The 70070-nt window shown below is 50.4% G+C and overlaps 5 protein-coding genes and 1 pseudogene across 5 annotated transcripts; 5 read left to right on the forward strand and 1 right to left on the reverse strand.

Moving 5' to 3' along the window:
• Nucleotides 1-2778: 2778 nt before the first annotated feature.
• On the forward strand, nucleotides 2779-3699 carry LOC147599855 (olfactory receptor 14A16-like). The gene has a single exon (XM_086753690.1). The coding sequence runs from the start codon at nucleotides 2779-2781 to the stop codon at nucleotides 3697-3699; it is 921 nt and encodes a 306-aa protein (XP_086609816.1).
• A 9645-nt stretch (nucleotides 3700-13344) lies between these two features.
• Nucleotides 13345-14566, forward strand: LOC147599856 (olfactory receptor 14J1-like; annotated as a pseudogene).
• A 12928-nt stretch (nucleotides 14567-27494) lies between these two features.
• LOC147599857 (olfactory receptor 14C36-like) lies at nucleotides 27495-28454 on the forward strand. The gene has a single exon (XM_086753930.1). It carries the CDS (start codon nucleotides 27495-27497, stop codon nucleotides 28452-28454), a length of 960 nt encoding a protein of 319 aa, XP_086610056.1.
• A 20873-nt stretch (nucleotides 28455-49327) lies between these two features.
• On the forward strand, nucleotides 49328-50275 carry LOC147599858 (olfactory receptor 14A16-like). The gene has a single exon (XM_086753691.1). It carries the CDS (start codon nucleotides 49328-49330, stop codon nucleotides 50273-50275), a length of 948 nt encoding a protein of 315 aa, XP_086609817.1.
• Nucleotides 50276-53006: 2731 nt separating this feature from the next.
• Nucleotides 53007-54038, forward strand: LOC147599859 (uncharacterized). Its single transcript, XM_086753692.1, is given in 3 exon segments — nucleotides 53007-53283; nucleotides 53286-53869; nucleotides 53970-54038. Coding segments are annotated over 3 exon segments (930 nt in total).
• A 12458-nt stretch (nucleotides 54039-66496) lies between these two features.
• On the reverse strand, nucleotides 66497-67480 carry LOC147599860 (olfactory receptor 6E1-like). The gene has a single exon (XM_086753911.1). It carries the CDS (start codon nucleotides 67478-67480, stop codon nucleotides 66497-66499), a length of 984 nt encoding a protein of 327 aa, XP_086610037.1.
• Nucleotides 67481-70070: the final 2590 nt, after the last annotated feature.

The raw sequence follows: 70070 nt of genomic DNA on the forward strand, positions 1-70070 counted from the left end.
GACTTGGGAGTGCTGGTGGACGAGAAGCTCAACATGAGCTGGCAGTGTGCTCTTGTGGCCCAGAAGGCCAACTGCATCCTGGGCTGCATCAAGAGGAGCGTGGCCAGCAGGTTGAGGGAGGTGATTCTTCCCCTCTACTCTGCCCTGGTGAGACCCCACCTGGAGTACTGTGTCCAGCTCTGGAGCCCCCAACACAAGAAGGACATGGACCAGTTGGAGAAGGTCCAGAGGAGGGCCACAAAGATGATAAAAGGGCTGGAGCACCTCTCTTATGAGGACAGGCTGAGAGAGTTGGGGCTGTTCAGCCTGGAGAAGAGGAGGCTCCAGAGAGATCTTATAGCGGTCTTCCAGTACCTCAAGGGGGCCTACAGGAAAGATGGGGAGAGGCTGTTCAGTAGGGCCTGTTTTGATTGGATGAGAGGAAATGGTTTTAAAATAGAGGGAGTTAGATTTAGACTGGATATTAGGAAAAAAATTTTTACACTGAGGGTTATAGAATACTGGAACAGGTTGCCCAGAAAGGTGGTGGATGCCCCATCCCTGGAAATGTTCAAGGCCAGGTTGGATGAGGCTCTGAGCAACCTGATCTGGTCAGGGATGTCCCTGCTCCTTGCAGGGGGGTTGGACTAGATGACCTTTGAAGGTCCCTTCCAACTCTGTTGTATGATTCTATAATTCCCCACCGTGTCCAAGGTTAATGAACTTGGCCCCAAACCCACCAGAGAGGTCATTTAAATGCCTTGGGCTGATCCTCTGCTGCTGCGCTGCTCCAGGCCCCTGGGACACAGGTTGCTCACGGCAAGGAGGCAGAACGGCAGAGAGACAGCTCTGCCCAGGAGCAGCTGCTCTGCAAAGCGCAGCAGGGCTGAGGGCACTGCTGCAGGCACTGAGTGGGGACAGGCAGGGCGGAGAGAGGTTGAAGGTGGCCTGGGCTGAGAGCTCACTGGAGGAGAAACCTTCACAGCCCCCTGCACGGTAAGTCTCTGGCTGCAGGGCAACGAACAGGAGGTTCCTGGAGGGGTCTCATCCAGCTACCATGGCCTACAGAGATCTCTCTCCAGTGTAGAGGAGGAGGAGGAGATGCTCCAGAGCAGGGATACCCTGCTGCACTGCCAGAGGGACAGGGCACAACGGCTGCCTTCTCCCAGGGACGGCTGCAGGGTGTGAATGTGTGTGTGCAGCCAGGGGTGCCCAGGGCTGTCCTTCAGAGCAGGGTCCCTGCGCCCCAGGGGCTGTGTGCTGGGGCAGGGACTCTGCCTCTGCCGGGCTCAGCACTCAGCCTCCCTTTGTGAGCTCCCCATGGTGTTTGGGGAGAAGCTGTGGGTGGGAGGTAAGACCCCCATCAGGGTAGGGCCCTTCTGCTGTTGAGAGTGTGCTGCATGGCTCAGATCTTCTCACAGCTCCAGGTCACTCCCAGGACATGGGCAGAGGCAGCTTTTCAAGAAGCACAAGCAGGCAGGGGCTACCTGGAAGGAAAGGTGCTTTCCAGGGTCTGTGCTCTCGGTTTCCTGCTGTGACTGTGAGGGAACAGCAATGCAGCTCTAGGGTTTGGACAAGAGAAGGAGGCTCCTATAGCGTTACACTGACACAGCTGCAGGTCTGCGAGGAACTTGATAAAGCTCCTTCATCCATTCCTTTGCCTACAGAAAGCTCAGTTATCTCTTCAGTGTTTTTCTGACCCGCTCCTTAGGGCTGGCCAACAGAAAGATGGGCCTGGGCAGGGTCCTGCTGCCAGGAGCTGTCCTGATGGCAGGGGTGAGCACACAGTGGGTGTGATGGGCTCTGTGAGTTGTAGCCTCTGCAGCCAGAGCTCCAGCACAGGAGACTCTCCCCAGTGCCCCTCTGTCCCTCCATGGCCTTGCCACCCTGGGCAGAAGCACTGGGGCATTTCTCCTTCTTTCTCCACCTGCCCCTGCTGCTGCTGCTCTTGGTTTTGGGCTCTCTGGGGATGGGAGTTCAGCAGCAGCTCAGCCACTGACCCTGCAGGTCTCGCCGTGCAGATGTGTCCATGGGAGCAAGGTGCCCAAGCCTTCTTCTGGCCTGTGGGTCTCTGGGCAATGCAGTCCAGAGGGTGGGGATGAAGCTGGCTCTTTTTGCCAGACACCCCATCTTCAAGGGATCAGAAAGCTCACAGATCTTTACTGAGAGGAGTTTTACTGGGGAGGGGAGTTTTAAACTGGATTCCTCTGCTCTCAGCAGTGTCCAATTTTCTTTTCAAGGGAACAGCTGGGTGTGATCATCCTCCAGATTAAAGAGGTGCAGGCCCAGGGCAGCTAGGAGAAAGTCTGATGGATTGACTGGCTCTCATCCCTCTCCACTAAGGGTCTGTCTGTTTGCAGCCCAGGTCTCTCAAAGAAGCACTTGTAGTGTGCCAGAAATTTCAAGGTTGTCTGCTTCAAAAAGTAAAAGAAACATAACCAACCCCCACAGCTCTGCTCTGCAGTCGGTTGAGTTGGGAGGGATAGTGCTGAAATGTCACTGATTTCATGAGGGGATTTAAACAGAGATCACTCCTGGTTCCTACCTGCCTGTTGGTGCACAGCAGCACTGACTCCTCAGGAGCCCACAGCAGAGTCCTCTGCTCCCCATTTGACCCTCAGCCAGCAGAACCCAGGGCTCAGCCAGGGAGCTGCATGACGGTCTTTCTGGAAGAACAGAGTTTTTGGGAGGGGGGTGATGGTTCTACAAGAAATTGAATAAGGTTTTCTCAGATAAGTCAGTCTTAACCCTTTACTGTTTTGTCTTCCTTCAACAGGCCCCGATGTTCAGAGAAAGGAAATGTTCAACAGCAGCTCCATCACGGAGTTCCTCCTCCTGGCATTCACAGACACACGGGAGCTGCAGCTCTTGCACTTCTGGCTCTTCCTGGGCATCTACCTGGCTGCCCTCCTGGCCAACGGCCTCATCATCACTGCCATAGCCTGCGACCACCACCCCCATACCCCCATGTACTTCTTCCTCCTCAACCTCTCCCTCCTTGACCTGGGCTGCATCTCCACCACTGTTCCCAAAGCTATGGCCAATTCCCTCTGGGACACCAGGGCCATCCCGTATGCAGGATGTGCTGCACAGGTCTTTTTTTTTCTCTTTTTTATAGCTGCTGAGTTTTATCTTCTCACTGTCATGGCCTATGACCGCTACGTTGCCATCTGCAGACCCCTGCACTACAGGACCCTCCTGGGCAGCAGAGCTTGTGTCCACATGGCAGCAGCTGCCTGGGGCAGTGGGTTTCTCTGTGCTGTGCTGCACACTGCCAATACATTTTCACTGCCACTCTGCCACGGCAATGCTGTGGACCAGTTCTTCTGTGAAATCCCCCAGATCCTCAAGCTCTCCTGCTCAGACTCCTACCTCAGGGAAGATGGGCTTATTGTAGTTAGTCTTTGTTTTTCATTTGTCTGTTTTGTGTTCATTGTTGTGTCCTATGTGCAGATCTTCAGGGCTGTGCTGAGGATCCCCTCTGAGCAGGGACGGCACAAAGCCTTTTCCACGTGCCTCCCTCACCTGGCTGTGGTCTCCCTGTTTCTCAACACTGGCATGGTTGCCTACCTGAAGCCCCCCTCAATGTCTTCCCCATCTCTAGACCTGACAGTGACTGTTCTGTACTCACTGGTGCCTCCAGCAGGGAATCCCCTCATCTATAGCATGAGGAACCAGGAGCTCAAGGATGCCCTATGGAAACTCATGCAATTGACGTAGTTTCACTAACAGCAACCTACCTCCCCTTCTCTGCATGTTTCTTAGAGGTTATCTTATCTTTTTCCTCTGTGATAATTCTACTTCTGTGTGATTTTCTATGTTCTTTTACTTCTTTTAAGGCTTGATCCTCTTGCGTCTGAGTCTTGTACCAAAGTGTGTCAGATGTGACCTGTCCAATAGCAGCTCCTCAATAAATTATATGTACCGTCTGCAGTGACTGAAGGCTGGGTACTTCTGCCAAAGTTGCTGCCAAAAAAAATTTCCAAGGAATTGATCTTTTAAAGAACCTTTGGGCTTTGTGTTCTCCTGGTGTTTTGAGTTATGCTCACAGTAAATTGGGTTCAACTGGACCAAAAATTGTGGTTTTAAAAGCTCTTTTCTTGGAGTCCAATGACAGTGGAGATGGTGTATGGGCTCCCTATTATCTCCTCAGGCTGCATCATGTATGACTGCACTGTTGGCATGTTCAGTCTCTCTGCAAATTAGTTTAGAGAGGTCAGGACAGGATGGGGACTCTCCATGTGCCTTGGGCTGGGAGTGAATGGAGACTCAGAAGGCGAAACAACCTCAAAGGTGAAATTTCTCACAAGTGAAGCAGTGAATCAAGGTTCCCACAAACAAGACTCTCCAGTGACATCGGGTCAGTGCCAAACAGGCACAGGGAGGTGAGACTGGAGAGATGTGGGAGCTGCCTAAGGAGCCCCAGGGCCAGGACAGCTCATCAGCAGAGGACCAGCCCAAGGCATTGTAATGACCTCTCTGCTGGGTTTCGGGAGGAGTCCATGAACCTCAGACATGGTGAGGAAGTTGATGAAACCTCTCCAGAAGTCAAAGTCAGATGCAAAGTCCAAAGTTTCTTGGAGCCTTAATGGGCCCCACTGAGGGACATTACTGACAAAGCCTCCCTGGGGCTGGTGTGAGCAGAAACCTGGAGGCAGAGGTGACAGGCAAAGGCAATGTCGAGGTGGCTCTGATGCTGAGTGAACCTGGGTGTGTCACATTAAGCCAAAGTGTCCAGCCCTAAATCCCAGCCCCTAGGAAGGGAGATGCTGTCCCTCACAAGTGGCTCAGGGCTCTTCCTGGGGCACTGTGATCTGGGAAGGTGTGGTGCCAAGGGCAGGACTATGGTACGACATCTCCCAGGCTGCTGGATATGGACAAGGAGGCAAGGACGCCCTAATGCTCTAAGGATAGGGTGTCTCATAGCCATCAGTGGCAGACACAACAGCTATTGACAACGGGAAAAAAGACCTCATCATTTCGGGGGACTTTAAGCCTTTCCACGTCCCCCTGCCATCTCCACCACGGGCTGCCCTACAGCATTGCCTCACCTCTGCCTCCTTCCCCACAGGCTGTGCACATCCACCCTGCTACTGCACCTCGCTCTCACCTGAGCATCTTCCTTCCTTTACTGATATCTCTCTGTCCTCCCTGGCCCTCCCGTGAAACACAGAGCCTTGGGCTGATCCAGGGTGACCTGCCGCACAACAACACTGCTCTTGAGTGACATTTCTTTCTCCTTACGACCACTCTGGACCTTCCAAGATGAACATTAGGGCATTATTTCTTTCTTATACTGTATTGCACTACAAAGAACAGCACCACCATCTCTGAAACCACCCTTCAAGAACTCTCAGGCTACTCCTGTATTCTCTGGAGCATCCAGAACTTTGGGCCAAAGAAGACCTTGTCTTTCAGCTGTCTCACAAAGGTCACATGCACCAGGTCCCAAACACCTTGGCAGCAGACCTTCTCTGGACACTCTCCAATTCCTTCCCACTTTAAAATGGAGATCCCCACACTGGGACACACCTGTGTGTGTGGGGCTACACAACTTCTGAGAAGAGAAGGATGTTAACTCAGGTTGTCTGGGTAGCCCATGCTCCTCCTTAATACAGCGTCATATGCAGCTGGCCTTGTTCATGGTGAGCGTGCACCACTGGCTCCTGTGGTGTCCCTCATAGTGCCCAGACCCTTCTCCTCAGGGTCCGTGCTCAGCCAGTCAGGTCTCAGCGTGCCCTTATGAATTTGATTAATCTCTCCCCTTTGCAGAACTGGACACTACTCCTTGTAAAACTTCCAGAGGTTTCTGTTGGCCCAATCCCAGGTTTTCTCAAGGTTCCTCTGCACTGAGCCAGCTGTTCATGTTTGTGTGCAGATGGCTCACCATGATAGTGGTGTCTCTCACAAGGTAACAGCAGCAGGAGTTGCAGGGCACTACAAATAACACCTCCGGGAGAAACTGGGGGGCCGGGGGGATCTACAAGTCACAAGGCCACAGATGTGTGCTCGGAGGGGAAGTTGCCCTTTATGGGAGAGAGCAGCAGGAGGGCCTGGAGTTCTGCCTGGGGACAATGAGTCAGCTGAGAGCTGAGTGGTCAACATGAGAGGGCAGAACAACATGGGCAACACTGTGGTTGGTGGATGTCTGGTGTGACACCGTGATCAGGAAGAGGAAGTAGATGAGGCCTTCTGCAGAAAACTACAAGTATCATAGAATCATAAAATCATAGCCTATTTTGGGTTGTAAGGGACCTTTAAGGGTCATGTAGTTCATCCGTCCTGTAAGGAACGGGGACATCTTCAACCAGATCAGGTTGCTCAGTGCCCTGTCCAAGTTGGTCTTGAATGTTTCCACAGATGAGGCATCTGCCACCTCTCTGGGCAACCTGGTCCAGTGTTTCACCACTCTCATTGTAAAAAGAAGCCTCATGTTTGCAGGCCCTGGTCCTCATGGCAGACCTGAACTATCCCAGTATTTGCTGAAGGGGCAACATAGCAAGGAGGTTTTTGGAGCACATTGACAGCGTCTTCCTGACAAAGGTGACAGAGCAGCCAGTGAGGTGAGTTGCCCTGTGGGACGTCATACTTACAAACAAGGACGAGATGGTCAGAAACGTAGAAGCCAGGGGTAAGAAGGTAGAGTTGAGGTTCCTGAAAGAAAGGGACAAGGCCAAGAGCAGGGCTTCAGGTCAGCAGGCTCTGGCCTACTGAGGGACCTGCCTTGATGAATCCCATGGGATATGGCACTGCAGAGAAAAAGGGTGCAGAGAGCTGTTGGATGGTCAAGGGTCTCTCCCAGCTGCAGAACAGCCCACCCCAAGAGACAGGAAGTCATGCATAGTTGTCAGGGGGCTAGCATGGATGAGAAAGGACCTCCTGATTAAAACAAAGCATGAAGAGGCAGCACAGAGAGGGTGGAAGCTGATTGCCTTCCAGCCTCAATGGTTCTGAAATTCTGGGCTGGAGAGAGCCATTTGTGTGTGTGTGTGTGTGTGTGTGTGTGTGCTTGTGTGGGCATGGGGGAACAGGGGGGATGAGGGGATCCCAGGGCTAGCTGCTGGATAGACAGAGGGTCTAAAACCAGCTCCTGGAGGGAACCATACTGTGTGTGCTTCTGCAGAGTGCTATGAACATTTGCCTCCTTTTCATGTCATTGAGTCTTCATAGCATGAAGCTGTATTGATGTTCTTAAGAGAGAGATATTTCATGTTGTGTACTGGTCAGTGTGCAATGTATACTAAACAAAAGACAAAACCACAAAATGAAAAATACACCTCCCAAAAGGAGCTCTCACTCCTGTGGTGTGAGGAGGATGGAGGGCTTTGAGGGGAGGATGTCACAGACTTGTACTACCTACTGTGAGGGTTATCAGAAGACACTTTGGTGAAAGGCAGGAGCACAGGAGGCAAGGAGTGAAAAGAAGAGATGGTCAGGCTCAATATAGGGAGACACTGTTGCAACACGTGGACAGTGAGACATGGGAAGCCATTTCCCAGAGAGTGTGCGCTTCATCCATCCCTGGAAGTTTCTCATACCCGTCTGGATAAAGCCAAGAGCAACCTGGTGTGATCCTGCTTTGAGGAAGCTGTTACTCCACAGATATCTTGACATCCTTGGCCTCACCTTTAATTTACTGGCTCATTTTCCCCCTCACAAGTTCTTCACTGTTACCATCCTCACGGCTTCCAAGACCTCCAGCCTACCCTGCCTGGCTGAGATGGAGTTAATTGTCTTCATAGCAGTCCGCGTAGTTACAATTTGGGGATCTGTGACCGAAACAGTGTTGGTAATGCATCATTGATTTAGCTGTTGCTGAGCAGTGCTTGCACAGTGCCAAGAATTTTTCTGTTCCTCACACTTCCCTACCTGGAGGTGGGCAAGTAGTTGAGAGGGGACACAGCCAGCACAGCTGACCCCAACTGATCACGGGGATATTCTGTACCACATGATGTCATGCTCAGCAATACAAGCTGGAGGAAGAAGGAAGAGGCGGATATTTAGAGTTTTGTGATAGAATCCTGCTTTCCTGAGCACCTGTCTGCCAATGGGAAGTCATGAATGAATCCCTCGGTTTATTTTGTTTCTGGGCACAGCTTTTACTTTACTTGTTCAACTTTCATCATCTTGACCCAGGAGTTTCTCTCACTTTGCCCTTTCTGATTCTCTCCTCATCCCTCAGGAGAGACGAGTGAGCGAGCAGCTGGATGGGGGCTTAACAGCCACGTTATGGACGTATTTCTGTTTTCACTTCAAAGAGTAACAGTACCATGCTCTACAATTTCTTCCCCTTCTTGATGATGATAAATGTAATTTCTTTACTTTTATTCCTGTCATGCCTTCTTACTTGACTGGGCAGCTGTAACATAACAGAGTTTACTCTGGTATGGAGTTTTTAGAACAATGCTTTCCCTCTCACTGCACACTCTGTGTTATCATTTCATGGTAACACCTCTCAGACAATATTGCCCCTCATTCCTTTCTGCTCTCTTTCATCCTTATTTCAACTGTGTGTGAGAGGAGTTTATTTTGCTGCCCAAAAATGTCAAGGACAGATCCCAAACTGGTGAAAAGCACAAAGAAGGGCAAATATTCATGGGATGGACACTGGTACACCACCATTAGCTTTGGAGCTCTGAAGACCTAACTTTTCAGCAGAGTGTCTGGAAGGTCTGAGACCCCTCTGTCTGCTCTGTATATCAGTACTGAAGAAGATATTACTGCAGTCAGAGGCGTTGTTTTGATTCTCTTCACAGACTAAAGCACCACATGGGTCAGGAGATATTTCAGGACACCTCAAGAGGCATCATAGTCCTCTGGACTGAAAAATGGAGTCTCAAATGTAATGGCATCCCAACACTTGTGTTCAGGGATCTGATCAGAACACACATCTCCATTTCTGTCATGGTGCTTGAGTTTGCTCAACTAGCCCTTGAGTTGATCCTCATCCACAACTGGTTGTTCACCTCCATAGCAAGAGAACCAACAAACCATAGCCTTCAACACAAAGGGCATCCTCCATGCTCATCCTCCCTGACAGTCTCTCCAGCAGAGCCTCTATTCCTGCATTGCAAAACCCCATGTGAGGAAGCTGTCCCACCACATCTCATTTAATCCTAAACCACCACAGTTGTGTGACAAGCCCTGGGGCTCCAGCTCCTCCTGCCTGTGACCCATCTCCTCCTGGCTGTGCACATTTGGGCCGTAGCGGCTCAGCCGTGGCACCAGGGTGGAGTGCAGACTTCTCAGAGGGAAACCTGAGCAGTGACCCTGACCAGCAGACCGTTGTACATGGAGCTGTGCTGCGCTGCACGTGCAGCCTGGCCTTCACGCCTGTGCTGTGCAGAGCAGAGCATTTGGCTGCAGGACAACTTCAGCAGCTCATTGTCACAGCGGAGCCTGCGGGCAGCACCCACCCAGCACTGGCCCTTACGCCTGCTGCGTGGCCTTGCCTGTATCCAACAATGCGGGAAGGTGTTCTCATGAGAACATCATTTCTGTCTGACTGTAGAGATGGTGAAAAGAGTTTGGCTTTTGAGAGACGTTCCTGCAGTAGCTTGATCAGAACAGAGGAATGTCGTCTATGGGTGAGGTCTGCATTGCGTGCTGTGTGTGGGTCAGAGGCCTCTTCAGTGCCTCATCCCCTGCGGTTCCCACCATCTGGAAGGGACCTAAGGAGGTGACATGCAGGCGCCTATTTAATGACCACTTGAAGAGAGGCAAGAGGAATCCCACTTCCTGGGCATTTGTTGCGGGCATGGGAGGGAGCTGAGTCTCCTTCCAGCCCCAGGAACACAAACTGAGGAGAAGATGCATTCACAAACTCAGTTGAATCCCTTCCCTCAGCAAAGGTAAAGGTGATCCCTGCCCATCTCTATCTGGGTGTCCTGTCTAACAATGTGCCAAGAAAAGTTTATATTTACAGAGACTCTGTCAGTAAAAAAGGAATTACTCTGCTGAAAAACAGTCTCTTTCCGCAGCTGAGAATGGAACCATCAGTGATGGCTTCAGGCTGTTTCCCAGCAGGCTCCCCTGCAGCCCCAGGGACAGCTGGAGGGAGCCCAGAGGGGACAGAGAAAGTGCTGCCTTGGGCTGGGCCTCTGCTGCTGAGCAGGGCCGGGCTCCTGGGATGCAGGGAGCTGCTGGTAACAGGGCAGCGCTGCAGAGAGACAGCTCTGCCCAGGAGCAGCTCCTCTGCCAAGCGCAGCAGGGCTGAGGGCTCTGCCTGCAGGAGCTGAGGGGAGAGGAGCGAGGCAGAGAGAGGTGAAAGGCAGCCTGGGGTGGGAGGAGAGTTGAGAGCTCAGTGATTGAGAAATCTTCACAGCCCTGGATATGGTAAGTATTTGGATGCAGGGCAATGCAGCTGGAGGGACACCCAAAAGCTATCCCAAAGCATATATGATCTTCAAGGAGGAGTCTCTCATTTTCTCCAGAGCAGAGAGGAGGAGATGCTCCAGAGTAGGAATTCCCTGCCGCTCTGTCAGAGGGACAGAGCATGATGGCTGCCTTCTCCCAGGGACGGCTGCAGGGGTGTTAACATGTGTGTGCAGCCAGGGGTGCCCAGGGCTGTCCTTCAGAGCAGGGTCCCTGCACCCCAGGGGCTGTGTGCTGGGGCAGGGACTCTGCCTCTGCCAGGCTCAGCACTCAGCCTCCCTTTGTGAGCTCCCCAAGGCGCTGGGAAAAGAAGCTGTGGGTGGGAGGAACAACTTCTGGCCGATCAGGGTCCTTCTGCTGTTGAGAGGGTGCTGTGCGGGTCAGGGCTGCTCACAGCTCCACATCACCACTGGGAAACTTCCAAGGGGATGTTTCAAGAGGACGGTCAAGGCAGGGTTTGCTATAGAGATAAAGAGATTTCCTGAGTGTGATTTTTTTTTTCCTGCTCTGAGGGTAGGGGACAGATAGCAGGTGAGGAGAAGGGAGGGAAAGAAATAGAAAAGGAGCTGTCAAGCTTGGACAAGTCCTTGAGACTCCTGAGCTGTAACTGTGAGTGCTCAGCTGGTCTGCTAAGAGCCTCCTCAAGTGCCTTCAGCCACTCCTCTGCCCAGGACAGCACCAGCATCACCCTTGCTGCACCCAGCAGGGTTGTCCTGCCCTGGCCTTTGGAACCTCCAAACAGGAACAGGCACCCAGCCAGTGCCCTGCAAACAGGCAGGTGTGTGTAGGGCCAGCGTGAGTGCACAGAGGCTGGGATGGGGTCTGTGAGTGCTGACAGGGAAATGAGATCAGACAGGAAAACAGCTGCCAGGAGGAAAATCTCCAGGCATCACAGTTACGATCAAGGACTGAGGGGAAACTAAAAGCAGAAACGTTATGGGAGGGAGAATTCAGAAAACTCTGTAGCATCCCCTCCAGTGCAGCCCCCTTCCTCTGAGCAAGCCCCCTGGCCTCCTCTCCCACCCAGCCAAGCCTCTGCCCTCAGGGCTGTGGGGTCCCAGCCATGAACCCCCTCCTCTGCAGCCAGAGCTCCAGCAGAGCCGTGCTGCAGCTCTCCAGTCAGGTGCCCACGGCCCTCTGCAGAGCACAGGGGCTGAGAGCAGCTGCCCAGCAATGGTGGTGTCAGGGAGGGGGCACGCACAGCTGGGGGAGGGGGACGCTGTCCCCAGTGCCCGCCTGCCTCTGCCCTGTCCTCTCTCAGCCGCACCCTGGCTGTATTTGCCCTTGTGCCTCCACCTCTCTGTGGTGCTGCTGCTGGGATCTTGTTCTTGCTGTCAGGCTGTCTGGGGAGGGGAGTTCCAGCTGCAGAGTCCCCCCCTGATCTTGTGGGTCCTTTCCTGCAGCTGTGTCCATGGGAACAACTGTCCCAGCTTTCACCTGTGGGGCTGTGGGCACTGCAGGCTGTGGGGCTGGGGCATCAGCTGCTTTTCCCTCAGTGAGATAGAATCATAGAATGAATCATAGAATCATAGAATGGTTAGAGTTGGAAGGGACCTTCAAAGGTCATCTAGTCCAACCCCCCTGCAAGGAGCAGGGACATCCCTGACTAGGTCAGGTTGCTCAGAGCCTCATCCAGCCTGGCCTTGAACGCTTCCAGAGATGGGGCATCCACCACCTTTCTGGGCAACCTGTTCCAGTGTTCTATAACCCCCATCGTAAAAAATTTTTTCCTAATTTCTAATCTAAATCTACCCCCCTCTGTTTTAAAACCATTACCTCTCGTCCTATCGCAACAGGCCCTACTAAAGAGCCTATCCCCATCTTTGTTGTAGGCCCCCTTTAGGCACTGGAAGACCGCTATCAGGTCTCCCCGAAGCCTCCTCTTCTGCAGGCTGAACAGCCCCAACTCTCTCAGCCTGTCCTCATCAGAGAGGTGCTCCAGCCCTTTTATCATCTTCGTGGCCCTCCTCTGGACCTTCTCCAACTGGTCCATGTCCTTCTTGTGCTGGGGGCTCCAGAACTGGACACAGTACTCCAGGTGGGGTCTCACGAGGGCAGAGTAGAGGGGGAGAATCACCTCCCTCGACCTGCTGGCCACACTTCCATTGTGAAAACACTTACATAAATTTTTAGACGTCCTTCTATGCTGTGAGTTTCCCCCAAGCCTGCCAAACTGTCTCTTACCATCTTTGTGTTATCTGAAATTCCCATAGATAAGCACAGAGATGCTATGACCAAAGAAATGCTGTTGAGCTGGGCTAGAAGTGAGGTGCTGAGACCTTGAGTAAGGGTGAGATATTTAGTGGTCTGCAGTGGATCCCTGTGCTCTCAGCAGTGTCTGGTGGCATCTCACAAAAATACAGCAGTGTACTCGCCCTTAATCTCAGAATGCTGCAAGCCCAGATCACGTGTGACTGATGGACAGAGCAGCTCCCCTCATTCTGCTCTAAGCCAGAGGCAATCCTCTTCATATGCAGGATTCACTCTGTTCTCCCTGAGTGCAGAAGAAATGCTGAGACTTACTTACATGCTAAAACATTCCTCAGAAAAAAAAAAAAAAAAAAGAGGGATTTTTTTCAATTTTTGAGTTTCCATCTGCTTTTCCTACCATCTTCATTTCTGAGAACAGGAAATGCAGATGCTGACAAGCCCTTCTGCATTAGGGGTGATTTCATCTGGCAAAGTCAAGCACCAGAGCTGGCCGCTGTTTCCACCATTCCCATGAACTCACTGCTGCAGAGCAGCGCTGACACCTGGGCAGCCAGCGGGCAGAGGCCCAGCTCCTCACGGCACATTCACCCAGCACCAAACTAGAGCTTCAGCAACAGAGATGAAGGAAGGTCTTTAGAACTGGAAAAAATTAAAAAAGGGACAGAGTTTTTAGGAAGGGAAGAGTCTGCACAAAATTTCTTTAATTTGGCTCAGAAAAGTCTCTCTGAGTTTGCAATGACTTTTCCTCCTTACAGGGGTTCCCATGCCCAGAGGAAGGAAATGTCCAACAGCAGCTCCATCACTGAGTTCCTCCTCCTGGCATTCGCAGACACACGGGAGCTGCAGCTCTTGCACTTCTGGCTCTTCCTGGGCATCTACCTGGCTGCCCTCCTGGCCAACGGCCTCATCATCACTGCCATAGCCTGCGACCACCGCCTCCACACCCCCATGTACTTCTTCCTCCTCAACCTCTCCCTGCTTGACGTGGGCTGCATCTCCATTATGGTTCCAAAATCCATAGCCAATTCCCTGTGGAAAACCAGGGCCATCTCCTACTCAGGATGTGCTGCACAGGTCTTTTTCTTCTTCTTTTTGATGTCAGCAGAGTACTGGCTTCTCACCATCATGGCCTATGACCGCTATGCTGCCATCTGCAGACCCCTGCACTACGGGACCCTCCTGGGCAGCAGAGCTTGTGTCCACATGGCAGCAGCTGCCTGGGGCAGTGGGTTTCTCTATGCTCTGCTGCACACTGCCAATACATTTTCACTGCCACTCTGCCAGGGCAATGCTGTGGACCAATTCTTCTGTGATATCCCCCAGATCCTCAAGCTCTCCTGCTCAGACTCCTACCTCAGGGAAGTTGGGCTTCTTGTAGTTAGTCTCTCAGTAGCATTTGTCTGCTTTTTGTTCATTGTGCTGTCCTATGTGCAGATCTTCAGGGCTGTGCTGAGGATCCCCTCTGAGCAGGGACGGCACAAAGCCTTTTCCATGTGCCTCCCTCACCTGGCCGTGGTCTCCCTGTTTATCAGCACTGCCACGTTTTCATACCTCAAGCCCCCCTCCATCTCCTCCCCATTGCTGGATATGGTGGTGGCATCTCTGTACTCAGTGGTGCCTCCAGCAGTGAACCCCCTCATCTACAGCATGAGGAACCAGGAGCTGAAAGATACAGTGCAGAAGCTGATTCAATCAGCTCTTTCTCAGAAGCATTGAGCTGCCCATGTCTCTACAGAAGTGCTTGCAAATTCACCTCAGCGGTCTTCGCTTTGGGGATTTTATCTATGCTAAGCATGTTTATCCATGCCTGCATACACTCCACTTCACCAGAGGCATGGACCCAGCCTGTCTGACCCAGAGGTCTGTTCACGTGTGTCTGACACAAGGAAATTTCTGCATTCTCAGTGTCTGGAGGTTGGGCTCTTCTTCCAAATTTGAGGTCAGGCTGAAGGAATTGCCCCCACAGTGCCGTGCTGCTGTGCTGGGGTTCTCCATGGGATGAGGGGAGGAGGGTTGGGGCAAGGTGTTTGAGAATGGGCCAGGCTGAGCCTTAACATGTGGGTGTCTGGTTCCCTTGGAGATGGTGAACGATCAACATTCCACACAGGGATCTGCCTGGGACTGCCAGCCCACAGCTTTCTCACCACAGCCCCTCACTATGCAGAGCAGGGCCTCCAGCTCAGGGCTATGTGGAGAGCACAGGGAGGGGTCAGGGGCAGCAAGTCAGGTCAGCATGGACACACTGCCCTGGAGAACGGCTCTTTGGGGGCAGGGACATTGCTGGGGAAGAGCAAAGGAGCAACTCTGTGCTTCCAGGAGGGGGTCAATGACCAAGAGAAACCTATTTCTGAATGCACCAGCTTGGGGCAGCTTTCTCTATTGCTGGGGAGCTGCAGCAGCCTGAGGAGCCCCTGGGCCAGGAGACTTTTCCTGGGAGAGGGGCTGGCACAGAACAACTTGTTGGCAGTGGACAAGAAGGATGTCTGGGAGACAGGCACAAGGGACACACGGAGACACTGTCCTCTGTCTCTTCATGCCTTGGGTTGCCTTCAGCCCTGAGACACCTCTGTTTTCTTCCTTCACTCTCCATGCTTGGATGGACCTCAGGAAACATCCATGAGCATGGAAGAAGCACAAACCTCCTGGACTGAGTTCCCATCGCTGCAGGGGAAGAGGAAAGATTGTGAGACACATGGGAGTGCAGGGATGCAGTGGGGGTGTGTGGCAGTGTGTGTGTAAAAGAGAGGAAGAAGATGTGAAATGGTGAGGGGTGGGAGTGTGTCATGCTCAAATGAAATATGTTCAGTTTTGATGTTGAGGCAGCAGAAGAAGGAGGATGCGCGGTTCAGGGCTGGGACACGGAGCTAAAAGGAGGAGTCAAGGGATTCAGGGGTTGGCATCTTTAGTACCTGAGGAGCATTAGCAGGGCTTTGGAAGAAGCTGCACGGGTGATGGGGAACTCACAGCCATTGTGAGTTCAGTCAAACTTGGGACAGCAAGGGGTCAGAGTGAGGTGGGGAAGCAGGGGTGGAGATGGTCTCTTTGTTGCGACTCGAACCCCCCAACAGAATGGAAATCCTTTTCCTTTCTACTCTGGCTGCTGTCTCTTCCAATGAGGCCCCTGAGAAAACATGAGTTCCTTACAGCCACAAGGCTTTTTTCCCATTCCCCACTCTCCATAGAGGCTGGGAGGTGTCCTACTGCTCTCCTGCACTCAGCATCACACACCTTCACTTCTCAGTGCTCCCATGAATGGCCGTCAGCATCCCATGAGGAAAAGGGTATTGGGTCACTACAAGATCATCCTGCTCAATGGAACATGTCAAGGGCTTTCACAGTCGCCTTAACACTGGATTTTCAACCTGTAAGCAGTGCCTCTGACTTCCTACTTCACCAGCTCGCAGGGACAGCAACCTTATCTCCTCATTCCTTCATGGGCTCTTCAGTGATGGCCCTCAGTGGAGCCCACTGACATCCCCAGAAACGTGGTTTGCTGCTGACTTTGACTGCTCTAGAGGCCCCTTGAATCCACTTTCGGTGCCTGCAGTTCAGGAACTTGGCAGCAGAGGGCTCATTAACATGCAAAATGCCCTAACAGGCCAAGTCTCTGGGCATAATTCAATTCCTCCGTTCTTATGTGGGTAATTTGAGAGGCTACAGGAGTGTAGTCAAAGTACAAAGTTCTCAGTGATCAATGTCAGTAAGAAACAATTTATTCTTTATGCACCATGCCATTTTTTCTGCTTATGCATTACGTGCCATCAGCAAACTCCTGTTGATACTGATCTGGAGTCCTGATTGAATCTGAATATGTACGGAAGTCAAGACCCTGTATGTCAGACACTCTATGGGCAGTCTTCATCCCCGTGTACAACCTCACATGTCTCTCCTCAGCCACCTGGGACTGACAGCACCTCTCTTCAGATCAGAGCTTTCTCCACTCCAGCCTGTAGCTGCCTGATTTCACCCATTGACACCAGTTTCCACTTGTTTTACTTGGGGAATGACGTGCCCCTGGATACAGAATGATGTTTCTTAATTATAAAAAAACCGAAACTAAATGAATTTCTAGTTCAATTTGAAAAAAAAAATGCACTCCTCTGCTGTATATTAAGCCCACCTTACCTCCTCTGAAGTTTGCTTTCCACAGTGCATGGCCTTAGACCAAAGGAAAATACATTTTGTGCCAAGCACAGAGCCCAGGAGCCCCCAAAGCACTCCCTGCGCTGGACGCAGTTTGTCCATATTTGCTCACAGCATATCACACTCTGAAGCCATCAGCTCCCTCGATTCACAGAGGGAAGCAAAGGGACAAAGTCAGTGAAAAGCTCTTTTTTGAACAGCCTGCGCTAATCGCAGCAGATCTGGGCTATAAAAATGTTTTCCAGCAGGCTCTGCAGCATCGAGACCCACTCATTTCTCATTCTCCTCCAACACTGGACAGCTCGGGTGCCATTATTCATATTTTCCCTTCTCCTCAAGGGAGAGAAATGAGTTGTATCAACTGAGATGCTTTGGTCTACCCTGCCTGTCCACCATCTCCTGCTCCAGAAATGCTCCCATCAGCCCTGGGTCACATTTCCCAGTTCCATGTGGGGGCTTCAGGTGCCCCTGGGTGTCCTGGAGGCAGTGGCCACCTCTGTGTGGGCAACTGCATCAACCCCTGTATGACGGTATCAGGAAGAACTTGAATCATGTGCAGAAGAGACATCGTAGTAACAAATGTGTAAGAAGACTTCATTCTGAGAACTTGGACACTGTTCTGTAGAGTCTCATATTTATTTTTCATCAACCATGGACAACAACGAACAAGCTGTTGACACATTCCCTCAAGATTTTCCCTCAAGATTTTCCCTCAAGATTTTCGCTCTGTTTTCTTCTAACTGGTACTGTTTGAGGTTTCTCAAGTAACCTCTGATCTGATTCCTATCCATCATTGGTTGTGTTCCTATAGAGTCCTGCCATGAGGCACAATGGCTGAGGAGAATTTGTTGGTGAAATACGAGGCAAAGAGGACATGGAGTATCTCAGATCTATCTCCACCTACTCTTACTGAATTCAGCAGGGTCCACATATTATCTTTATTTCTTCTTTAATTGTTTCTAAACTAGTCACATCTTATTATAATGCCCTTGAACTGCCTTTTGAATTTCAACTGAGTTTTGAAACAGATAATACCTGTGCTTGGAGGATGCTGTCCTTCAAGACCAGGTACACTGAGCTTTGCTGTCCATCAGTGCTGCTGACCATGAGATCCCCACTAAAACTCCCCAAAATACGCCAAATTCTGCTCCACTGATGAACAGAATCTGCAGACTTCTACTGTTGTTCCACACTCCTCCGAGCACCTCAGATCTCACTGTTTCAGGGTCACAACAGCCAAACTTCACACCACTGACCAGCTCCTCATTCTCTGTAAATATCAGATCCAGGTTTGCATTGCCCTTGTTGACCCATCTGGCAGCTGTGACAATAAGCTGTCCTAAAGCCACCTGGAGTGTTTGCATGCTGCTGTGTTCCTCTTCCAGAAATGCCAGGATCATTAAAGTCCCCATGGAGGCCCGGGCTCCTACATCCAGAGACTTCCATGGGGTGCTTAGAAAAGATGATGACAGTGGCAGTTACTCCACTGAGCCCAACATGAGCCAGCACATTGTGCTTGCGGCCCAGAAAGCCAGTCACATCTTGTGCTTCATTAAAAGACGCATGGCCAGCCCGTCAAGGGCGGTGATTCTCTCCCTCTACTCTGCTCTCATGAGACACCACCTGGAGTACTGCGTCCATCTCTGGTGACTCTAACATAAGGATGTGGACCTGTTGGAGCAAGTCCAGAGGAGGCCACAAAGATGATCAGAGGGCTGACACACCTCTTCAATGAGGACAGGCTGAGAGAGTGGGGGCTATTCAGCCTGGATAAGAGAATGCTCTGGAGACACCTTCTAGCAGCCTTCCACTACCTAAAGCAGGCCTACAAGAAAGTTGGAGAGGGACTTTTGACAAGGGTATGTAGTGATAGGACAAAGAGTAATGACTTCAAAAGAAACGGACTAGCTCGAGATGAGATATAAGGAAGCAATTCTTCACTACATGAATGGTGAAGCACTTAAAGAGGTTGCCCAGAGAAGCTGTGGATGTCCCCTGCCTGGAAATGTTCAAGATCAGGTTGGTCGGGGCTTTGAGCAACATGGTCTAGTGGAAGGTGTCCCTGCCCAAAGCAGTGGAGTTGGAACTAGGTGGTCTTTAAGGTCCCTTCCAACCCAAACCATTCTATGATTCCTAAAGCAGGCCTACAGTCAGCCTCAGCTCTGTGCCTGGCAAGGTCATGGAGTAGATTCTCCTGGAAACCATGCTAAAGCACATGGAGAGCAAGGAGGTGGTTGGTGACAGCCAACATGGCTTCACCAAGGGCAGATCATGCCTGACCAATTTGGTGGCCTTCTAAGACAGGGTGACAGCATTGGTGGACAAGGGATGAGCAATGGATATAAGCTACCCTGACTTGTGCAAAGCATTTGACACTGTCCCACACGACATCCTTCTCTCTAAACTGGAGAGATATGGGTTTGATGGACGGACCACTCGGTGGATAAGGAATTGGCTGGTCAGTCACACACAGGGAGTGGTGGTCAACCTATGGCTCAATGTCCATGTGGAGACGTGCCGTGAGTGGCGTCCCTCAGGGGTCCATGTTGGGCCCGGCCCTCTTCAACATCTTCGTCGGTGACATGGACAGTGGGATAGAGTGCACCCTCAGCAAGTTCGCCCATGACACCGAGCTGTGCGGTGCCGTCGACACGCTGGAAGGGAGGGATGCCACCCATAGGGACCTTGACAGGCTGGAGAGGTGGGCCGGTGACAAACTCATGACGTTCAACCAGGCCAAGTGCAAGGTCCTGCACCTGGGTCGTGGCAATGCCAGGCACAAATCCAGTCTGGGCGGGGAATGGATTGAGAGCAGCCCTGAGGAGAAGGACTTGGGAGTGCTGGTAGATGAGAAGCTCAACATGAGCTGGAAATGCGCACTTGCGGCCCAGAAGGCCAACCGCATCCTGGGCTGCATCAAGAGGAGCATGGCCAGCAGGTTGAGGGAGGTGATTCTTCCCCTCTACTCTGCCCTGGTGAGACCCCACCTGGAGTACTGTGTCCAGTTCTGCAGCCCCCAACACAAGAAGGACATGGACCAGTTGGAGAAGTTCCAGAGGAGGCCACGAAGATGATAAAAGGGCTGGAGCACCTCTCCTATGAGGACAGGCTGAGAGAGTTGGGGCTGTTCAGCCTGGAGAAGAGGAGGCTCCGGGGAGACCTGATAGCAGTCTTCCAGTACCTCAAGGGGGCCTACAAGAAAGATGGGAGAGGCTGTTTAGTAGGGCCTGTTGTGATAGGACGAGAGGTAATGGTTTTAAGATAGAGGGAGGTAGATTTACATTGGATATTAGGAAAAAATTTTTACACTGAGGGTTTTAGAACACTGGAACAGGTTGCCCAGAAAGGTGGTGGAAGCCCCATCCCTGGAAACATTCAAGGCCAGGCTGCATGAGGCTCTGAGCAACCTGATCTAGTCTGGGATGTCCCTGCTCCTTGCAGGGGGGTTGGACTAGATGACCTTTGAAGGTCCCTTCCAACCCTAACCATTCTACGATTCTATGATTTGGGAGAATACACGGTATAATGGCCAGAGTCCCGGCAATGCAAATACAAGTAAAGGTCAGTATTTCTTCTCCACTCATTAATATACTTCCTGGAAATTCCTATTCTTGCATGGTGGAAAGACATCATCATTTTAGGAAAAGGATTCAATTATCTCAGCTGTTATAAAGGTATTCATGTGATTTTTAGAAGTTAGAAGCAGTTCTTCCTCCTTCCAGGCAGAGCTCAGCTGTCTGACCAGGGACATAAAGTGCCCCTTGTAGAGGCCCCACTGTAGCTGAGGTGTTTGCCTGGGACTGGTCGCTGTCAGACAGGACAGGAGGTCTCGTACAGAAGAGCAGGGTGCCTTGGATACTGATTGCATGGGCCAGGCAGAGGGTCCCAGGGCACCTGAACTGGCACCAGGCGCCTGTGTCACTGTACCTGAAGACATCTGTGTCCCTGTAGCTGCATCCCAGATCAGTTTTGGAAATGTCTTTTCCTTCTAAAAACAGAAAACAGTCACAAAATCCCCCCAAAGACTAGTATGTTAAATCAAAATGAACAAAACCAAGGAGAAAAAGAACACAAAGAATTTAATAAGATGAAAAGCATATTAAAATATTTCTTCACTTTAGATCTTTGCGTTTACTTCTTCATTGTTTCATTTTTCTGTAAAATTTCCTGCACATTTCTGCACAATCAGGCCTGCAGCATTAATTGATAGAATTTTGTTTCAAGCACAGACCCCAGAGCTCCCCAAAATCTTCCTGTCCTTCTCTGGCCATGCCTCTCCTCACTCATGGCACAGAGTCACACCAAGGTATCGAGCTCTCTCAGCTGATGGGGGCAGCAGTTTCAGTGAAACACTCTAATTTTTGAATGGCCGTTTCTGCACAAATCTCATCATAGCTGTGTTGCAGTGACTTCTTAAAGGAGCCTGTAAGGCATCTGGTCATTCTCTCTTTTCATTCCCTGCAAGATTTCATCTCCCTGTGTGCTTCTGTAGATATAACAGGTATAAATACATATGCATATATATTTATAGACTTGTGTATAAAGACAGTTATTTTGTTCAGAGAAACTACTACATCTATATTGACATAATTCATGTTTCTTCTTCTGCCTCTTGCTCCTTCCTTCCTTCTCTTCAGTATCATTGGCTTTGTGCGGAACTCAGGGTGTACAAGCCATCTGAACATCACCTAGGTCAGCTCGATGGACATGAGGTTTCTCAGGAGTTCCCTCTCCATCTGGCATCATCCACAAACAAGCTGAGTGTTTACGCTGCTCCCTTGTTCATCAATAAAGATATCTACCAGTGTTGCCCTAGGTGTTGGTCGCTGATGGAGGCCACTATAACTGGTTGTACTGTGACTGCATGGCTCAATCAAGTTTCCACCCACCTATGATCCATTCACCCACGCCAGAGCTCAGTGGTTTGGATACAGAGAGACCAGGGGGCCTGTGTTAAAGGCCTTAGTAAAGCAAGGGCCCACTAAGTGACATTATTCTTCATGGAGAAAGCAACCAGGCTGGTCAAGGGTGATTTTTATTTGCCCTTGCTGACTCTTCCCAATCTTGTCCATTTCAGGCCTGGAACCTTCTTCCAGGCAGATTTATTCCACCATGTTACCAGGGAATGAGGTGAGGCTGACTGGGCTGTAGTTCTCCAATTCCTCCCTCTGACCATTCTTGAAGATGGGTGAAACATCTGCCTTTCTGCAGTCAACAGCCTTCCCAGAGGGCCCTGAAATTTCAAGGACAGACAAACAAGGACATTGTCCAGCTTGCCCAGCACCTTTGGGTGTATCGTGTCCTTTTCCATGGACTTGTTTTCTCACATGAGTGGAATGTGCCTCACTCAAAAGAGAGAAGCTGTAATACTTTTTCTTGAGGTGAAATAATAATTAGAAAAAGTTTGACATATTGGATGGAATTTAACAAAGTTTAACAGTGGTTTACCAGGACAAGGAAAAGGATAAGGAAGTCTCTTTTGCCAAGTCATGAAGTTCAGAGTGGATCCTCTTGCTTTAGAAACTCCTTGTGAAACCTAGGTGCTGCTAGGTCCAATCTCAGTTTCAGACTTGGACAATGGTTTATGTCTAATGGAATTATCTGTACAAAGTTTATGATAATTAATATTGAGTAGCTACATGGATTAGTAATGTTTCATTAGGATTAATTCAGCATGCTATCAGTCACTTAGCAGGGATCCGTCCTCAGTAAGGCATCTCCCCTCCTTGGGCAGAGATTTATGCCAAGATGAGATCCCTTACTCTTTTTACCAAAACTAAGATCCCTTAGTCTCAGGTGAGGGATCTCAAACTGTGAGAGGCGTCCCTGCTCAAAGGGAGAGTCACCTGGCATGCTGTCCAGCTGCCATTCAGGGAGAGCTCAAACTGGGCCCATCCTGATGGTAGTATTTATAGAGCAGTTGGCTGCTAGTCAATAGCACAGACAAGATAGACGTCATCATTTTAGCTCTGGTGTCTTCTTCTGTACTTTGGTTATCTTGCATTTTTTGGGCTTCAAGACCACCTCTCAATTTTTTTTTTTTCTGAGGCACCTTCTCTCCCTTGTGCGTGAGCCAGGACCTAACAGCTCGCAGGTTCACTGCAGGCCATGAGTTATCCTTAGTTGACTTAGGCTCCTCAGTCAACCCAAACTAGAGTACAGCTACGGGTCCAGTGAATCCATCACAGAGACCTTGCTAGTGAAGACAGAGGAAAAAAAGACACAGGGTACTTCAGATCTAGCTCATCTACTCTTCCTAAATTTGAACACAGTGTAACCAGTCGGTCAGAAGAAGTGATTATCCTGCTGTATTTAGTATTGATACGGCCTCACCTTGAGCACTGTGTAGGTGTGGGGCCCACAGTTTAAGAAGCATTTTAAGGTACTTGAATGCATGCAGAGGAGGACAACATGGCTGGAAGGCATGTCCTATGAGGAGCGGCTGAGGACAAACTAGGTTTGTCTAGTTTGGAGAGAAGGAGGCTGAGGAGCGACCTCAATGCTCTTTACAGGTTCCTGAGGAGGGAACGTGGAGAGGGAGGTGCTGAGCTCTTCTCCCTGGTATCCAGGTGTGGGAATGGCTCAAAGCTGCACCAGGGTAGTTTTAGACTGGACATTAGGAAGAATTTCTTTACTGAGAGCGTGCTCAAACCCTGGAACAGGCTTCCTAGAGAGGCAGTTGATGCCCCATGTCAGTGTTTAAAAGGCATTTGGGCAATGCCCTAACAGCATGTTTTAACTTTTGGTCAGCCCTGAAGTGGTCAGGTAGTTGGAATAGATGATTGCTGTAGGTCACTTCCAATTGTAAAATTCAATTCCATTCAGTTCTGTTCTGTTCTGTTCCATTCTATTCTATTCTAAATTCAACTGTGGCCTACTTCACATTTATTTGGGGGTTTTTTAACTGTTAAGGAAACAGTAGTAGCTCATCTTGTTGCCCTTTGACATTCCTTGCAAGCTTGAATTTTGGGGAAATTTAACTCCCCTAAGATAATCCCTATTTCTCCAGACAACTTTTCTAAACTCCACCTTTGCAGCCTGTCCCTGCTTCCAGCTCCTGCGTGCTGCCTTTTGGCACTGCAGCTGAGCTGTGAGGTTCCTGGTTAGCCCAGCCAGTTTCCTGAGATGAAGGCTTGTTTTCCTGAGTATCAGGACAGACCTTTCCTGTGCTTGGAGGAAGATGTCCTTAAAGAACTCTCAGCTGTCATAGATTTTTACCTTTCAGAGCTTCCTCTCCATGGGATCTCCTACAACAACAACCCTGAGCAGGCCAATGTCTGCTTCTCTGAGATCTCAAACCTGAGTTCTCTTGCTCTTCTGTCTTACTTCCCATGTGTCGTAGTTTAGCCTCGCTTGGGACCTTGCAAGAGAAGAGTTTTCTAGCAGAGGTGACTCTGCAGTGCCTTGACCAATCTCCAGGAACACAAGGGACCACTAAGAATGTCCCTGGGTGGCAGGGCCTGTGATCCAGCCACGCTGTGGACATCGGTGGCGTAGTTTTTCTTTATGTCATCAGGGACATGGGTAGAGGATAAAGGAGAGGAGAACTGTCAGGGCTTGAGAGCACAGGGACATGAGTGGTGACCCTGGTGTGATGTTCCTCCCAATCCTGCAGTACCCCTGGGTGTAGATGGGATGGATCTTGCATGCTTGCCGTGGTGCTGGTGTTCAGATGCTGCACATACCAGGCCCCTTTGGGAGGCTCTGGGGTTTCTGCCCAGCCCCTACTCCAGGGGGACATGGCTTTCCTGGAGGTTCCATGCTGTATTTGCCAGCCACAAGCAGTTGTACTGGGCACCCCAGTTACCAGACATGGCACTAGCGACCTTTCTTATGCCATTGAGGGAAAACCTTGAAATAATGTGAGTGCCTGCGACAGAGGGATGTGCACATGCAGTTTTGCAGTGAGCTGAGCTCTACTGAGTATAGAGGATGCGACCTAGAGAGAGATCTGACTCCCCTTCTGGTGCACTCATCCTTTTGGTCATCTGGAAGTCCAGCAGCTGCCTTGGAAATGTGTCTACCAGATGTTCAGGTGCCCTAAACACTGAATGCAATCTGAGGTAACAAAGTGACCCCGTCCTCACAGCCCCACAGCTGACACTCAGGCAGGTGCAGGTGTCCCATGTGTGCTCCATCACAGCTTACAGAGATGTACACAAGTCTTGGACTGTCCCTGGCACCTCCAGTGCCTAGCAGGTGTTTGTCTGTGAGCTGGTCACTGCCACCATCCATCCCCATGGATGATGGTGGGAGCTCAGGGAAGTGGCTGGCCTGTAGCCCCTATTGTGTGCACACTGAGCTGAGGCAAGAGGATTCCTGACTCCTGCGGGTCTGTGGGGTGTGTTGGGCAGAGGTGAACCCCACTCTAGGCTCTGGGCTTCTCACCAGAGAGGAGACACCTGTACAGACTCAAATCCCTGCCCTGCGTGGGTAGAAATGACCCCTGCCTGTCCCTGCCGTGGTGTCCTGCCTGGCAATGGGACAGGGATCGGGGTAAAGGCAGGTGAGCATTGACATCTCTCCTGGATGACAACACCATGGAAGGACAAATCTCACTTCCAAAATCAGTCTTGACAATGTTCAGAGAGAGACAGTGATTACTTCACTCTGCATCAGCCTACACTCCCCAGGAGAGACAGGGCTGCCTCCCAGGTGCTGTCAGACCTTGGAGCCCCAGGGACATCTCCAGGGAGACCAGGAGGGCAGAGAAAGTGCCATCTTGGGCTTGTCCTCTGCTGCTGAGCTGGGCCAGGCTCCTGGGACAAAGGGAACTCACAGCAAACAGGCAGAACCGCAGAGAGACCGCTCTGCCCAGGAGCAGCTCCTCTGCCAAGCGCAGCAGGGCTGAGGGCTCTGCCTGCAGGCACCGAGGGGAGAGGAGCGAGGCAGAGAGAAGTTAAAGGCGGCCTGGAGTGAGGGAACACTGAGAGCCCACTGGAGGAGAAAACTTCACAGCCCTTGACATATTAAGTGTCTGGCTGCAGGTCATTGAAGCTTCAGTTTCTTGAGGAATTTTGTAAAGCTGGCACCTCCCCCAGCCTGCGGGATCTGTAAGTACCACTCTCAGACCTTCTCTGCTGGAGAGGAGGAGATGCTCCAGAGCAGGAATTCTCTGCTGCACTGCCAGAGGGACAGAGCACGACGGCTGCCTTCTCCCAGGGACGGCTGCAGGGTGTGAATGTGTGTGTGCAGCCAGGGGTGCCCAGGGCTGTCCTTCAGAGCAGGGTCCCTGCACCCCAGGGGCTGTGTGCTGGGGCAGGGACTCTGCCTCTGCCAGGCTCAGCACTCAGTCGGCCCCAGGAGCTTCCCACGGCGCTGGGGAAAGACGCTGTGGGTGGGAGGAACAACTTGTGGCCGATCATGGTCATTCTCTTTTCGAGAGGGTGCTGTGTGTGTCAGGGCTGCTCACAGCCCCAGATCGCCCCATTTTCAGAGGGTCCTGTTCAAGAAGGACATAAAGGCAGCATTTATCTGAAAGTGAAATGAGCCTGCGCTTTGTGTTTGCTCTTGTTCTGTTTGGTGGGCAGTGGGAGGTGGAAATTCATTTCTCTGCTCTGGAGAAGGCACTGAGACACAAATTCTCATGAGGACTTTTCTGAGCGGCTTTTTAGCCCCTGCATCCACAGAGACGTTCCTGGGCAGTGCCCTGTTGCCAGGAGGTTTCTGCAGGGTAGAGCTGAGCACTCAGTGGGTGAGATGGGGTCTGTGACCACTGACAGAGACACGGGGAGAGGGGAACAGCCTCTGGCAGGGACAGCTCCAGGATGCACAGGGAGGGGCAGGGAGTGTTAGGGAGCTGCTCAGAGATATGTACTGCGAGAGGGGATATAGGCATTTCCCTGCAGGGCAGATGCCTTTCCCAGAGAACCCTCCCGGTCTCCTCTCCCCCTCAGCAGAGCAGCCCACCCTTTAACATCATGGAGACTTGGGTATGAGTTGCCTTCCCACCAGCCCAACCACCACAGAGGAGAAATGCTCAAGTGTCCGACCATGTCTCCTTGTCTTCCTCTATTGACAGGAGTTCTTTGGCATGCTCCTCTCTTCTCCGCGCTCCCTTCTTCTTCCCCTTGGATTCACTGTGTCCTGGTTGAGGGTTAATTGGCAGCTCAGACACTGATGCTGGGGGTCCTCTCATGCAGATGTATCAATGGAGGAAAAGCATCCAAATTGCTTCTTATATTTTGCGGTATGGGAGATGTAGCATGTGGGGCTGGCAATGATCTGACCCTTCTGTCAGGACATCCCACCACTGAAACATTCAACTGTTTCCCTGGAGGGTCCTGCTGGATGGAGGCTGCTTTCCCCAAGAGCACAGCTCTACCATGGAGAGACATAGCAGTCCCATAGCTGCAATGGGAGATGCCCCATGGAGAAGACACCTCTATGCTGAGGTCATGAAAATGCTGCTACTGGGCATTTCTATGCGGGCAGCTACAATGAGCCCTCTGTGTCCCTGGCTGGGCGAGGAGAGACGAGATCCTGCTTGGGTGCGATGAGATGAGGTGAGGCGTTTGCAGGTCTGCACTTGGAAACGGGACTCCTACGCTCTCAGCAGTGTCCGGATTCTTTTTGGGGAAATGTCTGTGTGTGAGCCTCCTCCAGCTCAAAGATGTGCCAGCACAGGTCAGCTGACACCAGCGCTGACGGACAGAACATCTCTCCTCATCCTGCAGCATGGGACAGTTACCTTGTCGAAGGACCTACAAAATTTTTCTCAGAGAAGTCTGCCCTATTCTCGCACTGTCTTTTCCTCTTTAGATAGTGGCTCATCAAAAACATAAGAGATGTCCAACGGCAGCTCCATCACTGAGTTCCTGCTCCTGGCATTCACAGACACACGGGAGCTGCAGCTCTTGCACTTCTGGCTCTTCCTGGGCATCTACCTGGCTGCCCTCCTGGCCAACGGCCTCATCATCACTGCCATAGCCTGCGACCACCGCCTCCACACCCCCATGTACTTCTTCCTCCTCAACCTCTCCCTGCTCGACCTAGGCTCCATCTCCACCACTGTTCCCAAAGCCATGGCCAATTCCCTCTGGGACACCAGGGACATCTCCTATGTAGGATGTGCTGCACAGGTCTTTTTCTTCTTCTTTTTGATGTCAGCAGAGTACTGGCTTCTCACTGTCATGGCCTATGACCGCTACATTGCCATCTGCAAACCCCTGCACTACGGGACCCTCCTGGGCAGCAGAGCTTGTGTCCACATGGCAGCAGCTGCCTGGGGCAGTGGGTTTCTCTATGCTCTGCTGCACACTGCCAATACATTTTCACTGCCACTCTGCCAGGGCAATGCTGTGGACCAGATCTTCTGTGAAGTCCCCCAGATCCTCAAGCTCTCCTGCTCAGACTCCTACCTCAGGGAAGCTGGGCTTCTTGTGCTCAGTGTCTGTTTCGCATTTGGCTGTTTTGTGTTCATTGTTGTGTCCTATGTGCAGATCTTCAGGGCCGTGCTGAGGATCCTTTCTGACCAGGGACGGCACAAAGCCTTTTCCACGTGCCTCCCTCACCTGGCTGTGGTCTCCCTGCTTATCAGCACTGCCATGGTTGCCCACCTGAAGCCCCCCTCCATCTCCTCCTCATCCTTGGACCTGGTGGCATCATTTCTGTACTCGGTGATGCCTCCAGCACTGAACCCCGTCATTTACAGCATGAGGAACCAGGAGCTCAAGGATGCCATTAATAAAGTGATTTCATGGATGTTTCTGAATAGTGATACACTTCTCATCACTAACAACAGATGACTCTGGTGCTTTGTTTAACATTCTTATTGTCGTCATTACCCTTATCATGATCTGTATTCTTATCATTATCATTATCGTTATCATTGTCATTATTGTTATTTTTATCATTTTGGTTATCATCACTATTGTTATCAACGATGGAGCATGGAAATGGATTTCTCAGTCATTTTTCAGCAGTCAAACACTTCCTGTCTTTCTTCACAGCTGATTCCCACAATGCCCTAGACCAAACCTGACCTTTTTATTCACTGTATTTGTATCATTATATTGTAGATTGTTCTTATCTCTTTTCACAATTTTTTCCCCTCACTTATACTGAGGTATGACCTTGCTCTTTTTCAGTTTTGAGCCTGTATAAAATTCTACCTAATAGTGGGATAGAGCTGACTGTGTCCTAGCACCTCTGCAATAAAATGAAATCTCCCCAGTGCTGTGCCTGAAGGTTGGCCTCTTCTTCTAAAGGTGGTGTCAAGAACTGGTCCAAAAAACTGTACTCCAAAGAGGTCTGTTGCTCCGTGGGTTCAGGAACAAAAACTTTACAGTGACCTTGTGATCAACGGTTGGGTTTAGGACTCACTTGTCAGTGACTAATCACAATGGGGAGAGTGAATGCTCACTGAGGTACATACCCGGGCTTTCCATATGGCAGAGAACCCCTTCAAGAGGGGAATCTGGAGCTTCCTGGAGAGTCCAGTGGATCTCCTGGAGCAGCATGTGCCTTTGGTGGGCAGTGACTGGCACCTCACATAGTGATGGATTGCCCACGGTGGAGTCATCTCAAGGTAAAGTCCTAAACTAAGGCATCCACAAACAAAGACAGACTCTGCAATTGCACAAGATGCAGTGGGGACCCAGCAGCCTCACGCTGGAGAAAAGTTCCTGTCACCCTGAATGAATTACCACTGGCTGGATGGAGAGGCATAACTGGATACCTCTAGCGTTCTTGGAAATGCTCCATAGACCCCTAAAACCTGCCATATTCAGCAGCCATGATCCCCACCCAGCTGAGTCTTCTTTTCACTGTGACCAGCACGGCCAGTGCGGGGTCACCCATCCCCAGGCACCACAGCACATATCCTCCACAGAACATCACCAGCTCATGGCCGGTGGGTAGCATGAAGAGGTCAGGGCCTGTGGGAAGCATGCTGGTCAGATCAGCAGAGGTGTGAGGAGACTTTAGAAGGGAGGTGACCAGTGCTGGAACCTTGTGTGAGAAGAAAAATGCCAGTGTTCAGTGAATCCAAGGCAATGTCCAGACTGTGGGTACACTTGCTCAGTCTGCAGAGCCAAAAAAAAGTCATAGAATCATAAAATGGATAGGGTAGGAAGGGATGTTCAAAGGTTGTCTAGTCCAACCCCCCTGCGAGAAGCAGGGACATCTCCAACCAGATCAGGTTGCTCAGAGCCCTGTCCAACTTGGCCTTGAATGTTTCCATGGATGGGGCATCCACCACCTCTCTGGGCAACCTGGGCCTGTGTTCCACCACCATCCTTAAAAAAAAAAAATTCCTAATATCTAATCTGAATCTACCTCCCTCTATTTTAAGTCCATTACCCCTTGTCCTGTCACAATAGGCCATGCTGAAGAGTCTCTCCCAGTCTTTCCTAAAGGCCCCCTTGAGGTACTGGAAGACCGCTATCAGGTCTCCCCGGAGCCTCCTCTTCTCCAGGCTGAACAGCCCCAACTCTCTTAGCCTGTCCTCATAGGAGAAGTGCTCCAGACCTTTTATCACCTTCGTGGCCTCCTCTGGACCTTCTCCAACTGGTCCATATCCTTTTTATGTTGGGGGCTCCAAAGCTGGACTCAGTACTCCAGGTGGGGTCTCACCAGGGCAGAGTAGAGGAGGAGAATCACCTCCCTCGACCTGCTGGCCACGCTTCTCTTGATGCAGCCCAGGATGCGGTTGGCCTTCTGGGCCGCAAGGGCGCATTGCCTGCTCATGTTAAGCTTCTCATCCACCAGCACTCCAAAGTCCTTCTCCTCAGGGCTGCTCTCAATCCATTCCCCGCCCAGCCTGGATTTGTGCCTGGGATTGCCATGACCCAGGTGCTGGACCTTGCACTTGGCCTGGTTGAACTTCATGAGGTTGGCACAGGACCACCTCTCCAGCCTGTCAAGGTCCCTCTGGACGTCATCCCTCCCCTCCAGCCTGTTGACTGTACCACACAACTTGGTGTTGTCGGTGAACTTGCTGAGGGTGCACTCTATCCCACTGTCCATGCCGCCGACAAAGACGTTGAACAGGACCTGCCCCAATATGGACCCCAGAGGAATGCCACTCGTCACCAGTCTCCACCTGGACAGAGAGCCATTGACCACCACTCTCTGAGTGCTGCTCTGCTCTCATCTACCAGGCCAATCACTTCATCATACAACTTTAACCGTTTGTTAAGCATGATTTCCCCTTCGTGAAGCGATGCAGAAAACTCCTGATCATTTTATTGTCTTTAAAGTGCCTGGTAATGGTTTCCAGATTTAGCTGTTCCATCAGCCTCCTAGGGATCAAGGTGAGGCTGACAGACCTGTAGTTCCCTGGTTCTTCCTTCTTGCCACTTTTGAAGATAGGACTGACATTTGCTTTACTCTTGTCTCCAGGTACTTCTCTCACCGTCATTGATCAAAACTCATCAAGGATGTCCTCAAAATGACATCTGCCAGCTGCCTCAGCATTCTTGATTGCATCCCATCAGGGCCCAGAGTCTTCCGTGTTGGCAGCCCACGGCCAGTTTGGTCAGTTTATCATCAAGTCACTGTTCCCTGACCCGACACTCTTTTACCAAGAGTGCCTTTTCCTTGCTCCAGCCCTTCCCACTGCTCTCTAGAACCTGGGATTCCTGAAAGCCAGTCTGCTAGTAAAGGCACAGGTGAAGAAAGAGTTCAGTACCTCTGTGTTATCCACGTCTTGTCTAAGCCAGTCCCTTCTCTCGTTGAGCAGTGAGCCCACATTTTTGTAGCCTTCCTTTTCTTACATATGTACTTTTTGAGGCCATTCTTGTTGTCTTTGATTTGACATCCCTGGCCAGATTCAATTCCGTTTGGGCTTTAGGCTTCCTAACTTCATTCCTGGATGCTTGGACAGTATCTGTTTATTTCTCCCAGTTAGGAATCCCTGTTTTCACCCTCTGTAGACCTCATTTTTGCATCTGAGTCAGCTGAGAGCTGAGGGGTCTGCAGGAGAAGGCAGAAGAACTTAGGCCAGCTCCTGGTTATATGAAGGGTGGAAGACCAGCTCCTGGAGGGAGTCATATTGTCTGTCTCTCTATATAGGTATAACTTTTTCCACTAACACAGCCTGGCACACCAACCCTCATGTACTTTTTCCACTGGTCCTTGTTTTGCTTGCTTTGTATCCTCATTTGGTGTGGCAGAGACGGTTGTCACAATAATTCTTACCTGGGCCAGAAATTAAACTAGTATATCCTTCTATTTTCTATAGTATCCTGAAACTCCTCCTGCTGTTATTGTGTCAGACACACCTCAGTCAGGGTGAGCCACCAGCACACAGACATTAACAGCCGACCAAATGGAGCTTCAGTCCAGGAGAACCTTGAGTACCTTGGGGAATTGGCCAGGAGAAACCTCTTGAAGTTTACCAGAAGAAGTAGCCGGTCCTGCATTGGAGGGGAGAATAACCCCATTTATTGGGCCAACTGTAAGCTGACATGCTGAGAAGTGACTCTGAGGAGAAGGCACTGAGGGATGCCATACAAGCCAGTGGTGCATGCTCCCCATGAACAAGGCCAGCTGGGGCTGCATTAGGAAGAATGTGCCAAATCAGACAACTTGAGTTACCTTCCCCTTCACCTCAGCACTGGTGCGGCTCCATACACAGGTGTGTCCCTCTCTGCAGTTCCACATGTGGAGGAGTTGGGAGGAGCTGCAGAGTGCCCAGAGGTGGTCTGCCAAGATGGCGTTCAGAGCCTCAACCCCACGTTCTGTGTATAGAAGCTGAGGGACCTGGGCATCTTTGGCTCAGCAGTGGAGAGGCTCAGGGCAGTCTAGGAGTAGCCTGAGAGTGCTTGAAGTGTGGTTTCATAGATGGTGGAGCTTTGCTTCACAGTAGTAAAAGTATGATGAGGAAATAATGGAAGAAAGTGTAACTTAGGGAAAAAAAAAACAGAAAGAAATGTCTCTCCAAGGGTAGTTCTGTGCTGTACAGATCACCAACAGAGGTCCTGGACCATACCATCGTTTTGTGTTTCAAGGAACAGCTAGAGCAGATGGAAAGATACCAGTAAGGGCAGTGAGATCCTCAGGTGAGAGCAAGGTGGGGAAGTAAGGAATATTTTGACAGCGTGAAGGGAAAGAGCTGTAAGTGTGAAACTCTGTAGAACACCCTGTGGTGGAGATGGTCAAGGGCTGTGGCAAGGCTAAAAGCCCCCAACAGAGACAACGTCTTTGTCCCCACTATGGCTGTTAGGTGGACCACCCAGGCCTAGCAGGAGACACCATACCTTGATGGCACCAGGACACAAACGCCTCCTCACCCCACCAAGGACAGACCGATAAGCATCGCACCATAGTCCTGCACTTGGCACCACACATTCCCACATCACACTGCCCCAGGAAAAGCCCTGAGCAAGGTGTGACCCACAGGATCTCCCTTCCCAGGGGCTGGGGGTCAGGCCATGGCCCTTTGTCTTCATGCAACACATGGACGTTCACTCAGCCTCAGAGCCACCTTTACATGGCCTTTGCCTGCCTCTCACCTCTGCCTCCCATTTTCTCCTGTAACCAGCCCCCAGGGAGGCTTTGTTGGTAACGATCCTCAGTGGGACCCATTAATACTCCCTGAGACTGCGGGGGTTGCTTCTGACATTGGCTTCTTCAGGGGTTTGTCCAGGCTCCTCTCAGTGTCTGAGCTTCATGGTCTCAGCATGAAATACACCATGGGGCTCATTAAAATGCAAAAAAACCCCACATCTCTTCCAGGTATTTCCTACAATCTTCAAGTCTTAGAGAGATAAGGGGAGAGGTCTCCAGAGTGTACGTAAAGGGAAAGCTTTCAATGAATATTCAATACAAAAGTATTTTTTTTTAAGTTTCTTATTTTTCTTTCAGTTTTATTACTTTTTCAGTGGTGAGAAGGAGTGATTGCCGCATTGTCCAGTTGATATGGATGCGGGAGGTGTCCTAATGTTCTCAGGATGGGTAAGACCAGCTCCTCCTGGAGGTCAGACACTGCATGGACAATCTGATTCCTCACCAGTACAGCCCCATTTCTCTCATCTGACCCTCTGGGAGTTGCATCACTTTTCCTTACATCAGACTTCTCCACCCAAGAATGCAGCTGGAAGTGACGGCTCCTCTGCACCAACTCCCACCTGCTTTCCTGAGAGACCTGGCTGCACACAGGCACAGCAGGGTTTCCTTCATTGCAAACAAACAGAAGAAGAGGATGGTAAAGTTTAATAAACAAGAACCCACGCTTCTCATCTGTCCAAGGTGTTTCCAGTGAGGTTCACCACCCACAAGGGATAACTTCACTAGAGATGTTTGTCAGAGATAGATAGATACAAATGCAGTGAAGGAGCTGGCTGAAGAGGTAATCCTGTTGCTGACAGACGAGGCGAGGCTTCTGACTCCTTGAAGCTTAAAGCAGCACCTGGGTACTTGGGAGGGATCTGATTCTGAACAAGGTGCAAGTGGAGAGGGAAACTGGAGAGCAATGGAAAGGCCATAGGTCCCCACAGGGCATTTGGGCTCTTGGCTCCTGAACCCCTCCTGCATGCTGCAACTGCACCTTGCTCCATAGAAGTTAAATAGGGATGGGTGATTGAAGAAATAATTTTGTACTGGTTTCTTTATTGTGTCTCTCTACAGTGCAGTCTGGCTCCATTTGTACATGAGGTATGTGGATCAAAAAATATCAAGAAGATAGGATGCCAAGAATTATATGATATGAAGGGAAACTGGCCTTTGTATTTGAAAAGTCATGGTGGTCTGGTGAGGTCCCCAATGACAGAAAGAGGGGTAACATAGCCTCATTTTTAAAAAGGGGAACAAGGAAGACCCGGGCAACTCCAGGCTGGTCAGCCTCATCGCTGTGCCTGGCAAGGTCATGGAGCAGATTCTCCTGGAAACCATGCTAAGGCACATGGAGAGCAAGGAGGTGGTTGGTGACAGCCAACATGGCTTCACCAAGGGCAGATCGTGCCTGACCAATTTGGTGGCCTTCTATGACGGGGTAACAGCATCAGTGGACAAGGGACGAGCAACGGACATCATCTATCTGGACTTGTAAAAAGCTTTTGACACTGTCCCACACGACATCCTTCTCTCTAAACTGCAGAAACATGGGTTTGATGGATGGACCACTCGGTGGATAAGGAGTTGCCTGGATGGCCGCACTCAGAGAGTGGTGGTTAACGGCTCAATATCCAAATGGAGACCAGTGACGAGTGGTGTCCCTCAGGGGTCCGTGTTGGGCCCGGCCGTGTTCAACATCTTTGTCGGTGACATGGACAGTGGAATAGAGTGCACCCTCAGCAAGTTCGCCCATGACAACAAGTTGTGTGGTGCCGTCGACACGCTGGAAGGGAGGGATGCCATCCAGAGGGACCTTGACAGGCTGGAGAGGTGGGCCTGTGCCAACCTCATGACGTTCAACCAGGCCAAGTGCAAGGTCCTGCACCTGGGTCATGGCAATCCCAGGCACAAATCCAGGCTGGGCGGGGAATGGATTGAGAGCAGCCCTGAGGAGAAGGACTTGGGAGTGCTGGTGGACAAGAAACTCAACATGAGCAGGCAATGTGCCCTTGTGGCCCAGAAGGCCAACCGCATCCTGGGCTGCATCAAGAGAAGCATGGCCAGCAGGTTGAGGGAGGTGATTCTGCCCCTCTACTCTGCCCTGGTGAGACCCCACCTGGAGTACTGTGTCCAGTTCTGGAGCCCCCAACACAAGAAGGACATGGACCAGTTGGAGAAGGTCCAGAGGAGGGCCACGAAGATGATAAAAGGGCTGGAGCACCTCTCTTATGAGGACAGGCTGAGAGAGTTGGGACTGTTCAGCCTGGAGAAGAGGAGGCTCCAGAGAGATCTTATAGCGGTCTTCCAGTACCTCAAGGGGGCCTACAGGAAAGATGGGGAAAGGCTGTTCAGTAGGGCCTGTTTTGATTGGATGAGAGGAAATGGTTTCAAAATAGTGGGAGTTAGATTTAGACTGGATATTAGGAAAAAAATTTTGACACTGAGGGTTATAGAACACTGGAACAGGTTGCCCAGAGAGGTGGTGGATGCCCCATCCCTGGAAATGGTCAAGGCCAGCTTGGATGAGGCTCTGAGCAACCTGATCTGGTCAGGGATGTCCCTGCTCCTTGCAGGGGGGTTGGACTAGATGACCTTTGAAGGTCCCTTCCAACTCTAACCGTTGTATGATTCTATAATTCCCCACCGTGTCCAAGGTTAATGAACTTGGCCCCAAAACCACCGGAGAGGTCATTTAAATGCCTTGGGCTGCTCCTCTGCTGCTGCACTGCTCCAGGCCCCTGGGACACAGGTTGCTCACGGCAAGGAGGCAGAACGGCAGAGAGACAGCTCTGCCCAGGAGCAGCTGCTCTGCCAAGCGCAGCAGGGCTGAGGGCACTGCTGCAGGCACTGAGTGGGGACAGGCAGGGCGGAGAGAGGTTGAAGGTGGCCTGGGCTGAGAGCTCACTGGAGGACAAACCTTCACAGCCCTCTGCACGGTAAGTCTCTGGCTGCAGGACAATGGACAGGAGCTTCCTGGAGGGGTCTTGTCCAGCTGCCACAGCCCCCAGAGACCTCTCTCCAGTGTACAGGAGGAGGAGGAGGAGATGCTCCAGAGCAGGGATTCCCTGCTGCACTGCCAGAGGGACAGAGCACGACGGCTGCCTTCTCCCAGGGACGGCTGCAGGGTGTGAATGTGTGTGTGCAGCCAGGGGTGCCCAGGGCAGTCCTTCAGAGCAGGGTCCCTGCGCCCCAGGGGCTGTGTGCTGGGGCAGGGACTCTGCCTCTGCCGGGCTCAGCACTCAGCCTGCCCGGGGAGCTCCCTGTGGTTTTGTGGGGACAAGCTGTGGGTGGAAGGACAGACTCCTGGCAGGGCAGGGCAGGGCAGGGCAGGGTCCTTCTGTTGTTGAGAGGGTGCTGTGTGGTGTAGGGCTACTCACAGCATCACCTCCAGGAAATTTCTGAGGGGACTTTACAAGAGGAAGGTCAAGGCTGGAGTTACCTGCTTCAGAGGGTGGCGTTCTGAGTCTCTGCTTTCAGTTTTCTGTTGTTCTACTTGGAGGTAACAGGAACAGAGTTGTTCTTTCAGAGAAAGGGCTGATACTCCTAAACCATCGCTCTGAGGGTTAGGAGGAACCGCAGCAACAGCACTCGGGGCCCCTCAGCCTTCAGAAAGCATCACCATCACACTTGTAGTTTTGTCAGTGTTTGTATGAATTGCTCCTTAGTCCCTGCACGCACAGAGATGCTCCTGGGCAGTGCTTGCTGCACAGCTCTCTGCAGGGCAGCGTTGAGCATGTAGCGGGTGGGATGGGGTCTGTGATCACTGGCAGGGAGGAGGCGTGGGGATGCAGAAACAGCTCCTGGCAGGGACAGCTCCAGGCAGCAGAGAGCTGGGCAGGGAGGGAGAGGGAGCTCCTACCAGAAACATCTTGGGAGCGGGGATTCGGACACCTCCCTGCCATTCCCCACAGTGCAGAAAACATTTCTGGAGGTACTCCCCAGTCTCCTCTCCTGCCCAGCAGAGCCACCCACCCTTAATGTCACGGGACTTCAGCAAGATTTGCCTTCCCAGCAGCCAGACCACCAGAGAGTAGGAGTGGTCAAGTGTCCATCCGTGCCTCCCTGTCCTGCCACCCTTGGCGGCAGTACTTTGGCATGTTCTCCTCTTGTCCCTGCTGCCCTTGTTTGTTCCATTGCACTCACTGGTGTAGGGGGTGAGGATTCAGCTGAAGCCCAAGCACAGATGTTTGTGAGTCCTGTCATGCAGATGTGTCCATTGGAAAAGCATCCAAGTCCCCTGCTAACTCTGGGCTGTAGGCACCACACTGTGTGGGGCTGGCAATGATCTGGTCCTCCTGTCAGGACACATCACCTTTCTGCTCTTTGACTCTTTCCCTGGGGGGTCCTGCTTGGCTGCAGGCTGCCCTCCAGAAAGGCACAGCTCTCCCATGGCGTCTCTGTGTTTCCCAAGACTCCAGAGGAGAGGTCACGATGCTGAGGCCACAGAAATACTGCTGGAGGGCTGTGTGTGGGCAGCTGCAATGAGCCTCTCTGTGTCCTTGACTGGGAGGGCAGAGCTGAGATTCTCCTCAGGTACCATGAGCTGGACTGAGCGGGTTTGAGATCTGCACTTGGAAACTGAATTCCTCTACTCCCAGTAGTGTCCAGTTTTTTGGGGGTGGAATATTTAGGTGTGATTGTCCTCCAGCTGAAAGAGGTGTCAGCACAGAACAGATGAGACCGGGGCTGACTGGGTGCCCTCACTCTGCACTAAAGGACAGGCAATTTGCTTCTACAGACCAGCAAGGTTTCACTGGTGCAGAAGAAATGCCAGCTGTTTCTGAATTTAAAATAACCCTCATGTGTACTAGGGCAACAAAAACAGGGTTTGATGGATGGACCACTGGGTGGATAAGGAATTGGCTGGATGGCCACACTTGAATTGTTGTGTTCGACAACTTGATGTCCAGGTGGAGACTGGTGATGAGTGGCGTTCTTCAGGGGTCCATACTGGGGCAGGTCCTGTTCAACATCTTTGTCGGCGACATGGACAGTGGGATAGAGTGCACCCTCAGCAAGTTCGCCCATGACAACAAGTTGTGTGGTGCCGTCGACACGCTGGAAGGGAGGGATGCCATCCGGAGGGACCTTGACAGGCTGGAGAGGTGGGCCCGTGCCAACCTCATTAAATTCAACCAGGCCAAGGGCAAGGTCCTGCACCTGGGTCGTGGCAATCCCAGGCACAAATCCAGGTTGGGTGGAGAATGGTTGGAGAGCAGCCCTGAGGGGAAGGAGTTGGGGGTGCTGATAGACGAGAATCTCAACATCACCTGGCAATGTGCACCGGTAGTCCAGAAAGCAAACTGCATCAAAAGGAGCTTGGCCAGCAGGTCGAGGAAGGTGATTCTGCCCCTTTACTCCACTCTGGTGAGACCCCACCTGGAGTTCTGCATCCACTTTTGGAGCCCCCAGCATAAGAAGGACATGGACCAGTTGGAAAGAGTCCAGAGGAGGGCTACAAAAATGATCAGAGGGCTAGAGCACCTCTCCTGCGAGGACAGGCTGAGAGAGTTGGGGCTGTTCAGCCTGGAGAAGAGAAGGCTCTGGGGAGACCTGATAGTGGTCTTCCACTACCTAGAAGGGGCTTATAGGAAAGATAGGGAGAAACGTTTTAGCAGGGCCTGTTGTGATAGAATGGGGGGTAATGTTTGTAAAATAGAGGGAGGTAGATTCAGACAGCAATAAGGAAAAAAATAATTGCGGTGAGGGTGGTAGAACAATGTATCAAGGTGCCCAGAGAGGTGGTGGATGCCCCGTCCGTGGAACCACTGAAGGCCAGGTTGTGCAAGGCTCTGAGCAACCTGATCTGGTTGGGGATGTCCCTCCTCCTCACAGGGGGATTGGACTAGATGACATTTGAAGGTCCCTTCCAACTGTAACTATTCTATGATTCTAAGATTATATATTGCTGCTCCTTACGACACACTCAGCCAGGAACAAGTGAAGCCCAAAAGAAGTGTGAAAGGGAGGGAATTTGCTGGGTCTGCATGGGAAATCGAATAGATTTTGCTTCAGGGAAGTCTTCCCTAACTTCTCACAGTATTTTACTCCATAGAGAGGTCCCTGATGTTCAGAGGCACAAAATGTCCAATGGCAGCTCCATCACCAAGTTCCTCCTCCTGGCATTCTCAGACACACGGGAGCTGCAGCTCTTGCACTTCTGGCTCTTCCTGGGCATCTACCTGGCTGCCCTCCTGGCCAACGGCCTCATCATCACTGCCATAGCCTGCGACCACCGCCTCCACACTCCCATGTACTTCTTCCTCCTCAACCTCTCCCTCCTTGACCTGGGCTGCATCTCCACCACTGTCCCCAAAGCCATGGCCAATTCCCTCTGGGACACCAGGGTCATCTCCTACTCGGGATGCGCTGCACAGACATTTTTCTTTTTGTTCCTGATGTCTGATGAGTATTTTCTTCTCACTGTCATGGCCTATGACTGCTACATTGCCATCTGCAAACCCCTGCACTACGGGACCCTCCTGGGCAGCAGAGCTTGTGTCCACATGGCAGCAGCTGCCTGGGGCAGTGGGTTTCTCTATGCTCTGCTGCACACGGCCAATACATTTTCACTGCCACTCTGCCAGGGCAATGCTGTGGACCAGTTCTTCTGTGAAATCCCCCGGATCCTCAAGCTCTCCTGCTCAGATGCCTATCTCAGGGAAGCTGGGCTTCTTGTTGTCAGTGCTAGTTTCTCATTTGTCTGTTTTGTTTTCATTGTGGTGTCCTATGTGCAGATCTTCAGGGCTGTGCTGAGGATCCCCTCTGAGCAGGGACGACACAAAGCCTTTTCCACGTGCCTCCCTCACCTGGCTGTGGTCTCCCTGTTTCTCAGCACTATCATGGTTGCCTACCTGAAGCCCCCCTCCATCTCCTCCCCACTTCTAAATCTAATAGAGCCATTCCTGTACTTGGTGGTGTCTCCAGCACTGAACCCTCTCATCTACAGCCTGAGGAACCAGGAGCTCAAGGATTCCATTAAGAAATGGTTTAATGGACGTTTTTAAATAGCTAATCCCTGCCATTTCTCTTCACTCACGATTCACAGTGGCTCTCTTAGTTTGTTAGATCTTTTTTTATTCACTATGTTATTGGTTTTCTTGCTGTTATTTCTCACTGTCTCTTTCCTACATGACTCTGGCTCTGTCCCACTATATCTGAGGCACGAACATGCTCTCTCTCACCCCGAGATGATAAAAAAAGTTTGTGTAGCACTGGCTCAGAGCTGTCTCTCTCACATGATCCCTGTAGTAAAGTGCTGGTGTCAAGAAGAGCAAGACCCCAAAAAGGCCCATTGATCCATTGACTTGGGAGCAAAACCCTCATTGTCACACCATGACCTGTGAGAGACCAAGGGATGGATTTAGAACTCATCTGTGTGTGTGGCTACTGACAGCGGGGATGGTGAGTGTCACTGAGGGACTCACCCAGGGCTGTAACACGTATGGCATGGCAGACAGCCATCCATCAGCAAGGGAATCTGGGAGCACAGGGTGTTTCCAAGGACAGCGTATGCCTTGGGTGGCAAATGGACAGAGACCCACAAAGCGAGAGATGGCCCAAGAAGGAATCACCCAAAGGTAAAGCACTAAATGCAGGTATTAACAGGCAAATGGGGATGCTGTGGTCTCAGGGGAGGCAGTGGGGAGCCAGTAGGCACGAGGAAGGGAGGTTGGAGAGCGGTTCATGTCACCCTTTGTGAATATCAGTAGTTGGATCTAGAGTGAGAGCAGAACTCATGTCATGGCCTTGGAAATGCTCCAGAGTCCCTCCAAGAATGCGTGGGCACTGCTGTCACCCCTCTGTGCTGGGTGTTGTGTGTCTGTGTGCCCTGCTCTGAGCCCACGCAGGGACATGCAGTGCGTGTCTCTGCTTGGAGCTGGCCACCACAGTCTGCCTGCAAGGTCTCAGGGGATGCTGCTGCATCTGTGTGTGAAAAGTAGGTTGTGATTGTCCTTTCTCAGAGTAGATGTGAGAATCTTGCTGGAGCCAGAAAAGGACAAAGGGGAATCAGGACAAGAAACAGTGAAGTGAGGGAGTGGAGGGGAACTCCAAACCCCAAAAGATCGTGATACTGGTGGATCAGCAGTGGGTCAGGGGCCCAGAGATTTTAAAAACTCAGCCAGATAAAATACTGACCAACCACATGTAACTGCAACATTATTCCTCCTCAGAGTTGATCATGGTGTTAGAGACCTCCTTCTGATGCAAATCCTCACTGAGAAAGGGGCTGGACACCACAGTTGCTGGCAGGAGACACTGCTGTGAGTTGAAGCATTGCTGATATTTGTAATCCTTGGTCAACCCTGTCATCAGAGTCACACAGTGAATGAGTTTATCCTCAAAGGAAGTTCTACTCCATAGACATCAGAAGTCAGACCAATACAGAGATAATACAGAGATGTTAGAAACACTGCTAGACATCACAACATATCTGATGTTGGAGGGTACCTCTGGAGATCCTCTAGTCCTCCTCCCCTGGTCAAGTGAGGTCAGCTAGAGGAGGTTGCTCAGAGCCATGCTGGGTTTGAATGCCTCCATGGATGGAGGGACACTTCATAACATCTGTGGGCAGCCTCTTCCAATGATCAACCACCTGCTCCAAATTAAAGTGCTTTCTTTGGTTTAGGTGGAATTCCCTTTGTTTCAGATTGTGCCACTGCGTCTTGCCCTGTCGCTGGGCACCACTGACTACAGTCTCATACTCTACTCCCTCAGCCTTTTCCATGACCCAAGACCCCTTCCCAATTCAGCAAGGCCTTGCCCTTCTCGATAGCTTCTGCCCTGCTGTGTTTTACCTCTGGCAGCTATCAGGGGCTCAAGTTCCCCAAGAGGAGCAGAGTCCATGAACTTCTGAAGAAAACTTCATCTGTGTCTTCCTGAATCTACCCCATTCCCTAGAGCAGACACCCACTACAGTATCGCCTATGTTGCCCTGCCCACTAACTCATTGGTTCTCAGCTGCCTCATCTCCCTAGGCAGAGCTTGATGTGTTCCTGCTGCTCATTCACATGAGGGGCAACTTATTTTCCTCGCATGCATGGCCTGTCCTTCTAAAGAGCCTGTGTCTGCCCATCACAGCACTGCAGCTGTGTGAGCAGTGCACCACGCCTCTGTTATACAAATGAGACCTTGTCTCTGTAATTAAACACAGACTTCTAATACCCCTTGTTAGTTTGCCACACTTCACGCATTCCACCTCAAGAGGTGTCCAGTCATGCTGTTCTCTCAGAAAGGACATGAGAGCACTTCCATCACAGTCCTGTAGACATGTCCTTAATTACGTGCTTACGTCTCATAAGTAGGTCGGATGTAATTTGGGTTGGCTCATCTGTTTCTTTCTTGTCCCATGCCAGCCATTGCTGCTCAGGTCCAGAGCTGCTTGGCAGGTACCTCCAAACAGACTTGATCATGTCCGTTGCTTCATCCTCAATTTTATTTTTGCACCTTTTCACCCATCCAAGTTCTTCCCTTTGATCTTATTCGAGCCCATGTGAACAGACCACCTCTGTTAACTCTTTCCTCACTGACCCTGGTTTTGCTTGCATTGCAACTTTTTCTGAGATGGTCAGCATGATTAGTCATGGAAGGAAATTCCATAAAACTAGAGCCACCTTTCAGTATTTGTAGTGCCCTGCAACTCCTCCTGCTGTTACCTTGTGAATGACATCACCATTAGAGTGAGCCATCTGCACATGAGCATTGACAGGGGACCAAATGGAGCTGCAGTCCAGGGGGACCTTGAGAAACAGAAAGGAGTTTACAAGGAGAAGTGGCCAGTCCTGCACTGGTGGGAAGAAGAAGCCTGTAGGTCAGGGCCAGCTGGGACCTGACAAGCTGAGCAGTGACCCTGAGAAGGGCCTGGGCACTGTGATGTATGCCATACGACTCAGCACTGATGTGGTCACATCTGGAGTAGTGTGTCCCTCTGTGGGGTGACTAAGAACCGGAGAATGTCAGAGGAGGTCTGCCAAGAAAGGGCACATGACCACTGTGGGGAGGCTGAAGGACTTGAGCACCTTTGCATGGTAAAGTGAAACCTCAGAGCAGCACAGTCACTGGCTTTCTTCAATGGAGACAAGCAGAAGAAATGAAGAGGGCAAGAAAGTGCAGCTTAGGAGGTTGAAACTGGACATGAGGAGAAAGAAATATCACTCGTATCACAGTATAATGGCCAGAGTCCCGGCAATGCAAATACAAGTAAAGGTCAATATTTCTTCTCCACCCATTGATATACTCCCAGGAAATTCCTGTTCTTGCATGGTGGAAAGACATCATCATTTTAGGAAAAGGATTCAATTATCTCAGCTGTTATAAAGGTATTCATGTGATTTTTAGAAGTTAGAAGCAGTTCTTCCTCCTTCCAGGCAGAGCTCAGCTGTCTGACCAGGGACATAAAGTGCCCCTTGTAGAGGCCCCACTGTAGCTGAGGTGTTTGCCTGGGACTGGTCGCTGTCAGACAGGACAGGAGGTCTCGTACAGAAGACCAGGGTGCCTTGGACACTGATTGCATGGGCCAGGCAGAGGGTCCCAGGGCATCTGAACTGGCACCAGGTGCCTGTGTCACTGTACCTGAAGACATCTGTGTCCCTGTAGCCGCATCCCAGATCAGTTTTGGAAATGGCTTTTCCTTCTAAAAACAGAAAACAGTCACAAAATCCCCCCAAAGACTAGTATGTTAAATCAAAATGAACAAAACCAAGGAGAAGAACACAAAGAATTTAATAAGATGAAAAGCATATTAAAATATTTCTTCACTTTAGATCTTTGCGTTTACTTCTTCATTGTTTCATTTTTCTGTAAAATTTTCTGCACACTTCTGTCACAATCAGGCCTGCAGCATTAATTGATAGAATTTTGTTTCAAGCACAGACCCCAGAGCTCCCCAAAATCTTCCTGTCCTTCTCTGGCCATGCCTCTCCTCACTCATGGCACAGAGTCACACCAAGGTATCGAGCTCTCTCAGCTGATGGGGGGAAGTGTTTCAGTGAAACACTCTAATTTTTGGATGACCGTTTCTGCACAAATCTCATCATAGCTGTGTTGCAGTGACTTCTTAAAGGAGCCTGTAAGGCATCTGGTCATTCTCTCTTTTCATTCCCTGCAAGATTTCATCTCCCTGTGTGCTTCTGTAGATATAACAGGTATAAATACATATGCATATATATTTATAGACTTGTGTATAAAGACAGTTATTTTGTTCAGAGAAACTACTACATCTATATTGACACAATTAATATTTCTACTTCTGCCTCTTACTCCTTCCTTCCTTTTCTTCAGTCCTGTTGACTTTTTGAGGAACTCAGGGTGTACAAGACATCTGTGCATCACCTAGGTCAGCTAGATGGACATGAGGTTTCTCAGGAGTTCCCTCTCCATCTGGCATCATCCACAAACAGACCAGGTGTTTACACTGTTCCCTTGTTCAGGCCATTAATAAAGATATCAACCAGTGTTGCCCTAGGTGTTGGTCGCTGATGGAGGCCACTATAACTGGTTGTACTGTGACTGCATGGCTCAGTCAAGTTTCCACCTACCTATGATCCATTCACCCACTCCAGAGCTCAGCGGTTTGGATACAAAGAGACCAGGGGGCCTGTGTTAAAGGCCTTAGTAAAGCAAGGGCCCACCAATTCCCCTTGTGCACACAGCCGTTCCTCTTCATGGAGAATGCAACCAGGCTGGTCAAGGGTGATTTTTATTTGCCCTTGCTGACTCTTCCCAATCTTGTCCATTTCAGGCCTGGAACCTTCTTCCAGGAGGATTTATTCCATCACCTTACCAGGGAATGAGGTGAGGCTGACTGGGCTGTAGTTCTCCAATTCCTCCCTCTGGCCATTCTTGAAGATGGGTGCAACATCTGCCTTTCTGCAGTCAACAGCCTTCCCAGAGGGCCCTGAAATTTCAAGGGCAGACAAGCACAATCCTGCAAGGACACTGTCCAGCTTCCCCAGCACCCTTGGGTGTATCCTGTCTTTTTCCATGGAATTGTTTTCTCGGATGAGGTCTGTTCTGGTTTTGTTTAGTGAGGAAGAGCTACAGCTGCAGCTTCTGTAAGAAGCCGCTAGAAGTTGTTCCCCTTTGTTCAGTGGACTTGGCCAGGCCTAGGGCGGGCTCGCTGCTGGCCAAGCCAATTGGCAGCAGAACGTTCCATGATAACACCTCTGCGTTATAATACATGTAAAAAGGGAAAAAACAGGAAAAAAAAGAGAGATGTGAAGACACTGAGTGTGGGCAGAGAGGGGGAGGTGCGAGCCCTGTGGGCCTTGCAGCCCTCACCCTCTGTCTTCCCACTGGGTGGCCATCTGGGCCTGACTCAACCCAGCTCAGCTGCAAGAAGTGGAGACGAGATGTGAAGAGAAATTGAGAGGCGTCTGCCTGCCTGTTGTGAAGAATTTCTTGAGAGGAACGGCTGCAGACGCCAAGGGCAGTGAAGAAGGAGGGGGAGGAGTAATGCAGCTCCTGGCCAAGATTCCCCTGCAGCCTGTGGTGACGACCATGGTGGAGCAAGTTGTCCCCCTGCAGCCCATGGACGCCCACGGAGGAGCAGAGATCCACTTGGAGCCCATAGACGACCCCACACTGGGGCAGGCGGGTGCTGAAGGCGGCTGTGGCCCGTGGAGGGCCCGCTGGGGCAGCTGTTCTGGAGGGACTGCTGCCCTTGGAAGAGATGACCCACGCCGGAGCAGTTTCAGGAGGGACTGTGGCCCATGCGTAGGACCCCACAATGGAGCAGGGGAGGAATGTGAGGAGTTCTTCCCTTGCTGAGGAGGAAGGAGCAGCATAAAGCGACAAGTGATGAAGTGACCATAACCCCCATTCCCTCTTCCTCCCCTTGGTGCTTGGTTGGCGGGAAGGTGGTAGAGATAATGTTAAGCCCAGGAAGAGGGAGCTGTGGGGGGAAGTTACCTTGTTCCCTGTCTCATTATCCTGCAATAAAAACAAATAATTTTCCCCAAGTAGAGTCTCTTTTGCCGGTAACAATAACTTTAATGATTTTTCCCCTGTTCTTATCTCAAATCTCAAGCCTTTTTTCTTACATTCCCTCACCCTATTCCCTCACAGGGTGGGGGAAGTGAGCAAGAGAGTACATAGTCTGGTCCTGAGCGGGCCTAAACTCTGACAGATGCTCACATGCAGGTGTCTATTCTGTGCAGACGTGAACAGAGGCCAGAGCAATCCCACCTCCTGTGGGTTTGTGGTGTGCGTGAGAGGGAGATGAGTCCCCTTCAAATGCTGGGAATAGAAATGAATGCTGAGATGCCTTTGTAGCCTCAGCTGAATCCCTTCTCTCAGCAGGGATAAAAGAGATCCCGGCCCACATCTATCTGGGTGTCCTGTCCAATTAAAAAAAAAAAAAGTCATAACTTTGTTTCTGAGAGGAGAAATTGTGCTTCTGGAAAAAAGTGTCTCTGCCCAGGTGAGGGAGGGACCATCAGTAATGGCTTCAGGCTGTTTCCCAGCAGGTTCCCCTGCAGCCCCAGGGACAGCTGGAGGGAGCCCAGAGGGGACAGAGAAAGTGCTGCCTTGGGCTGGGCCTCTGCTGCTGAGCTGGGCCGGGCTCCTGGGATGGAGGGAGCTGATGGTAACAGGGCAGCGCTGCAGAGAGACAGCTCTGCCCAGGAGCAGCTCCTCTGCCAAGCGCAGCAGGGCTGAGGGCTCTGCCTGCAGGAGCTGAGGGGAGAGGAGCGAAGCAGAGAGGTGAGAGGCAGCCTGGGGTGGGAGGAGAGTTGAGAACTCAATAGGAGAGAAATCTTCACAGCCCTATACGTGGTAAGTACTTGCATGAAGTGCAATGTGTCTGTAGTTTGTGGAAAGACTTCCAAAATCTGTCACATCCTACAGTCAGGAGGACTTTCACAGTAGAGGAGCAGGATGTGCTCCAGAGCAGGGCTTTTCTGCTGCACTGCTACAGGGACAGAGCATGACGGCTGCCTTCTCCCAGGGTCGGCTGCAGGGTGTGAATGTGTGTGTGCAGCCAGGGGTGCCCAGGGCTGTCCTTCAGAGCAGGGTCCCTGCGCCCCAGAGGCTGTGTGCTGGGGCAGGGACTCTGCCTCTGCCAGGCTCAGCACTCAGCCTCCCTTTGTGAGCTCCTCACGGCGCTGGGGAAAGAAGCTGTGGGTGGGAGGAACAACTTCTGGCTGAGCAGGGTCCTTCTGCTGTTGAGAGGGTGCTGCGTTGGTCAGGGCTGCTCACAGCTCCACGTCACCACTGGGAAAGTTCCAAGGGAATGTTTCAAGAGGAAGGTCAAGGCAGGGTTTTCTATAGAGATAGAGATTTCCTGAGTGTCTGTTTTTGTTTTCCTACTCTGAGGGTAGGGGTCTAATGATGGTGGGGAGGAAAAGAGAAATCAAAAAAAGGAGATGTCAAGCTTGGACAAGTTCTTGAAACTCCTGGGCTGCAACTGTGAGTGGTCAGCTGGTCTGTTAAGAGCCTCCTCAAGTGCCTTCAGCCACTCCTCTGCCCAGGGACAGCACCAGCATCACCCTTGAGCACCCAGCAGGGTTGTCCTGCCCTGGCCTTTGGAACCTCCAAACAGGAACAGGCACCCAGCCAGTGCCCTGCAAACAGGCAGGTGTGTGGAGACCCAGGGTGAGTGCACAGAGGCTGGGATGAGGTCTGTGAGTACTGACAGGGAAAAGAGATGGCACAGGGAAACACCTCCCAAGAGGAAAATCCCCAGGCATCAGGTTTCAGTCAAGGAATGAGAAGAAACTAAAAGCAGAAATGTTGTGGGAGGGAGAATTCAGAAATCTCTGTATCATCCCCTCCAGGGCAGAGCCCTTCCTCTGAGCAAGCCCCCTGGCCTCCTCTCCCACCCAGCCAAGCCTCTGCCCTCAGGGCTGTGGGGTCCCAGCCATGAACCCCCTCCTCTGCAGCCAGAGCTCCAGCAGAGCCGTGCTGCAGCTCTCCAGCCACGTGCCCACGGCCCTCTGCAGAGCACAGGGGCTGAGAGCAGCTGCCCGGCAATGGTGGTGTCGGGGAGGGGGCACGCACAGCTGGGGGAGGGGGACGCTGTCCCCAGTGCCCGCCTGCCTCTGCCCTGTCGTCTCTCAGCCGCACCCTGGCTGTATTTGCCCTTGTGCCTCCACCTCTCTGTGGTGCTGCTGCTGGGATCTTGTTCTTGCTGTCAGGCTGTCTGGGGAGGGGAGTTCCAGCTGCAGAGTCCCCCCCTGATCTTGTGGGTCCTTTCCTGCAGCTGTGTCCATGGGAACAAGTGTCCCAGCTTTCACCTGTGGGGCTGTGGGCACTGCAGGCTGTGGGGCTGGGGCAGGAGCTGCTTTTCCCTCAGTGGGATAACATCATGAAAACTCCTAACATAACTTCTTGGTGTGTCCTTCCAAGCTGTGAGTTTCGCTCAGAGACACAAAACTCTCCCACAAAACCGTGACGCACACTTATTGTAACTTCTTCTAGTATCCTTCCAAGGTGTGAGTTTCCTTTCAGGATGAAAACATCTCCCGTAACATCTTTGTGTTACCTGAACACCCCATGGTTCAGCACGGAGATGCTATGGCCAAAACCCTGCTGTTGGGTTGGTGAAATGAGCCCTGAGTGCTGTGGGCTAGAAGCGAGGTGCTGAGACCCCGAGTAAGGGTGAGACATTCAGTGGTCTGCAGTGGATCCCTGTGCTCTCAGCAGTGTCTCCTATCTTTTCACAAAAACGGAGCAGTGTGATCATCTTCAGTCTCAGAAAGCTGCAAGCCCAGGGCATCCGGGACGGAGAGACAGACCATCTCCGCTCACTCTGTGATAAGCCACAGGGAATCTTCTTGCCCTGCAGCATCACTTTGCTGTCAAGTGAATTGGGAGCAGCAATGTTGCAAAGATCATTGGTATCAAAACTAGATTTAATCTGAGATGACTCTGTGTTCCTATTTACTTATTTCTGCAGGGCAGGACTTGCCTTTTAAAAGTTCAGAGCAGTGATCCCTGCTCCCAGTGGCACCTCTGCCAGCACCATGTGGAGCTCATACAAGGGGCATGAGAAAGGTCTCCCTGAAAGGGTCAAGGAAGTCTGTGGGGGTTCCATGGGAACTGAATAGGTTTTGCTCAGAGAACTGTGCCTTATCTTCTCACTGCCTCTTCTCCCTGGACAGGTCCCCATGCCCAGAAGCAGCAAATGGGCAACGACAGCTCCATCACTGAGTTCCTCCTTCTGGCATTCACAGACAAACGGGAGCTGCAGCTCTTGCACTTCTGGCTCTTCCTGGGCATCTACCTGGCTGCCCTCCTGGCCAACGGCCTCATCATCACTGCCATAGCCTGTGACCACCACCTCCACACCCCCATGTACTTCTTCCTCCTCAACCTCTCAACCCTTGATCTGGGCTGTATCTCTACCACTGTTCCCAAATCCATGGCCAATTCCCTCTGGAACACCAGTGCCATCTCCTACTCAGGATGTGCTGCACAGGTCTTTTTCTTTTTCTTTTTGATGTCAGCAGAGTACTGGCTTCTCACTGTCATGGCCTATGACCGCTATGCTGCCATCTGCAGACCCCTGCACTACGGGACCCTCCTGGGCAGCAGAGCTTGTGTCCACATGGCAGCAGCTGCCTGGGGCAGTGGGTTTCTCTATGCTGTGCTGCACACAGCCAATACATTTTCACTGGCACTCTGCAAGGGAAAAGCCCTTAATCAGTTCTTCTGTGAAATTCCTGAGATTCTCAAGCTCTCCTGCTCAGATGCCTATCTCAGGGAAGTTGGGCTTATTGTGATTAGTGCTTTTGTCTTTGTGGCTTGTTTTGTGTTCATTGTTGTGTCCTATGTGCAGATCTTCAGGGCTGTGCTGAGGATCCCCTCTGAGCAGGGACGGCACAAAGCTTTTTCCACATGCCTCCCTCACCTGACTGTGGTCTCCCTGTTTATCAGCACTGGCATGTTTGCCTGCCTGAAGCCCCCCTCCATCTCCTCCCCATCCCTGAATTTACTGGTTGCTGCTCTGTACTCATTGGTGCCTCCAGCAGTGAACCCCCTCATCTACAGCATGAGGAACCAGGAGCTCAAGGAAGCAGTGTGGAATCTGATGACTGAATGTTTTCCAGATGTGTCTATCTTCAATGTATAATTTTTAATGGAACTACTTGCTGCCCCAGCCTTTATTAGGTTTTGTGGTTGTCATTCTTGCTTGGTGAGACCACATCCTATGATCAATACTGGGTTGTGTGCCACCCTCTGCTGTCTGCAAGACCCATCAACTGGGAAACCTGTCTCCAGAGGATAACTGCACCTTCCCTAGGTGGATTTCTGTCATCAGCAGTACACATAGCTTTGAATCCGATTGCCAAGATAATATAGAGTTTTGGAAACCAAGTGAAATTATTGCTACTTCAGTCTTTGCACCTGGTGTGGCAAGTGCCTAGGCGTTAACTATGCTAAATAAATTGGACTGTTGGCTTGCTAAGCAAACAAACACAACTGCATCGGCACTATCAACGCTGTTAACTGATGTGGATTCTATACACTATGCTACTTTACAAAACAGAACCGCTGTTAGCCTGCAGAGCACATATTTGACAGGTCTTGTTGCATGCGCTGGCCACACATGCAGCAACGTCTACTCAGTACTCTTCCACTGAATCTGCTGAGGGGATAAACAGAGGTGGCTCGGAGCAGAGGAGAGAGAAAGGACTCCGAGCACACTTTGTTTACAACAGGGGATACCCTGAGGGTGCTGCGCCTGCCTCCTTTCTCTACTCTGACCCCGCTGATAATTATCCTCTTGCTCGGCGGTGTCTTTAGCGTAGTCGGGTTGGTAACAGAACAGAGCAGCAATAGATTTTTTATTATTGGCACAAAATCATGGTTGTCAGGATTTTGATGGGCTTTGCTGCATGAATCTGTCTGATTATTCGGAATCTATTCACAAAAGTATTCAAAACTTGCAAAAAGGAGTACAAAAACGGCAACAAAGTGATGGTTTTGATATATTCAGAAATCTTTTTGGTGGATTGATAAAAACTTATTACAAATAGCTGTAGGATGCTTATTCATTTTCTTTATATATGTATTTTGATCTGTATTCCGTGTGTGTTGAAATGTGTGCAGACTTTAATAGATAAAGCGTTGAAACAAGCCTCTTTTCATAAACAAAGAAGAGGGAGATGTGGTTATTTCTTGAGCCAGTACGGTGTCAGTGAAAGCACACCGACCCTGGGAGAGGGATACAATCATGCTTGTTGGAAGAAAGCCATGGAATGAGAAGGGAGCATTAAATGGCAGACCTGGGGGACAACGGGCCCCAGTGAGTCCACAGTGGGATGGTTATGGTTCAATAGTACCTATGCAGTCATGCCTCTTCCCCCAAGTGAAGATGTGTAGACGGATGAGTTTTCCCTGCTGGGTCTAACTTTTAGTCAGCCAAAGAGTTGTGACAATCGTCGCTGTGCTACTTTGATACAGTTAACTCTGAACAATTCCAACCCAATCAGCTTACCGCGGGGAATGTTCTGCATCTGTGGGGGCGGTACTGTATGTCCCGTCATTCCCCCACGGCCTCGTGGTGGTCCTTGCAGCATTGGATTCCTCGGAATGACACCGACGACGGTACAGGAGTTCCTGGAGGCTAATGTGACAAGGATAAGGCACCGACGTGATCTTCGCAGTGCCACTTTGAATGCAGGCTGTGACGATGGGATCAGCCAGACCGGATGAGTTCAGACTATTTTCAAGATGTTTTTTGTATGGCCGCAGCTTGCCCAAAATACCAAGACCCTAGAACGCTTGGCCTGCTGGGCTGTAAGGAGCACTAACCTCGCCATATCAGAGTTAACAACCGCTTTAGTGGCACACGACGAGGGGCTGACTCAGGTAAAACTGGTATTAGAGGCTTGGTATCGGTTGCAGCGACCTGGAGGAACAATTAGGTCTCCAGGGCTACTGCTGTTTGGATTTCAGCAAGAACGCCACCTCGGCCTTGGAGAAGGTGTGTGCGTATGCTGTAAGTATTGCCCAGTCAGTATTCGACATCAGGCTCCTAAAGGACTGGGGGTGGTTCTCAGGGCTGTTCGGTTTGCCCCAGTGGCTGGGAGATATCACGTCTATGGGTTTAACTATCATAGTTGTCGCTTTGATAGCACTCTGCTTGTTTCCGCTATTGTTATGGCTTATACACAGCATTGTTGATGGAGTCGCTAGGTAAATATTCACGGTCAACCTCGCTATGACAGCATTCACTCAGGGGTACCAACCCCTTCAGCAGCAGGATACACAATTGTAAAGAGCAAAGAGAGGGGGGAGATGTGGGGCCCTGCAAGGCAGCAACAAGGCTACGAGCGGGGCTGCACGTACACAGGAAGAACAGACGCAACGATTTGCACGCTTGCTGATGCAATGCCTCGTGCTAGGCGCAGATAGGTACATGGGCATAGGGGGCAGGTGTGTTCGCGTGCGTAGCAGGTGTACGGGCTTGTGTAGCGGGCATACGGGTATATATTGCAATGTGATGCAGCAGTAAATTGAGAGCTGACTCCACAGCATGTGTGTCTGTGTCTCTCTCCCTGGGATGGGATCCCAGTAGGGGGAGTCGGTTCATTGTCGCGCGGCGACACTCGTCTGTCAGCAATAGGATTATCTCTTCAGCCAGCTTCTTCACTGTGTTTGTATCTACCTGTGAAAAGCATCTCATGTCACAGCAAGTGAGTAAAGGTGTTACTGACCACCTATGGAGGAGGTGATCAGAGTGTGAGCAGCCCGCACTCCCCATTCAATACAGTAGCAGTGGGAGTGGGAGTTGGGTCTAGACTTTTCTCGGGCGACCCACTCTCCTATTGACAGGCCCTGATGTCACAGCTTTAAACATGGTCCTCACCAGGAAGCGGGCTTCCCCCAAGGAGACTGTGGCAACCCAGACAGAAGGTCTGCCCAAAAATGCGGCAGTTCAGGTTTCTGGCTGTAGGGAGTGCCTGAGCCTGCTGCTGCCAGGAGAGGACGGGAAGGACGCCGCCTGTGCGAGGTGTGAGCAGCTGTACGAGCTGCTCAGTCTGGTGGTGAAGCTTAGGGAGGACGCAGAGAGGTTACGGAGTATCAGAGAGTGCAAACGGGAGATTGACATTCTCTGCGAGAAAGACGCAGAGATTGCACTTCCCGGACCGAGGGAGTACTGGACCCTCTCCCTTGTCATAGTCAAGCAGAGAGGGACTGCTTGAGAGGAGAGGAGGGATGGCAGCAGGTCCCAGGTTGGTGTCGCAGGCAACCCCCATCCCGACCTACCTCGGTTCCCCAGGTCCCTCTGTGTAACAGGTTTGAAGCCCTGAAACCGGAGGGAGAGGCGAGTGAGGATGACGTGGGAACGCCGCCTCCTAGCTTGTGTAAGGTGAGGCAGTCGGATCCACGCTTGAAGACTGCCTCCTCCAAAAAAGAAAGAAGGGTGATAGTTGTAGGTGACTCCCTTCTGAGAGGGACAGAGGGCCCAATATGCCGGCCTGACCCTACCCGTAGGGAGGTGTGCTGCCTCCCTGGGGCCCGGGTCAGAGACATGACACGGAAACTCCCACAGCTGGTTAGGCCCACTGATTATTTTCCACTCCTCATAGTTCAAGTGGGCAGTGATGAAATTGCACAGAGAAGCCTACGAACTATGAAAAGAGATTTCAGGGGTTTAGGGCATTTGGTTCAAGGAGCAGGAGCTCAAGTGATCTTCTGTTCTATACCTTCAGGGTCAGTGAGTGGCACAGAGTGGGCTTGGAAAGTTCCATTAATGAATAATTGGCTTAGAGGCTGGTGTCAAGAGAGAAACTTTGGGTTCTTTGATCATGGGGCAGTTTACTCAGCCCCTGGCCTGTCTTCTGTTTGTGGAACCCACCTATCTCACAGGGGGCAACGAATCCTAGCACAGGAGCTGGTGGGGCTTATCGACAGATCTTTAAACTAGCTACAAAGGGGGAAGGGGACAAAACAAGGCCCTCAAGGGAAGAGCCCAGGGGAATGGTGCTCGATCTGGGGCTGAGCCAGCTGTCTCGGCTGAAATGCATCTACACCAATGCACGCAGCATGAGCAACAAGCAGGAGGAGCTGGAAGCGATTGTGCGGCAGGATAACTGCGAGTGACGGAGGAACGTACGACAAAAGACTCAATATGAGTAATAAGCGTAGTTCGATTTATTAGTCCCGGGTGCACATATTTATATTGCTAAGATAAAATATGCCTACTAGTCATTGCGTGATTGGCTTAAGCTCTAATAGTTACATTTGCATATCCTTCCTACTTGCAGTTAGCTAATCTGGAAAGTCCGTTAACCTGGTGTTCTGGTTTTGTTAGTGAGGGGGGGCCTAAGGTGGTATCTTCTGTAGGAAACTGCTAGAAGTCGCTCCCCTTTGTTCAGTGGACTCGGCCGGGCCTAGGGCGGACCCGCTGCTGGCCAAGGCCGAGCCAATTGGTAGCAGAATGTCCCGTGATAACGCCTCTGCGATAACGTATTTAAGTAGGGGAAAACAGGAAAAAGAGAGAGGAGAAGATGTGAAGCAGCTGAGCGGGGGGCAGAGAGGGGGAGGCGCGAGCCTCATGGGCCTTGCAGGCCTCACCCTCTGGCCTCCCGCTGGGCAGCTGACTGGGCCCAGCTCGGCCCGGCCTGGCTGCAAGAAGTGGAGAGGAGATGAGAAGTGAATAAGATGTAAAAAGGATCCTGAGAGGCGTCTGCCAGCCTGTTGTGAGGAACAGCTGCAGACGCCAAGGTCAGTTCAGAAGGAGGGGGAGGAGTAATATGGCTCCTGGCCAAGATTCCTCTGCAACTCGTGGTGAAGACCATGGTGGAGCGGGTTGTCCCCCTGCAGCCCATGGAGGTCCACGGAGGGGCAGAGATCCACCTGCAGCTCGTGGAGGACCCCACGCCAGAGCAGGTGGAGGCCTGAAGGAGGCTGTGGCCCGTGGAGGGCCCGCTGGGACAGCTGTTCTAGAGGGACTGCACCCCGTGGAAGAGATGACCCACGCCGGAGCAGTTTCACGGAGGACTGTGGCCCGTGGGAGGGACCCCACGCTGGAGCAGAGGAGGAATGCGAGGAGTTCTTCCCCTGACGACGATACAGCGGCGTAAAACAACGCGTGATGAACTGACCGCGACCCCCATTCCTTTTCCCCCCCCGTGCCGCTCGGGAGGGGAAGGTAGCAGAGATAATGTTAAGCCCGGGAAGAGGGAGGGGTGGGGGGAGGTTATCTTGTTCCCTGTCTCATTCTCCTGCTAATTTTAGAAAATAAATGAATAGTTTTCCCCAAGTTGAGTCTGTTTTGCCCGTGACGGTCACTTTAAGGATTTCTCCCCGTCCTTATCTCAAACCTTGAGCCGTTTTTCTTATATCATCTCCCCCTATTCTCTCGGAGGGTGGGGGGAGCGAGAGAGAGACTGCGTAGTCTGGTCCCGATCGGGGCTGAACTACGACACCTGGAAAGTCCCGTACTTTTCATGTTTTCACTTTCTCAAAGTTATTTACGATCTTCTTCAAGGTTGCTTCGTTTACTTTCTCACAGGCGGCCTCATTATTTTCTCACAGGTGGCTTCAGTACTTTCTTACAGGCAGCTTCATTACTTTCTCACAAGCAGCTTCAGTGATGTCCTTGAGGCCTGCTGCTCACAAACATAACAATTCTATTCGGTCTGGATTGTTCACTAAGTGCCCCTGATACTCCAGGTATCCAACAAATCCCCCTTTTTGTTTTGAACAATCCAGACCCACTTATGCACTAATAACAAAAAATCAATGGCTGCTAGATTCTGCAAAAATATCATGACGCATGCTATCCATGTCTTCTAATAATCCTGATAACATGCTAGAGGTTAAATTCATTTGCTTTTGTGCCCAACAAGCTAATTTATTTAAGTTAGCTAAAGCTTTTGCAGTTGCTGCCCAAGGAACAAATAAAGATAATGCTATCTGCTCAGCGTACCCAACAGGGTTAAATTGCTGTCAAAATGGGGAGTCAATACTTTTAGCGATCTTCTTGCTCGAGTGTGATTCCATAATGTTCTCATAGGTGGAGCAAACATTATCAATTTTTCAAAATAACATGGTCCTCCTATGGCCCTTTTTGGTACTCCTGACCTTATTTTACTACAATATCAACTAGGTTCATGTAGGCCTCTACTGAATCTCCCTTTTCTTCTTTTTTTTTTTTTTTTTTTTTTTTTTATGAGCCAGATTGTCTGTATTGAGTTGTTAATCATTTTTTGCAAGCATGGTATGTTATGCCTAGTATGATGCCTAGTATCATAATTCCAATTTTAACCAAGGACAGCAACCACCCAGTTATGCCACACACAAGCTTAGTTAATAAAATTACTGATCACATGTTATGCATATTCATGATTACAAAGCAAAGCTAAGTTTCAGTACCTTCTAGTAATTTTCTACTATAACATTTTTCTACTATTATGGATATAACAACTCCAGTAACTTTCTTATCTACAAGAGCAATGACTAGTTTTCTGCAGGCCTCTGTTGAAACAAGCCATAAATTCTGCTAACAATGTTTTGTATCTTAAAGCTTCCCTTCTCATTCCATGGCTTTCTTCCTGAGAGCATGATTGCATTCTTCCCCCAAGGTCGGTGTGCTTTCACTGATGCCATACTGGCTCAGCGAAATACCACATCTCCCCCTTCTTTGTTTATGAGAAGAGGCTTGTTTCAACGCTTTATCTATTAAAGTCTGCACACATTTTAAGACACAGAATATAGATCAAAATACATATATAAAAGGAATGAATAAGCATCCTACAGCTATTAGTAACAAGCTTATACCAAGTCACCAAAAGATTTCTGAATATATCAAAACAATCACTTTGTTGCTGTTTTTGTACTCCTTTTTGCAAGTTTTGAATGCTTTTCTGAATAGATTCCGAATGATCAGACAGATTCATGCAGCAAAGCCCATCAAAATCCTGACAATCATGATTTTGTGCTAATAATAAGAAATCTATTGCTGATCTATTCTGTTACTAACCCAACTACGCCAAAGACACCGCTGAGCAAGAGGATGGTTATCAGCCGGATCAGAGCAGAGAAGGGAGGCAGGCGCAGCACCTTCAGGGCGTCCCCTGTTGTAAATAAAGTGTGCTCTGGGTCCGTCCTCTCCCCTTCGCTCCGAGCCACCTCTGTTTATCCCCTCAGCAGATTCAGTGGAAGAGTACTGACTAGACGTTGCTGCATGCGTGGCCAGCACATGCAACAAGGCCTGTCAAAATATGTGCTCTGCAGGCTAACAGCGGTTCTGTTTTGTAAAGTAGCATAGTATATAGAATCTACATCAGTTAACAGTGTTGATAGTGCCAATGCAGTTGTATTTATTTGCTTAGCAAGCCAACAGTCCAATTTATTTAGCGTAGTTAACGCCTAGGCACTTGCCACACCAGGTGTAAAGACTGAAGCAGCAATAATTTTACTTAGTTTCCAAAACTCTGTATTGTCTTGGCAACCAGATTCAATGCTATGTATGCTTCGTTTAGGTCTTTTATGCTGTCTGGATTTTGATATGTGCTCGCATGATTACGTCATGCTGTGTTGTTGCAATGTATAGATCTTAAAGCATTTACAATCATTACCCCTCTAGAAACATTAGCTCTTGAATAGTTAAAAAAAAATAGACAGAAGTCCATCTTTACTGATCCCAAGAAGTTCCATCTTTTGTAGTTTTAGCACTCAGCACTCGTGGCTGCTGCTGTTTTACACAGAGTTGCTCTCCTACCGGTATCTGGCAGGTCAACCAAACATGTTCTGAAATACCCGCAGATGATACAGACAGGGATCCACTTGTTCACTGCTCCTGTAAAGACATAAGCGTATCCCTTCCCCCATGTTATAAGAGGGAACGGTTCTTCCACTTATACAAAGCTCGACTCAGACAGGAGTATCTGTTAACCATGTCAGGGGCAGGGGGGTGGGGGCGCCTGGCGGCGGCTGTGGCCCCAGGCGTATAGGAGGAAAGAAAACTAAAACCCGAGGTTTAAGAAAAGAATAGGGAGGGATCCTTAAAGCCACCGCTACAAGCAAAACAGACCATCACTAAAACCAAAGCAGGATAATGAAAAAGGGAACAAGACAACCTCCCCCCACCCCTCCCTCTTCCCAGGCTTAACACCATCTCCACCTCCCTCCCCTGCCCCCTGAGCGGGACAGGGATGGGGGCGGGGGGGCGGGAAGAGGGAATGGGGGTTACAGACAGTTAATCACGCGCCGCTTTATTGATATCAACGGTTTAACTGCTGCACCTACAGCAGCAGCCATGACTGTAGCCTTTTCTTGTTCTAACATTCGCTCGGCAGCTTCCAGCAGTTGCCCTGTACTAGATCCTTTTGGCAGCACACTAAGGGCTCTCTTAGTTTTTTCATTAGCATTATTAAAGGCAAGCATATCTAAAAACTTTGCTCTCATATCATCATCCAGATCAGGGTGAGCCATAATTGCAGTGTGCAACTGATCAATAAATTTCCCATATGGTTCTGTGGGACCTTGCCTTACTGACATAAAGGCAGGTCCAGACTTTTCATCATACACCCTAGCAAGCGCTCTATAAGCCAAATCTTGGCCCAGTTGTAACACTTCGGTAGCAAATTGCGCTTGCCAATCAGATCGTGTGTAGGGTCCCGCTCCCATCAGCATTTGAGTTTGCACCCCTAATAATGGATCACCCTGTTGTCGAGGCGTTGCAGCTGCCCTATCACAAGCAGTCTGCCAGTACTGAAAGAACTGCAGCTGCTGTGACGGTAGCAAAAGCATCTGGACAATCATTCTAATATCATAAGGAGCTAACAACTGTGACAAAAAAATATGCTGCAACACAGATTGAGCATATTATGATTTTAGCCCATACTGAGTAACTGCACTTTTAGCTTCCTTCAATATTTTCCAGTCTAATGCTTGCCACACACTTTTCCCAGTATTATCAGTCACAACTGGAAATGACATGGGAAAAGGCTCTCCTTCTATCACGGCATCTCGAATCACCCCTTTCCACCGCACTGTTGGATTCGGATCCCCGGCCCCTCCCGCCAGCATCCCTTGCAAAGGTGCAAAAAGACTGATCTCACCCAATGCTCCATTCGGAATGAATAGGTTGGACGCTGGCAGGTCTCGATGTGGCACAGGCGAAGGAGTTGACGAATTTTCCAGTGACCCTTCTAGGCGAACCTCTAGGGCTTCCAGCCTTTTTAGTGTCTCTTGCAGCTGTGCGTCCTTCAAGCCGGATGAATGTTCATCCCCCTCTTCCTCACGCCGTGGTGGCAGGGAAGAAGGTGGTAACGGGGGATAAACCGGAGCTGTTGGTGCCGGCAAAAAGGCTCGTGACTCTGAGCCTGCACTGGCGCAGCGTGGCGGGGTGCCTGGCGGTGGTACATCTGATGGTGGTGAAAGGCTTTCAGCAGTTTTTCCCTCTGGTGCCCACATATCTATAGTTATAGGGGCTGTGACTGCAGTTCCTGGAGTCCTGCTGGGGCTCGAACCCCCCCCACCCTCAGCACGAGCCGGGGCAGCGGCAGGGCTCGTTAAACCCAAGAACAGCATGCTGGTAGCAGAGGTAGATCCGTCGGCTGGAGTTAAGGCCGCAAAAGCAGATGCAGCAACTGAACGCTCGGCTTTCATGCTTATCAATGTTTCATTAATTAGCTTCCACACGGTGGAGATCCCTTACTTATTTCATCCCACAGCTTTTTTCTTATCTTTTCCCATGGCGAGAGTTCAAAAGGATCATCAACTGTGGGGATTAATTCTCTTTTCTTTGCCCACTGCAGCAAAGCTTCTAGGACGGCCAAGTCATAACTCAGTCCTCTCATAGAGAGCATAATAATTCTAGGGCTACCTCCTTTTCCATTATTGCCGGCAGTTTCACTATTGGTGCTCCCTGATTAAGGCACCCCTTTTTCCCTGATTACGTACTCACGATTGGTGCTCCCTGATTAAGGCACCCCTTTTTTGCAGCTTGTCCTGTAGCCCTGGCAGACGGCGAACCCCTGTTTCAACGGTTCAGGCTCCGGATCGTCGCATCTGAAGGACAAATGCGTAGTCGATCTTGCCCCCCGGTCGCTGCTCCCGGTGCTTCTCTGCCTCCGCCACTCCGATAGCAGTGTCTTCTAGTTGTCCCTGTTCGGGCGCCATTTGCGAGCGACGGAGGAACGTACGACAAAAGACTCAATATGAGTAATAAGCGTAGTTCAATTTATTAGTCCCGGGTGCACATATTTATATTGCTAAGATAAAATATGCCTACTAGTCATTGCGTGATTGGCTTAAGCTCTAATAGTTACATTTGCATATCCTTCCTACTTGCAGTTAGCTAATCTGGAAAGTCCGTTAACCTGGAAAGTCCCGTACTTTTCATGTTTTCACTTTCTCAAAGTTATTTACGATCTTCTTCAAGGTTGCTTCGTTTACTTTCTCACAGGCGGCCTCATTATTTTCTCACAGGTGGCTTCAGTACTTTCTTACAGGCAGCTTCATTACTTTCTCACAAGCAGCTTCAGTGATGTCCTTGAGGCCTGCTGCTCACAAACATAACAATTCTATTCGGTCTGGATTGTTCACTAAGTGCCCCTGATACTCCAGGTATACAACAGATAACTATGACCTGGTTGCTATTACTGAAACGTGGTGGGACCACTCCCACGACTGGAGTGCTGTGATGGAAGGCTACAAGCTCTTCAGAAGGGATAGACGAGGAAGGAAGGGTAGTGGTGTGGCCCTTTATATTAAAGACTATTTTGACGTTGAAGAGCTTGGGGTTGGGAATGATACAGTTGAGTGTCTATGGATAAGGATCAGAGGATAGGCCTGTAGGGGTGACATCATGGTGGGGGTCTGTTATAGACCGCCTAATCAGGATGAAGAGAAGGACGAGGCGTTCTATGAGCAGCTTGAGCGAGTCGCGCAATCACCAGCACTCGTTCTTCTGGGAGACTTCAACTTCCCTGATATATGCTGGGAATATCATACAGCGCAGAGGAAACAGTCCAAAAGCTTCCTAGAGGGTGTGAAAGATAGTTTCCTTATGCAGCTGGTATGAGAGCCTACCAGGGGTGGTGCCCTGATTGACCTACTCTTTACTAACAGAGAAGGACTGGTGGGAGACGTGAAGGTTCGGCATTGTCTTGGGCAGAGCGACCATGAAATTGTAGAATTCTCTATTCTTGGAGATGTCAGAAGGATGACTAGCAGAACGGCTATCCTGAACTTCAAGAGGGCGGACTTTGACTTGTTCAGGATGCTTGTTGCGAGGGTCCCTTGGGTAAAGGGGTCCAGGAAGCCTGGACGCTCCTCAAGATGGAGATCTTAAAGGCACAAGAACAGGCTGTTCCTAAATGCCATAAGGCGTGCCGTAGGGGAAGAAGACCGGTGTGGATGAACTGGGAACTATTGTTGAGGCTCTGGAAGAAGGGACAGGCTACTTGGGGAGATTAGAAAGAAGTTTCTAAGGTATGCAGGGAGGAAGTTAGGAAGGCAAAAGCTCAGCATGAACTCAGATTGGCCACTACAGTAAAAGAGAAGAAGAAATCCTTTTACAAATATATCAGTGGTAAGAGAAGAAACAAGGAGAATTTACACCCTTTACTTGATGCAGCGGGGAATGTGACCACTGAGGATAAGGAGAAGGCTGAGGTCCTCAACGCCTTCTTTACTTCTGCCTTTAATAGGCAGATCAGTTATCCTCAGGGCACTTTATGCCCTAATCTGGAAGTCTGGGATGCCAGGCCAAATACACCCCCTGTGGTACAGGTGGAGACAGTTAGAGAGCTCCTTCTCCATCTGGACTGCCACAAGTCCATGGGACCGGACGGGCTCCATCCTAGGGTGCTAAGGGAGTTGGTGGGGGTGATTGCCGAGCAGCTCTCGGACATCTACCAGCGCTCCTGTTATCTGGGGAGGTCCCGGAGGATTGGAGGCTTGCCGATGTGACTCCCATCTACAAGAAGGGCCGTAAGGAGGATCCGGGGAACTACAGGCCTGTCAGCCTGAGCTCAGTACCCGGGAAAGTTATGGAGCAAATCATCTTGGGTGAGATCACTCGGCATATGAGTGGCATCCAGGGGATCAGGCCCAGCCAGCACGGGTTGACGAAAGGCAAGTCGTGCTTGACCAACCTCATTTCCTTTTACGACTGGGTGACCAGACTGGTGGATGAGGGAAAGGTTGTTGATGTGGTCTACCTGGACTTCAGCAAAGCCTTTGACATGGTCTCTCACAGTATTCTCCTAGGGAAACTGGCTGCCCGTGGACTGGGTAGGTATACCCTTCTTTGGATAAAGAACTGGCTAGGGAGCCGTGCCCAGCGGGTAGTAGTTAGTGGAGTCAAGTCCAGCTGGCAGCCTGTTACAAGTGGTGTCCCCCAGGGGTCGGTACTTGGGCCCATCTTGTTCAATATCTTTATTGATGACCTAGACGAGGGGATTGAGTGTACCCTCAGTAAGTTTGCAGATGACACCAAGTTGGGTGGCGGTGTTGATCTGCCTGAGGGTAGGGAGGCCCTTCAGAGGGATCTGGATAGGCTGGATCGCTGGGCTGAGCTGAATGGCATGAGGTTCAACAAGGCCAAGTGTCTGGTCCTGCATTTTGGCCACAATAACCCCATGCAGCGCTATAGGCTTAGAGCTGAGTGGCTGGAGGACTGTGAAGAGGAAAGGGACCTGGGGGTGTTGGTTGATGCTCAGCTGAACATGAGCTGACAGTGTGCCCAGGTGGCCAAGAGGGCCAACGGCATCCTGGCCTGCATTAGAAATAGTGTAGCCAGCAGGAGCAGGGAGGCAATCATCCTCCTGTATTCGGCGCTGGTGAGGCTGCACCACGAGTATTGTGTTCAGTTTTGGGCCCCTCACTACAAGAAAGACATTGAAGCCCTGGAACGTGTCCAGAGAAGGGCAACAAAGCTGGTGAGGGGTCTGGAGCACAAGTCTTGTGAGGAGCGGCTGAGAGAGTTGGGATTGTTTAGTCTGGAGAAGAGGAGGCTCAGGGGAGATCTCATTGCACTCTATAGCTTCCTGAAGGCAGGTTGTGATGAGCGGGGGTTTGGCCTCTTCTTCCAGGCAACAAGCAGGACCCGAGGAAATGGCCACAAGTTGTACCAGAGGAGGTTTAGATTGGACGTGAGGAAAAACTTTTTCTCCCAAAGAGTGGTCAGGCACTGGAATGGCCTGCCCAGGGAGGTGGTGGAGTCTCCGTCCCTGGCAGTGTTCAAGAGGCGGCTTGATGAGAAGCTACAAGATATGGTTTAGTAGCTGTGGCAGCAATGGTAGTGGGAAGACGGTTGGACTGGATGATCTTATAGGTCCCATCCAACCATGTGATTCTATGATTCTATGAAATACTGATCCAACCCACTTATTTTCACACACAGTAGATGCCTCTCCAGCACTGCTGCTTTCCATGGGTACTTTGGACTGCCAGCTAGGAACTGATATTTCTGACAAAAGCATTGGTGCACACTCAAATAGAGTCCTCTGTGCAGTTTTGGAACTCACCATTTTAAAAGAAAGTGAAGGTCCTTTAGTGTGCCCAGAAGAAGTCAACAAAGTTGGTGAAAGGGCTGGAAGGCATGTGCTATGAGGAGCGGCCGAGGGCTCTGGACTTGTCTAGTTTTGGGAAAAGGAGACCGAGTCACCAATCTGACTGCCTTCACAATGAAGCAACAGCATTTGTGCATGAGGGGAGAATAGTGGATGTTGTTCACCTGAACTTCAGCAAGATTTTTGATATGGTCTCCCTCAATATTCTTGTACCCAAGAGAGGACATTACAGTCTGGAAGGGCAGACAAACAGGTGAGCAGCAGTTGGACCCTCTCAGGCTGAGGGAGCAATGCTGAAGGGGTCATACCCTACCTGGAGGCCACTGGGACATAGTGGGACATTATGGGGCAGCATAGAAAACTCTCCTGGGCCCTGTGCAGTTTAACACCTGTATCCATGGCCCAGAGGAGGCAACTCTCACCGTTTTTAACAAGAACAAATGCCAGATTCTGTACCTGGGATGAAATAGTGCAAGGCACAAGAATAGACTGGAAGAGGAGTGTCTGGGCACAAGCCCTGCAGCACCGGGGTGCCGGTCGACAGCAGGCTCAATGTGAGTCAGCGGTGTGCCCTGGCAGCCAAGAGGGGAAACTGCATCCTGGGGTGCAGGAAACACAGTATGGCCAGCCAGTCCAAAGGGGTGACTATCCGGCTGTGTTCAGCATTGGTGCCACCTGTAAGCAACGTTGGTGCTACTGTGTGCAGGGCTGGCCCTCACAATTTTAAAAGGAGGTGAAAGTCCTTGGATGCATCCAGAGGAGGTCAAGAAAAGTGTTGAAAGGATTGGAAGGCATGTCCTGTGAGGAGTGGCTGAGGACTCTGGACTTTTCGAGTTTTGAGAAAAGGAGGCTGTGGAGCTACCTCATCACTCTCTACAGCTTCATGACAACAGGAAGTCAGGAGGGAGGTGCTGAGTTTTTTCATAGTAGGCTTTCTCTCTTGGTCAGCTCTGAATTAGTTAGGCATTTCAAATAAATGATTGTTTTAAGTGCCTTCCTACTGAACCATCCTATTCTATTCTATTCTATTCTATTCTATTCTATTCTATTCTATTCTATTCTATTCTATTCTATTCTATTCTATTCTATTCTATTCTATTCTATTCTATTCTATTCTATTCTTTGCAAGGTCCTGCATATGGGTCAGGGAAATCCCAGACAAAATCCAGGCTGGGCAGAGAGTGGATTGAGAGCAGCCCTGAGGAGAAGGGCTTAGGGGTACTGGTGGATGAGAAGCTCAACATGAGCTGGCAATGTGCTCTTGCAGCCCAGAAAGCAAACTGCATCCTGGGCTGAATCAAAAGGAGCGTAGCCAGCAGGTTGAGGGAGGTGATTCAGCCCCTCTACTCTGCTCTGGTGAGACCCCACCTCAGTACTGCATCCAGCTCTGGAGCCCTCAACATAAGTAGGACATGGCCATGTTGGAAAGAGTCCAGAGGAGGCCACAAAGTTGATGAGGGGGCTGGAGCACCTCTCCTGTGAGGACAGGCTGAGAGAGGTCTGGCTATTCAGCCTGGAGAAGAGGAGGCTCTGGGGAGATCTTACAGTAATCTTACAGTACCTAAAGGGGGCCTATAGGAAAGAGGGGGAGAAATGTTTTTGCGGGGCTTGTGAAAGGATGAGGGGTAATCGTTTTAAAGTAGAAGGAGGTAGATTCAGAGCTGATAGAAGGAAAAAAATTTTGCACTGAGGTTGGTGGAACACTGGAACAGGTTGCCCAGAGAGGTGGTGGAAGCCCCATCCCTGGAAACGTTCAAGGCCAGGCTGGATGAGGCTCTGAGCAACCTGATGTAGTCGGGGATGTCCCTGGCCCTGGCAGGGGGGTTGGACTAGATGACCTTTAAAGATCCCTTCCAACCCAAACTATTCTACGATTCTATGATTCAGTTCAATACTATTCTATATATACACCTGTACAGGGAGGATTCCTCCAGCAGCTGGACTCAGGCACTCAGTCACCTCAGCAGCTGCACCTGGATATCAGCTTCCTCAGTTGAAGCCACCTGGAAATAAGAGTCTCCGAGGCCACAGCCACTTTCCAGATACTGGTACAGACCACCCCAGTCACACATACACTCTTGTGCCCACTCACTCCAGACTCTCAGTTGCTGGCACTAATGACATACTAGTGATCCCCTGGTCCTGCTCCAGTTGCTGCACTCACACTTGTGTACTCATTCATGCAGAAGAGAGATTCTCTGACACAGGAATGAGTTAGAAATTAAGTTTAATGAGAGTACAGGACAGACTGCACGGGTCAGTGTCCTCCCATAAACATCCCGTAATAAGTCCTCTCCAATCCAAAAATGCTCTTTCCCTGCATCCCATGATATGTCCTACACTCCAGGCAACAAGGCCCTCAGTCCAAATGGTGATCCAGAGAGCTGCTCTCAGAGACTCATCCCCACGGCTTTCCCTCCTGGGCCACAGGGCTGACGGCTCTTGCAGGGCAGCCCTGGAAGGAGCTGGGACAAGATGTTCATTCCTCAGGAGCCTGTAATTTGGGTTCCCACCTGCCACTCTGCCTCTGTGCTTGTCTGGGTTTGTGGAGATGGGCCCTTGATGTGCTGGTGGTTCTCCTGAGATGAGCCTGGGAGAAGCCAGGGCAGGGCATTAACTGACTTACTCCTCCTGTCATTGTTTGTGCCTTCTTCTTGTGTGCAGATGAGCTTCTTATCACTTAACCCTACACAATCCAGCAAGAACATCTATCGCCTGAGGCATCTGTGTTTGGAGGTTACACACATCTGCACTGGTATTATTCAACACGTGACAGCAGCTCATTGGAATTGCTGTCCAGAAATGCACCACGATCAGGGGAAAAGCTGTGGTGTAGCACAGGCAATGGCTTCCTTCAGGGCCAGTCTCACAGCCTTGTTTCTAAGACTGTAGATGAACGGGTTTAAGAATGGATACAAGACAGTGTTCAGCAAAGCTACAACTGTGTTTGTCTCCAAGGAAACATCTGTGGAAGGACGCACGTAGAGAGCAATGCAGCTCCCATATGCAATGGCCAAGGTGGTGAGATGGGAAGAACACCTTGTAAAAGCTCTCTTCCTCCCAGAGGCTGCTGGCAGGTGTAGAACAGAGAAAAGGATGCCCGAGTAAAATGCCAGAGTTAAACATAAGGAACCCAGTATGAAAAATGAAAGTAAAACAGAATCTGTTTTCCAAAGCAGGCTGGTGTCAGAGCAGGACAATTTGAATAAGGGGGAGTTGTCACAAAAGAAATGGTGGATGTTGTTTGAGCCACAGAAAGTCAGCTTGGAGAGGAGGACCAGGTGGTAACTCATGAGTGTGACACCTGTGACCCAAGCAGCAACAACCAGGTGGATGCAGAGCTGAGGCTTCATGATGGCAGCGTAACGCAAAGGCTGGCAGATGGCAACATAGCGGTCAAAGGACATGACAACAAGTAGAACGAGCTCTGTACAGCCCAGGGCACAATAGAAGTAGGATTGGGCAAAGCAGCCGCTTAGTGAGATTGTTCTCCTGCCAAAACCCAGGATCAGCAACAATTTGACACTTGTGGAGGACGTAAACCAGATTTCCAAGAAGGAGAGATTGCTGATGAAAAAGTACATGGGGGTTTGCAGGCGGGGATCCACACACACGAGGAAAATGATGGTTGTGTTCCCCATCACTGTTGTCAGGTATATGAGCAGAAGGAGCAGAGACAGAAACAGTTGCAGTCTTTGATCAAGTCCTGAGAAACCCTCCAGGATGAACTCAGTAACTGCAGTTCCGTTTTCTGGTCCCGTGCTGAATTTCAGTTCATCCTGCCGGGACAGGAACATGGCAATGAACAAGCGTGGTGCTTTCACAGTCTGGATGAAAAGTTCTGTCCTTCCTTTTCTGCTTCTTTCCCTTCCTGCTGTCTTCCTCTGTAACACAGGCAGAGACAGTCCTTCAAGCATTTGTCATTTCTTAATTTTCCTGGTTTACATTTTAGTTAAGGTCCTCAGATAAGTTGTTCTTTCTACCTTTTTCAAATAGTCACAAAGGATTATTTCTCCAGAACAGAGGATTTTAAAGTGGCTGTTAACTATTTCACCCCATTTCTGGGAAATTCCAAATTCGCTCAGACCCGTTGCAAACATCTATCACACTTACATGCAAAATTTTTCTATTGAAAAAAATGTTAAACCATCAAATCAAATCTAATCAAATATATGTAATGAAACCTGTTCCTTCTACATTTCAGTACTTGCCTTTTTGGACCTGTAATCTCAGAGAATCTGTTGATTTCAAAGTAAGATCAAGTATCTTTTTTTTGGAATCCCTGGCTTTCTTCCACAACTTCCTGCTCTCTGTTTCTTCAGGAAAGGGAAAGAGGGTGGAACAGGGACCAAGTACGTCTTGCCTTCTTCAGTATTCTAAAGAATGACTGAGATGTGTTGTGGTTCCACTCTGTCCGTCACACAGCCTCATCTGCCTGCACCGAAATGCAGCTGTTTCCAAACACTTGCTCAGTGCTATTCCTGTGAAATGTCCTGACCTCAATGCAGAGCAAGAGAAGAGTGCCTGGAAGAGATCTGTAACCTTTCTTTTCCATGCCAGTTATAGGCTGGGAGGACCCAGCCTCTGGCGTTTTCTCTTGTCTCTACTGACTACAGAGGGAGCCTGGGGAAAACAAGTTCTCGCAGGCACCTGCAGGGAAGTAGGTGAAACTCACCAGTCAAGTCTCCAATCTCTGATTATTATTTGTTTTTAAATCCAAATACACATCTAACAGCAGGAAGCACAAGAAAAATACACGCAATAAAGGCTGATGTTTTCTTTTCATCTTTAGATTTCTTTTTAGGCAGAGGAAGGAGCAGAGCAGATGACTCCAAAAAGAGGATGATTCAACATGCAAGAGGAGGAGAGGGAGGAAAGGAGATGGTGGGTTAGAAGCAGTGAAACAAAGCTTCTCCACAGACTGTGTTGTTCCCTCAGGCTCTGTCCCAGGGCAGGATGGGTAGCCCTTGCACAAGGAGTAAAATGGGAACTTCAGTATTGGGCAGTGCTCCATGTTTGAGGTGATGTTTCAGCCTGGGGCTCAGGCTGGTCTTAGGACCCAAATGCCTGGCTTGATTTTGTCTCTGCTCTGGCATAGGGCAATCTCTGCACTGGCTTCGTCTGGAAAACTTTCTGAGATTAAACCACTGGCTGATTGGAGCAAAAGCTCAAGCTCAGCCACCCACAGCAGTACGAGCGCAGTGAACCAGTGAATCAGAGGGGACAGTCCCAGTTTCCATTTTCTGGGTCCGTTCAAATGCTCAAAGGGCTGTATCTTCTCACTCTGTTGGGTGACACCTACATTACCTAAAATTATTCTTCTCCTGAATGCACTTTCCTAGAGAAATCTGCAGATTTGCAGACAGCTTATGACGAAGCAGCTTCTCCTAGGGCCCAGCATCGTCAAACCTGCAGCTAGCCTGTGCAATAGTGAGTGAAGAAATACAGGATGTGCAGGTGAAGGATATCCAGGTGAAGAAGGCCTTATTTGTGGTTATCCTCAGCATGGTGCTTATAACGTTGGCACAAATCCCAGCAGTCAGTGTGAAGGAGCTCAGCAACACAACGGAGGAGGGAGCAACGCTCATGTTTCACAGCAGCTGGTGCCCATGCGGGCTGCTCTCAGCAAGGGGATGATCCTGCAGAAGAAGCAGTCTCTACACTGGGCGCAGAGGGTCTAATGGTGTACAAGATGGTGGGGCTGAGCACGGACAGAGATGCCATTCCCCAGCAGCTAAAGATGAGCCTGGAGCACATCCAAGAGTTCGTAAGGACAGTGCAGCATGAGGGGTTGCAAATGGCCCTGCAGCAACTGAAAGAAGGTCAGAGAAGGCAGCAGAGAAGGAGGTCAGACACTCGTAAGCAGCTGCAGAGACACCTTAACCTCCAACAAGAGACTGAGAAACATGTGAGGGGGAATGACCAAAGTGAACTAAATATCCAAGAAAGACGAGGTGCTGAGGAAGGGACACATGGGGGTGTGGTACTTGTGATGGAGCCAAACCACGGCAATGGTGGCTGCGTTCCCCACAACATCGAGCAGATAAATCACCAGCAGCAGTGTGAAAAGGAAGATTTAAATTCTTGAATGACTGTCAAAGCCTTTAGGGAAAATATTCTTGTTATGGTACGATTGTGAGGATCCATTTCAGTACCTAGTCGGTTGAAGGTGTGACAAGGGTAACTGATATAACACCTGGTGAAATTCACCTTGTTATCTTTGTCAAACTTCCCTTCTCTTTTCGTAGTCTTCTTTTTCCTTCTTCAAATGGGTGATCAGAACTTCATTCTGTAGGTATTTGGATTTTCTCTATGTTTTTACCCAGCAAAATGAAACAAATACTGATCCAACCCACTTATTTTCACACACAGTAGATGCCTCTCCAG

The sequence above is a fragment of the Chlamydotis macqueenii genome, chromosome 8, assembly GCF_036417535.1.
Source record: "Chlamydotis macqueenii isolate bChlMac1 chromosome 8, bChlMac1.mat, whole genome shotgun sequence".
Classification (NCBI taxonomy): Eukaryota; Metazoa; Chordata; class Aves; order Otidiformes; family Otididae; genus Chlamydotis; species Chlamydotis macqueenii.

What these genes read in the sequence shown, in the direction of transcription:
- LOC147599860 (XM_086753911.1), bottom strand. Translation starts at nt 67,480, where the DNA reads ATGTTCCTGTCCCGGCAGGATGAACTGAAATTCAGCACGGGACCAGAA.
- LOC147599855 (XM_086753690.1), top strand. Translation starts at nt 2,779, where the DNA reads ATGTTCAACAGCAGCTCCATCACGGAGTTCCTCCTCCTGGCATTCACA.
- LOC147599858 (XM_086753691.1), top strand. Translation starts at nt 49,328, where the DNA reads ATGGGCAACGACAGCTCCATCACTGAGTTCCTCCTTCTGGCATTCACA.
- LOC147599857 (XM_086753930.1), top strand. Translation starts at nt 27,495, where the DNA reads ATGTCCAACGGCAGCTCCATCACTGAGTTCCTGCTCCTGGCATTCACA.